The sequence below is a fragment of the Scyliorhinus canicula genome, chromosome 16 (genome assembly GCF_902713615.1).
Source record: "Scyliorhinus canicula chromosome 16, sScyCan1.1, whole genome shotgun sequence".
Classification (NCBI taxonomy): Eukaryota; Metazoa; Chordata; class Chondrichthyes; order Carcharhiniformes; family Scyliorhinidae; genus Scyliorhinus; species Scyliorhinus canicula.
In genome coordinates this window covers 108,789,102-108,841,596 of record NC_052161.1, presented here as the reverse complement: position 1 = coordinate 108,841,596, position 52,495 = coordinate 108,789,102, and the positions used below count along the sequence as shown (strand labels likewise).

The window sequence follows — 52,495 nt, the reverse complement described above, 5'->3', positions numbered from 1 at the left end:
ACGCGAGCCCCCAGTATGCCTACGTGGAGTTCCCCGACGGCCACCAGGATACAGGATCGCTCAGGGACCTGGCTCTCTCGGGTGCCAATCCCATGCCCACACACCTCCCCACCCACGCGCCACCATCCTTTTCCCCGGCGCCCCCAACATCAGCCCCACCAGGTCCATCCCTCGTTTCCCTGCCCACACTAGAGGACATGGAAGATTTCGGCACGCTCCCGGAGTCGTCCAGCCACTGGCCAGCACCAACACCTCCACCACCAATGCCGTCGACGCCGAAACTGCCTGTGCAGACGTCGCCACCACTGCTGCGTCACTCTCAACGAACCGTCAGACCGCCGGTCAGACTCAACCTATGACGGGCACCGGGTTGCAAGATGGACACTTGATTTTTTTCTCTCCCCCTCTGTAAATAAATCACTGCTTGTGTATAATAGTTTCACGTCACCCCCGCCGGACTCATTCTTAACAGGGGGTGAATGTGGTGATCCACCACTGTAAATATATGAGTGTGCCTGTATTAGGGGATGTACAACAGTACCTGCTATTACAGGTTTGCCGGTAAGCCCCTGCCGGCTAGCTCCGCCCACTGGGAGCAGTATAAATATTCATGAGCTCTCCTGAACTACCATTCTACAGCTGCAGTCGAGGGAATAACATCTCACGGTAATAAAGCCTCTCTTGTACCAATTTGTGTCTTTGTGTGCAATTGTTAGCGCATCAAAATGTATGAAGCTCTCAGAGAAATTATACTTTTGGAGGAGTTTAAAAATTCAATTCCTGATATAGTGAGAATTCATGTGGAAGTGCAGAGGGTTAAAACTGCGAGATTAGCATCAGAAATGGCAGATGATTAGGAATTAGTTCATAAATCAAAGCTTGGTTCCCTACATCAGTTTCGGCCTGTGAGGGATAGAAACTGGGGACATGAGAAATACTCAAGTGGTAAAGGTAAAGGTGATCTGATGGGAGATAATAAGGAGAGTGTACCTCAGACTAAAAAAGAAATCCATGAGGGTGGAAAAGAAATGAAAAGTTTCAAATGTTTTCACTGCAATAAACTAGGCCATGTAAAGTCAGTGTTGGTGGTTGAAGAAAAGCACTGAGAAGGCTGATATGGTAAAACAGGATAAGAGAGTGGGGTTTGTTTAAGTGGTAAAGGAAAGCCCAAGTGAAGCGAAGGCGATGCAGACGATTGTACAGCCTGATCAAGAGGTGATTGATAAGAAGGTGCCAGATCTCTTAAAAAAATTTACTTGTGTGGGTAAAGTTTACTCATGTGTATCAGGAGGAGCAGGTAAAGAAGTCACAATTTTAAGAGATACGGAAGCTAGTCAATCTTTAATGGTAAGAGCTGAGGAGTTATGTAGTTTGGGAAGAATGTTGCCAGAAAATATGGTAATATGTGGAATTCAGGGTGAGAGGAGGAGTGTTCCATTATATAAGGTAAGGTTGGAAAGTTCAGCGAAGAGTGGTGAAGTGGTAGTAGGAGTAACAGAGAAACTATCTTGTCCAGGAATACAGTTTATCTTGGGTAATGATATTGCTGGATCGCAGGTGGGAGTGATGCCTACGGTGGTGGTTAAGCCAGTGGAAAATCAGACAACTGAAGTGTTGAAGGACGAATATACTGGGATTTTTCCGGATTGTGTCATAACAAGGTCGCAAAGTCACAGGTTAAGACAAGAGGAGAATCAAAGAGTGACGGTGAAGTTGAAGTGCAATTATCTGAAATGATTTTTGATCAGATGGTTGGTCATTCGGGAATAAGGAAAACTCAAGCTAAAATCCAGAAACATTTTTATTGACCTGGACTAAAAAAGATGTAGTTAAATTTTGTCAATCATGTCACATATGTCAAGTGATAGGGAAACCTCAAGCAGTGATAAAACCAGCGCCCTTAATACCCATTCCAGCATTTGCAGAACCTTTTACAAGGGTCCTAATCAATTATGTAGGACCGCTTCTTGAAACAAAAAGTGGGAAAGAATATCTTTTGACTATAATGGATGTGTCTACTAGGTTTCCAGAGGCCATTCCAGTACGTAATATTACAGCTAAAAAGATTGTGAAGGAGTTACTTAAATTCTTTACTAGATATGGACTACCCACAGAAATACAATCGGATCAAGGATCAAATTTTACCTCCAGGTTATTCAAAGAAGTTATGGATAGCTTAGGAATAAAACAATTTAAATCAACTGTGTATCATCCAGAATCGCAGGGAGCGTTAGAAAGGTGGCATCAGACATTAAAGACAATGTTGAGGGCTTATTGTCAAGATTATCTAGAGGATTGGGATAAAGGAATTCCATTCGTACTGTTTGCAATTAGGGATGCACCTAATGAGTCAATCAAATTTAGTCCTTTTGAATTAATCTTTGTCATGAGGTAAGAGGACCACTTAAATTGATTACATTGTTGGATTACATGTCAAATTTTAGGGAATGATTAAATAGAGCAGGTGAATTGGCTAGACAACATTTAAAAGTTGCACAAAATGTGATGAAACGGGTAGCGGACAAGAAATCCAAAGTTTGTAGTTTTGCCAGTGGAGATAAAGTCTTAGTGTTGTTACTAGTGGTAGGTAAACCTTTAAAAGAAAAGTTTTGTGGACCTTATCAGATTGAAAGGAAATTAAATGAGGTGAATTATGTGTTAAAAATACCAGATAGAAGGAAAACTCACCGAGTGTGTCATGTAAATATGCTTAGAAGGTACTTTGAAAGGGAAGGAGAGAAAAAGGAAGTTTTGATGATTCTAACTCAAAGTGATGAATCAAATCCAGATGACTGTGAATTTGACATACCTCAACTTAAATTGGAAAACGAGGATGTTCTTAAAAATTGGGATAAATTGTTGAGTTACCTTCCAGAGGAAAAACGGACTGCCTGAAAGAGTTATTGATATCACATGGGCAAGTTTGTGGAGATAAATTGGGAAGTACTAAAATGGCTATACATGATGTAGATGTGGGAAATGCTGTTCCAATTAAACAACATCCAGACAGACTTAACCCTTTAAAATTGGCACAGGTTAACAAAGAGATTGAAAGTATGCTTAAAAATGGCATAATTGAAGTGGTTTTCAGCCAATAGAGCTCACTCATAGTAATGATACGTAATCCAGACGGTACCCAACGGTTGTGTGTGGACTATAGAAAGGTTAATGCAGTTACAAGAACGGACTCTTATCCTATCCCATGTTTGGAGGATTGCATTGAGAAAGTGGGACAATCAGCTTTTATTTCCAAACTGGATTTACTTAAAGGTTACTGGCAGGTATCTTTATCCGAAAGGGCGAAGGAGATTTCAGCTTTTGTGACTCCAGATGGTATATAACAATTCAAAGTTATGCCATTTGGCATGAAAAATGCCCCAGCTACATTTCAACGGTTAACTAACAAAGTCGTTTCAGGATTACCCAATTGTGCGGCATACATCAACAATCTGGTAATTTTCAGCCAGACATGGAAAGAACATTTGAAACATCCGATGGAGTTATTTGATCGACTTCAGGAGGCGGGTTTGGTGATAAACCTAGCCAAAAGAGAATTTGGAAAAGCCCAAGTCACTTTCCTTGGCCATACAATAAGGCGGGATCGAATAGTCCCACGGGATGTGAAAACAAAGTTATTGGGGAGTTTCCGATACCCTCTACATACACGATGGGAAATAATGCGATTTCTTGGTATGAGTGGATTTTACTCGAAATTTGTACCACATTTCAGCAGTGTGGTCGCTCCACTGATGGAGTTGTTCAAGAAGCGTAACAAATTCCAGTGGACAGCGGAGTGTCAACAGGCATTTGACGGCCTGAAGGCTGTGTTAACCACTGCTCCTGTGTTAGCCACCCCAAATTGTACGAAACCATTCAAAGTGGCGGTTGATGCGAGTGATCTGGGTGTAGGTGCGGTGCATCTACAAGACAACGGCGAAGGGCTCGAGCGGCCTATTGGTTATTTTTCAAAGAAATTTAATTCTCACCAGAAAAAGTATTCCACGATTGAGAAGGAGACTTTGAATTTGGTGCTGGCTTGGCAACATTTTCATATTTATGTGACCAGCAATCCGTCTGACACCATTATATATACTGATCATAGTCTGTTGACATTTTTGGAGCGATTCCGGAATAACAATGCAAGACTGTTTCGCTGGAGTTGATTGTTACAGCCATTTTATTTCAAAATTGTACATGTAGCAGGCCGAGAAAACGTGATAGCCCATGCTTTGTTACGAATGTGATAAACGAAAGCAATTTCAGTTGGAGGAAGAAGAAAAAAAAAGAAATGGACTATATTATTCTACCTGTTTGCGTATGCTGTTTTTTGAAACAAAAAAGTATATTTACTGTGTGCATTTCTTAAAGGATAGTGAATAGGTGAAAAACGAAAACATCTTGAAGTTGATGATTTTTTTTTTCTTGGGGGGAGGTGTCATGTGATAGTACATTTAAGAAATGGGTGTTTATAAATGGATGTGTACATAAGTATCTGTAGTGAGAGTACTATTAAGAAATTGGTGTTTATTACTGTAGTGATGTCAGAGAGTGGGTGGAGCTGAGCTGTCTGTCAGCTTTCAACTTTCATTTTAGGCTGTTTGCTGCAGGGTGTGTTTTAGTTTCATTTTCAAGCTGGATAGCTGCAGTCACAGGCAGAAGGTGTATTAGAGTCTCTGTCTGTAATCTAAAGACTGTAAATCGATCCTAGTGATTTAAAACTAATAACAGTAGTGACTTTAACCTGATGTGCTTCTGGTAAAAGGTGTTTTATTCTTATGGATGTTAAAAGCAAAGCTTAAAGGATTACTTAGTGTTGTATTCTTTGGGGGTTGTGTTTGAATTAATGGTTGCTAAGATGTTCACTGTTTGTTTTAAAAAGGTTAACTTGAGTTCATAGAATAAACATTGTTTTGCTTTAAAAAATACTTTTCCATTTCTGCTGTACCACACCTGTGGAGTGGGTCGTGTGCTCCCCATACCACAATCTATTAAAAGTTGTGGGTCAGGTGAACGCCATGATACACTTTGGGGTTCTTTAAACTCTGGCCCATAATACCAGAGATTTAGACCTTCAGGAAAATTCATCACAATCCTGCAATTGCTTCGTGTTGAACTGTCTTGAGTGGGAGATCTGAAGTGGGCGCCTTCAAAATCCAGACCGGTTTCAAGAAAGACTTTACTATATGGTAGCACAGTGGTTAGCACTGTTGCTTCACAGCTCCAGGGTCCTGGGTTCGATTCCCGGCTTGGGTCACTGTCTGTGCGGAGTCTGTACCTTCTCCCTGTGTCTGCGTGGGTTTCTTCCAGGTGCTCCGGTTTCCTCCCACAGCCCAAAGATGTGCAAGTTAGGTGGATAAATTTCCCTTAGTGACCCAAACAAAAAGGTTAGGTGGGGTTACTGGGTTACGAGGAAAGAGTGGGCTTAAGTAGCGTGCTCTTTCCACAGGCCAGTGCAGAAGCGATGGGCTGAATGGCCTCCTCCTGCACTGTAAATTCTATGATACCATTTATAATCCACCTGACAGTGGCTTTTCACCTCTACAAAGATCAACTGTCCTCTGATGACTGTTTTAAAAATTGTTTAGATGGAAAACTCTTTAACCCCAGCCACCTCAATGCACAAATGAAAGAAAACTATAGTCACTGTTGTTATGTTGGTAAACATTGCAGCCACTTTAGTCACAGCATGATGCCACAAACAGGAAGTTAGATAAATGATCAGTTCCATTATTTTCACGACATTACAAAATGACTAACACTTCAAAGAAAATGCTTCATTACCTGTGGACATCCTGAGGCTGTGATAGGCCACAAACACTGTAACCCCTGCCCACCAATGGGAAAGGCATCCGGAACAGTTGCTTGCGACCTTTGGGACATGCACAATCGTTCCTGATGCCTTTCCAGTCGGTGGGAGGTAGGAGCTACAGTGATTTAAAAATATTTAAGAAGTGTCGCTTGTGGAGCTGTTACAAGACAACAAGTTTGCACAAGTGCACCGATTTGCAACACAGCCCAGCCAGCTCTGTTGGTAGAAAAATGGGACTCTTAATCCCAGAGATCTGGGGCAGGATTCTCCGACCCCCCTCCGGATCGGAGAATCGCCCGGGGCTGGCGTCAATCCCGCCCCCGCCGTGTCCCGAATTCTCCGCCACCCGAGATTGGGCGGGGGCGGGAATCGCGCCGCGCCGTTCGGTGGGCCCCCCGCGGCGATTCTCCGGCCCGCGATGGGCCGAAGTCCCGCCGCTGACAAGCTTCTCCCGCCGGCGTGGATTGAACCTTAATGGCGGGAGCAGGCGGCGTGGGCGCCGAGGTCCTGGGGGGGCGCAGGGTGGCCTGGCCCACGATCGGGGCCCACCGATCGGCGGGCGGGCCTGTGCTGTGGGGGCACTCTTTTTCTTCCGCCTTTGCCATGGTCTTCACCATGGCGGAAGCGGAAGAGACCCCCTCCCCTGCGCATGCGCCGGGATGACATCAGCAGCCGCTGACGCTCTGGCGCATGCGCGGACTTACACCGGCCAGCGAAGTCCTTTCGGCCCCGGATGGCATGGCGCCAAAGGTCGTTCACGCCAGCCGGCGGAGCGGGTACACTCCGGCGCGGGCCTAGCCCTTCAATGTGAGGGCTTGGCCCCTAAAGTCTCCGCACCTATGGAGCGGCCCGTCGCCGGAGTGGTTCATGCCACTCCAACACGCCGGGACACCCCGCCCCGCCGGGTAGGGGAGAATCCCGCCCATGGTTCTGAGGCCCACATCAGGCAATGAATTTTTAAAATCTAAAATATTTGAAGAAACATAAATTTTTCTTAAATTTGGAACAGGTTTTTTGGCAAAATTATCTGCCTGCCATGTCCAGGAATCTAGTGTTCACTGCTGGGATAAGTATTTTAAAATAGTTTTGCTTTAAGTAGGGCAATTCTTATTTCCAGCAACTCATTGAGTTCCTTATTTGTGCATATGCAGGGAGTGTCACCACTATTATTGTAGCACGAATAAATACAGCCTTTTATTAATGCAAGTCTTTTATTTCTTCATTTCAGTTTTAATAATAATAATCGCTTTTTGTCACAAGTACGCTTCAATGAAGTTATTGTGAAAAGCCCCACATTCCGGCGCCTGTTCAGGGAGGCTGGTACGGGAATTGAACCTGCGCTGCTGCTTTGTTCGTCATTACAAGTCAGCTGTTTAACCCACTGTGCTAAACCAGCCCCTTGCTTGCGGATAGGTGATTGAATAAACCAGGACTGTACTCATTGGAGTTTAGAAGAATGAGAGGTGACCATATTGAGATATAGGATTCTCAGTGGACTTGTCAGGGTAGATGCTGAGAGGATGTTTCCTCTTGTGGGCAAGTCTATTACCTAAGGGCATAATCTCAGACTAAGGGGTCACACATTTAAGATGGCGATGAGGAGGAATATCTTCTCTCAGAGGGTAGTGAATCTGTGCAATTTTTTACTGCAGACGGTTGTAGAGGCTGGGTCGTTAAGTGTGTTCAAGACTGATATAAACAGATTTTAAATCAGTAAAGGGTTCTGAGGACAAGGTGGGAAAGTGGACTTGAGGGTTATCATATCAGATCCGTCATGATCTCATTGAATGGCGGAGCAGGCTTGATGGGCTGAATGGCCTCCTTCTGCTCCTACGTTTAATCGTCTTAGGACTACTCTGCACATAATGCCATGGGACAGATGAGCCTCAGTTCAGCCTGATGCAGCCATCAATTCACTTGAAACATGAGTAGAAGTAAAGTTAAGGGCAGCACGGTAGCATAGTGGTTAGCACAATCGCTTCACAGCTCCAGGGTCCCAGGTTCGATTCCGGCTTGGGTCACTGTCTGTGTGGAGTCTGCACATCTTCCCCGTGTGTGCGTGAGTTTCCTCCGGGTGCTCCGGTTTCCTCCCACAGTCCAAAGATGTGCAAGATGGATTGGACATGATATATTGCCCTTAGTGTCCAAAATTGCCCTTAGTGTTGGGTGGGGTTACTGGGTTATGGGGGTAGGGTGGAGGTGTTAACCTTGGGTAGGGTGCTCTTTCCAGGAGCCGGTGCAGACTCGATGGGCCGAATGGCATCCTTCTGCACTGTAAAATCTATGATCTAAAATCTATGATCTAAACCGTGGCTTTAATCAACTTGCCTGCCTGTGACTGATCCAATACTGAGAACCGCCTACAGGTCGACTGCTCTTTCTACCTCCCTTCAAGGGGAGGAGCCATGGGCGGAGCCCATACATGCCCCAACATGTTCCCCTATGGATAATGCCATACAATGGTCCAAAGGAGAAGCCCACAAGGGCAACAGCATAGCACAGATACAAATACAAGGGCAACAGCACAGGCACAAATACACTGGTGGATTATTGGTATAATACATTCACCACATTCACCCCCTGTAAAAAAAATGAAGTCCAGCGGGTATGATGGGTTCATAAGTTCAGCCGGTCTGGCGCACGGATTGTGCGCTGTGATCGCCGAAGCACTGGCGTTGTTGCTGGCCCAGGTGTCAAACCCGTCCGTGCTGGCATCGGTAGTGAGGGCACCGGTGCAGGTACAGACGTGGACTCCGGGAGGGTCTCTTCTGGCGCTTCATTCCTGTGGATCGGTGAAGGGGGGATGGCGAGCGGGAGGGAGTGCAGGAGCCATGTAGGGCAGGGGGCACAGGTCATGGTAGGTTGGGCAGGATATGGTGGAGGGGCGGTGGTGGTGGTAGTGGAACCGGTGTGCGCCAGGTCCCGGAGGGAGACCGTATCCTGTCGGCCATCGGGGTGTTCGGTATAAGCGTACTGGGGGTTGGAGTGTAGGACCTGGACCCTCTCTACCAGAGGATCGGACTTATGGCTCCTGACGTGCTTTCTGAGTAGGACTGGCCCCGGTGTCTTCAGCCAGGCCAGAAGCGAGGCCCCTGAGGAGGATCTCCTAGGGAATACAAATAGGCGGTCATGAGGGGTCTCGTTTGTGGCCGTGCAAAGTAGGGACCTAATAGAGTGGAGCGCATCGGGGAGGACCTCCTGCCAGTGGGAAACTGCGAGATTCCTGGACCGCAGGGTCAGTAGGACGGTCTTCCAGACCGTCACGTTCTCCCTCTCCACCTGCCCGTTTCCCCGGGGGTTATAACTGATAGTTCTGCTCGAGGCAATGCCCTTACTGAGCAGGTACTGACGCAGTTTGTCGCTCATGAACAACGAGCCCCGGTCACTGTGGACATAATTGGGGAAACCAAACAGAGTGAAGACACTATGTAGGGCTTTAATGACAGTGGATGTGGTCATGTCGGGGCAGGGGATTGCAAAGGGGAAGCGGGAGAACCCATCAATAATATTGAGGAAATATGTATTGCGGTTATTGGAGGGGAGGGGCCCTTTGAAATCGATACTGAGGTGCTCAAAGGGCCGGGATGCCTTTACCAGGTGGGCCTTATCTGGTCGATAGAAGTGCGGTTTACGCTCCGCACAGATCTGGCAGTCCCTGGTCATGGCTCTGACCTCCTCGGTGGAGTAGGGCAGGTTGCGGGCCTTGATATAGTGGATAAGCCGGGTGACCCGTGGGTGGTAGAGGTCATCGTGTATAGCCCGTAGTCGGTCATCTTGCGTGCTGATGCATGTGCAGCGGGACAGGGCATCTGGGGGCTCGTTGAGCTTCCCAGGATGATATACTATATCGTAATTATAGGTGGAGAGTTCGATCCTCCACCTCAAGATCTTATCGTTCTTGATTTTGCCGCGCTGCGTATTGTCGAACATGAAGGCTACCGATCGTTGGTTGGTGACGAGGGTAAATCTCCTACCAGCGAGGTAGTGCCTCCAGTGCCGTACGGCTTCCAGAATGGCTTGGACCAGTCGCTGGACCCCGGACTTGATAAAAGTCCTGTCCTGTAGGCTATACCGCCTGCTTCTGGTGGCGACTGGTTTGCAGTCAGCGGTGAGGTTTGCAAAGAGTGGGGGAGGGTCGACTTTTAGGGTCGCAAGGCTGCATATGGTGAGTGAGGGTAGGGCCTCCCCCGAACTTCAGGGTTAGGCTCCTGAGGTTGCATTGGAAATCTAGTCCCAATAGGAGAGGAGCGCAGAGGTCTGGGAGCACATATAATTTAAAATTGGCGTACTCGGCGCCCTGTATTGCTAGGGTTGCGGTAGTGCACCCTCGGATTTGCACCGAGTGCGACCCAGAGGCGAGGGAGATGGTTTGGTGCGCCGGGAAAATTGTGAGCGAGCAGCGTCTTACCATGTCTGGTTGAATGAAGCTCCCGGAGTCGAAAAGGCAAGGCGTCTCGTGCCCGTTTACCCAGATGGTCATCATAGAGCTCCGGAGGTGCTTGGGTCGCGACTGGTCCAGGGTGACCGCACTGAGTTGGAGTTAGCCGGCATGGTCGGAGGTGCTGGGGCGGCTCCGTGATGGCTACCCTTGTTGATCATACGCGTCGAGCGGCATAGCAGATGGCGGCCAAGATGGCGGCCCCCGTTGGTCAAGCGTGGCGGGCGGTGAGGAAGATGGCGTCCAAGATGGTGGCCCCATTGATTACATGTGGCCGGCCGTGTGGGGGAGGATGGCCAAGATGGCGCCCCCGTGAGTCGCACATGCTGTGAGGGCTGGAAGATGGCACGAGGCTGATGACGCGTCTGCGGGGGGTGGAGTCGGCAGACACGCTGCCACACTGCGGGGTCTGCGGGCCTGTGAGTCTGAGGATCGGGCCTGTGAGTTAGAGTTCTTAGACCTGGCCAGGCAAACTTTGGCGAAATGTCCTTTTCTCCCACAGCTGCTGCAGTTCGCGTTACGGGCCGGGCAGTGCTGCCGGGGGTGTTGGGACTGGCCACAGAAATAGCAGGGTAGCCCCCCATGATGGGCGGGCGGCCGCGCGACACAGGCCTGGGGTAGTCTTTGGTCAGGGGTCCACGAGGGGGTCACGTGGGCAGCCGGGAACGCGTTACGGCTCTGGAACGCTACTTCCAGAGAGGAGGCTAACTTTACCGTCTGATCCAGGTCCAGGGCCCCCTTTTCGAGTAGGCGCTGTCTCATATAGTTGGACCGAACTCCCGCCATGTAGACGTCTCAGACGGCGAGTTCCATATGTTGAGTGGCCGTAACGGCCTGGTAGTTGCAGCTGCGTGCGAGGACTTTGAGGTCGTGTAGGTAGTCTTATAGCGATTTCACAGGACGCTGTCAGCGAGTGGTGAGGATGTGTCGCGCATAGACCTCATTCACGGGCCATACATAGAGGCGTTCGAGCATCGCGAGGGCGTCTGTGTAGGAGGAGGCCTCGTCGAGTTGAACAGAGATTCGATAGCTCACCCATGCGTGGAGAAGGCTCAGCTTCTGTTCGTCGGTGACGGAAGGCATCTAAAAGGCTGCGAGATAGGCCTTGATGCAGCGGAGCCAGTGCGAAAACATTTCTTTCACCTCTGCGGCCTGCGGATCAAGTTCCAGTTGGTCAGGTTTGAGGGCCGATTCCATAGTTGCGTTTAAGTTGATTAAATTGATGCGACCATCAATTCACTCAAGACATGAGTAGAAGTAAACCGTGGCTTTAATCAACTTAGAACAGTGCCTGCCTGCAACTGATCAAATACTGAGAACCGCCTACGGTCGTCTGCTCTTTATATCTCCCTTCAAGGGGAGGAGCCATGGGCGGAGCCCATACATGCCCCAACATGTTCCCCTATGGATAATGCCATACAATGGTCCATAGGAGGAGCCCACAAGGGCAACAGCATAGCACAGATACAAATACAAGGGCAACAGCACAGACACAAATATAATGGTGGATTATTGGCGTAATACATTCACTACACTACCCCCTGTTTAAAAGGTGGCACCTCCGACTGGGCAGCACTCTCACAACACTGCAGTGGACTGTCAGCCTAGGTTTTGTGATCAAATCCTGGAGTGAGTCTTACACCCACATTGCCTTCTGACTCCAAGGTGCAATCTCCATTTCAAAGTGGAGCTGATGACACCTCGAAGGACCCTTTACGATGCAAATCATTTGTATATAGATCGCAAGAGCAAAGCGAGAGTGAATCGAATCCCAGGTGTGTTTGCCGGCAGTAAAGGTGGGATTGGGGAAAAGGATGGGTGTGGGGGGGCGGAGGTGCTAAAATGATCGACACCAGAATAAGGAAAATCATGAACCAATCAAACTGGATTTGGTTATCATGATGAACGTGATTGATGCAGATGTAAAGAGGTATTTTCCAGAGATTAAATAACCACAGTGATCAAGCCTTTTGTTCTACTCATTCAGTTTATTCAGTTCTAAATGCATGGTTGTTGAAATGCTGTTGTCCCACCTTTCAATTACTAGCCATTATCTGGAAATAAAAAGACACAGGAAGGGTATTAATAACAATGATGAAAGAAAGAGACAAGCTTGGGCTAACATATTCTGTCTTTATCGCTATTTAAGTTCAATTATAAAGCAACTGAGGCTGAGAATTGTCATGTAACCAGTGATGGGAACCTTTCTCCTAATCCCTCCTAGCATTGGTGGTGAAAGCTTTCAGCCACTGCTCAGCATCTCTCCGCAGCGGCAAAGCCCGGATTGGGAATGTGACAGAGTGGATGATGCAACCCCCTGTTCTGTCATTCGGTAACACTGTGCATTGTGCTCCTCTACATAATGAAATTATCCACTGATGAGGACCAAACATAAAGCACGGCCATTTGGAATGGAGCCAACTGAAACGCTAAGCATGACTCTGTGTTTTCCAGAGTAAATGAGAGAAAAGCACAGAAAACGAGAGAGAAATCCACAACTGAAAACTTTACACCTTAGCGACTAGAATCATCGAATCCATACAGTGCCGGGGGAGGCCATACGGCCCATCGAGTCTGCACTGATCCTCTGAAAGAGCACCCTACCTGCACCCACTCGGCCGCCCTATCCCTGTAACACCAACCAACCTGCACATCTTTGGCCACTAAGGGGAAATTTAGCGTGGCCAATCCACCTAACCTGCACATCTTGGAACTGTGAGAGGAAACCGGAGCACCCGGAGGAAGCTCATGCAGAAATGGGGAGAAAGTGCACACTCCACACGCCGTCACCCAAGGCTGGAATTGGACCCATGCCCCTGGCGCTGTGAGGCAGCAGTGCTAACCACTGTGTTGCCCTTCGGTTGCTTACACGGCTAATTCTACATTCCAACATTCTTAGACCAAGCTGGACGTGTTGGTGCCTCTTTCTGAATCTTCCTATCTTTCTCAGGTTGAGTTTTTAATCTCTCATATTCTTGATCACTTGTCTCGGTGAGCTGCCCTCAAAGGTTTCCTTCACTAACATTGATAAATAGATATATTTATGATGTTATACCAAAGATAGTGAATATAATAATTGCTCTGTGTTTTATCCACTTCATTTTGATTAATCAATGAAATGAATTTGTTTAATAGAGGTGAACAGTTGAATAAATAAGTGATATATATAAGTATTCCATATAGGGCGGTACGGTGGTGCAGTGGTTAGCGCTGCTTCCTCACGGCACCAAGGGCCCGGGTTCAATCCGGACCCCGGGTCACTGTCCATGTGGAGTTTGCACATTCTCCCTGTGTCTGGGTGGGTCTCACCCCAACAAACCTAAAGACTGCAGTTGGTGGATTGGCCACGCTAAATTGCCCCTTAATTGAAAAAAAAAGAATTGGGTAGTTTAAATTTGAAAAATAAATATATATACCCTGGGCCGGTTTCTCGATCCCGTCGTCGGGATTCTCTATTTCTGGGGACAATGGGGTTTCCCATTGCGGGGCAGTCCCACCCCGTTGGGAAACCCCCAGGCTGCCGACAAAATGGAGAATCCCGACAATTCTCAGCACGGTGGCACAGTGGTTAGCACTGATGCCTTACAGCGAAAGGGACCTGGTTCAATTCCGGCCTTAGATAACTGTCTATGTGGGGTTCACATATCCTCTCTGTGTCTGCGTGGGTTTCCTCCGGGTGCTCCTGTTTACTCCCACAGTCCAAAGATGTGCAGGTTAGGTGGATTGGTCATGCTAAAATTGTCCCTTAGTGTCCAAAGATGTGTAGGTTAGGTTGTAGGGATAGGGCGGAGGAGTGGGTCTGGGTAGCGCGTTCTTTCGGAGGGTTGATGCAGACTCGATGGGCTGAATGGCCTCCTTCTGCACTGTACGGATTTTATGATTCTGTAAAAGTCAAGAATTTGAGATTAATTTTTTAGGCCAAGTGTCACCTTTTACATGGCTAATGTTTTCAACGAGATTGTTGCTAGAATTGGCTGCTGAAAGTTCTAATCATTCCTGAGCCTGCCTTTCTTTACATGAACGAACTGGAGTAATTAATAATCATAGCATGATTTTCATTCTGATCACTTTAATAATTTGAATAACTGAAAACAAAACTTAAATGTAGAAATGTTTTAAGTATTTATTTGGCTCACTTATTTTTATTAGTATTTATGCATTTATATTGAAATTGAATCATTAACATCTCCAGGAGTAAACTTTAGTTCTGCAATTCCTGGTCCTTGATCCCTGAAAATCTAAAGTTGTTTTTTACATGAGGCACATGAAAAATTCTGCTTTATAGGCCAAATGTCTTTTACGAGACTTTTACGAGAGATCAATGTGTACACAAATATATACTGTACATTTTTACAGTAAACCCAGCTGTTTAAAAGGAAAACAATAACAGAATCTCAGTATTAAACAGATCTTTTTCTTCGCTTTTCTTGTTCAAGGGTGACACGGTGGCACAGTGTGTAGCACTGCTGCCTCACACGCAAGGGATCCGGGCCTTGGGTGGCTGTGTGAAGTTTGTATGTCCCCCCCCCCCCCAATGACTGTGTGGGTCTCCTTCGGGTGCTCCAGTTTTCTCCCACAGTCAAAAGATATTCAGGTTAGGTGGATTGACCCGGCTAAATTGCCCCTTAGTGTCCAATGGTTAGGTGGGGTTATAGGGTTATGGGGTAGGGTGGGCTGGTCTTTCAGATGGTCCGTGCAGACTTGATGGGTTGAATGGCCTCCTTCTGCACAGTAGGGATTCTATAATTTTTGGCCAACTTGTATTTCACTGTGGGAGCCATGCTTCCCTGAACCATAGCTCTTAAATGTTCCAAACTAAAGGTTTTAATCACCCAGTTCTTTAAATATCGTTAAACATAGTTATCTGGACTCTGACTAGCTGTCGAGCCCACTTGGAAATAACTGGCTAACCAACCCATAACTAAAAAAAGCCACACAGGGTGCATTTGTTCAAAAGTATCTCGATTCCTCCCCCAAGCTTTGCAGACAACCATTTGACCACACAACATTTCAACTGAATGAAGATTGGGGCACAATCCTAACTGCAGCGAGGTTGTGTTTAAACTCCCTTTGAATAGTGACTGAATTAAAGGAGCCTCCACGAATCCCAACAAGCCAGAATTGCACCATTTTTGTCACAGTTTAATATTCTGCTCACCGAATCTATCCAGGAATTGAAGGCAGATACTCGGGTGAAGACTGTGGGTTTCTTCAGAGTGTTGCAACCCCAACCTGACCCAAAGCTGACTACGCCATAAGCATACCACAATCCATCAGCGCCTTGGCAGTTCAAAGGACCACCAGAGTCCCCCTGAATTAAAAGAAGAATAAAGCAGGTTAACCAGCAGCAACATCATCTCTGAATATCATTATTAAACCCTTTCTAAAATGTAATAAGAACATAAGGTAACCTCAGCCCCTGGTTCCTTGCGGTTATTAGAACATAAGAACATAAGAACTAGGAGCAGGAGTAGGCCATCTGGCCCCTCGAGCCTGCTCCGCCATTCAATGAGATCATGGCTGATCTTTTGTGGACTCAGCTCCACTTTCCGGCCCGAACACCTTAACCCTTAATCCCTTTTTTCTTTAAAAAACTATCTATCTTTACCTTAAAAACATTTACTGAAGGAGCCTCAACTGCTTCACTGGGCAAGGAATTCCATAGATTCACAACCCTTTGGGTGAAGAAGTTCCTCCTAAACTACTTCCCCTTATTTTGAGGCTATGCCCCTTAGTTCTGCTTTCGCCCGCCAGTGGAAACAACCTGCTCGCATCTATCCTATCTATTCCCTTCATAATTTTAAATGTTTCTATAAGATCCCCCCTCATCCTTCTAAATTCCAACGAGTACAGTCCCAGTCTACTCAACCTCTTCTCGTAATCCAACCCCTTCAGATCTGGGATTAACCTCGTGAATCTCCTCTGCACAGCCTCCAGTGCCAGTATGTCCTTTCTCAAGTAAGGAGACCAAAGCTGAACACAATACTCCAGGTGTGGCCTCACTAACACCGTATACAATTGCAGCATAACTTCCCTCGTCTTAAACTCCATCCCTCTAGCAATGAAGGACAAAATTCAATTTCCCTTCTTAATCACCTGTTGCACCTGTAAACCAACTTTCTGTGACTCATGCACTAGCACACCCAGGTCTCTCTGCACAGCAGCATGCTTTAATATTTTATTGTTTAAATAATAATCCCGCTTGCTGTTATTCCTACCAAAATGGATAACCTCACATTTGTCAACATTGTATTCCATCTGCCAGACCCTAGCCCATTCACTTAACCTATCCAAATCCCTCTGCAGACTTCAGTATCCTCTGCACTTTTCGCTTTACCACTCACCTTAGTGTCATCTGCAAACTTGGACACATTGCCCTTGGTCCCCAACTCTAAATCATCTATAATAATAACTCTAAATCATCTTTAATAAGATCATACAAGTGCAATACAGGTCTACCCTTTCAACTCTTAGCCCATATTTGTAATTTTTAAAATAAATGTATTTATTTATTTAGCGTGGCCAATCCCCCTACCCTGCACATTTTTGGGTTGTAGGGGTGAGAAGCACGTAGACACAGGGAGAATGGGCAAACTCCACATGGACAGTGACATGAGGCCCGGACCAAACCTGGATCCTCAGCGCCGTGAGGCAGCAGTGCTAACCACTGCGCCATCGTGCCGCCCAACCATATTTGTAATTTCAAAGATAGAGAATACTCTCTGTATCATTAATCCAGATCCTGTGGGTGTGATTCAATGGGAAAATAAATCGATGCCCGGTTTTGGGTGCGTTTAGCGTGATATTTCTCAGAGGCTGCAGTGCTGAGAAACGGCTCGCTATTCAACTTCACTTTGCTATTTGTTTTGGCCATGGGGATGTGACATTATACAAATGTACAGCATGTGAAGAGTTAATGTTATGCTAAACCTAGCCACGAGAGGGAGCTAAGGGACATAAATGGCACTGGCTCTTAAACTAAGGGGAGGAGTTTAGGCTGGAGCTGAAGAAGATAAGATTCATAGTCTATTGCGGAGTTAGTTAAGATATAACAGTTATATTTAGTAGATAGAGATAGTGTTAGTGAGTGTAGTTTAATTCTTGCATGTATGCTTGCTATTCAGAATAAGTGTCAAACTCAAATTTAGTAGTGTTAGTAAAATTAGTTTCGTTCTTCAAAAGAGCTTTGTGTATCTTTGTGATCACTACACCTTCTATCCTGGAAACCCCTCACTAAGATGACCACAGGGGACTGTCTCTCTGCTGAGGGTGCACTTGAGTCATTTCCTGCTGGTGAGCCCAGCAGGAAAGGCTCCTCGTGAACCGGGGCACTATTATGTCTGGTTGCACCAATCTTTTTCCCACACCCCCTTTCACCCCCCCTCCATTTTCGACACCCCCTCTCCCGCCAACCTCGGGATGCCTCCGGAAACACCCTTCACGTCCCTTCCACCTGGTAAGGCCCCCTGGGCCTAATCCCTGGCAGTACAAATCTAGTACCTGGGCACCCTAGCACTGCCAGGGTGGCATTTCCAAGATGCCCAGGTGCTAGAAGGACTGTCAGGGAGCCATCCTGCCTTGTCCTTGACTACTCGGGGGGTGTCTAATGGGCTGGGAGACCCCCCTCCCCATTATGACGGGTCAACGTTTGTGTGGACAAGTGCTAAATAGTGCCCTGGTGCGATCTCCCAGGTGCGGCCGTTCGGTCCAGGACACCAGGGGAATTCCACAATGAGGGCGCCCAGTAAGGGCAAGATCAAGATTACAATATCTCATGAGATTCAACAACCTTATCCCGTCACAAGGTGGGGCACAGCAAGGTCACAAAATCACGCCCTGTGTCTGTTCGCACTTGCACACAGTATGGGTGGGATTCTCTGGGCGCGTTCGCCCGGCAAGGGAGAATCCCGCCCGAGGTCAATGGACTTTTCCATTGTCGGCGTCTCGCCCGTGGCGTTCTTGCGGCGGGCGGGGTGGGAGAATTCAGCCCTATATATATATATCTATCCATACAAGATAGATAGATAGATGGATAAACAGATGGACGAGGGACAGGCGGGTGGTTGAACGAATGTCAGTCCGCCCTTCAGCTCCTGGACCTGGGCTCAGATCCAGTCGCGATGTTTGCAGGAATAGAGTGGCAGACTGTGACCCGAGTCCTAGCTCCAAAACAGTGGAGGTCCAGACAGAAGAAAAATTATGCGGGACAGGAACTTAGAGGCAAAAAGAGAAATGAGTTGAGAGGAGCAATAGCCATGGTAGTAATCAGAAAATAGAGAAAAGTAGAAAAGGTTTGCATGAAAAAGAAAGAGATTTGCTGCTGGCACTGAGAGAGGGATTACTTATCAAAGAACACAAAACAAAACAGTTTTTGAGGAGCCCCAGTACGAAACTGGAAGATTAAGCTATACTTTCTGCAGAGGTGTTTGTAGTGGGATTGGAAGCCAAGACCTTCTGATTCAGAGGCAAAAGTGCTGCCCACTGATCCACATCTTAAAAAGTGATAGGCTTCTCAGAACTATTAGCCTTTCTTCACTCAAACTACAATTCCACACAACGCATTTTGAACTGAATTATGTAGAAATACTTACATTACATCCAGACTTCTCATACCCTCCAGCGCATACCATGGTTGTCGTCACGTAACTACCCCACCAGTCAGATTGCTGGCAGGTCTGATGGTCAACGACTGGCAGAAGCGCCTGTTGCAGCTTTGTGGCGAGTGGCCCTCCAGCTGCGGAATTCCAGATAGAAATATTCATTTGTTAGGAAAAATGAAATCTGCAACAAATAATGACGTGCACAACACAGCGGTCAGAGGAACATAATACTTAAAGCTGGGTATGGGGAAAAGATAGAGATCCATGCATAGACTCACATGCTCCTGATGGCTCCGCATCCTTGCATTAATTACATTTCAGTATCTCACATTAATAAGATTGTATTTGCTGTCTAGTATGAAAGTAGCAATAACAACGCATCAGTGATTATAGTTTAGGCTTTAGTAAGAATCTGGTGTTAGCATGAAGGTTACAAAGAACATTATTCTTGTGACATTATACAAATGTACATCATGTGAAGAGTTAAGCCTAGCTAGAGGGAGCTAAGGGACAGTACTATAAATTGCACTGGCTCTTGGGCTTGGGTGAGGAGATTAGATTGGAGCTGAAGAAGACAAGATTCATAGTGTATTGCAGAGCTAGTTAGGATATAATAGTTATAGTTAGTAGATAGAGACAGTGTTAATGAGTGTAGTTTAATACTTACATGTTTGCTTGCTATTCAGAATAAGTGTCAAACTCAAATTTAGTAGTGAAAATAAAATTAGTTCTTCAAAAGAGCTTTGTGTGTCTTTGTGATCACTAAGCCTTCCATCCTGGAAACCCCTCATTATGATCACCACACTTCTGACATGATCAAGAACATAAGATCATAAGTGACATAAGCAGAAGTAGGCTATTCAGTCTTTCCAACTGGCTTCAATAAAACCATGGCTAATTGCTGCCTCAATTCCAACTTTCTGCACTATCCCAATACCCCCTAATTTCCCGAATGTCCAAAAATCTATCAATTTCTGTTTTGAATATGTTCAGTGACTGAGCACTCCCAGTTCCCTGGGGTAAAGAATGCCAAAGATTCACAGCCCTCTGAATGATGAGAACTCTCTTTCCCTCAGATCATAATGGCCAACACCTTATACTGTGTTTGTGCCACTTAGTTCTATCCTATGGAGGCAAGGGAAATATTCCCCTATCAGCTACCCTGCCAAAACCTTTAGAATTTTAAATGTGAGATCACCTCTTTTTCTGCCAACAGCCTCCTCTGCTTGAAGGAAACCAACCCTCTGTTGTTAGAGTTGTTAAAGACATGGGGGTTTTCATCAGGCACCTCTTAATTGACTTTATAGCCTGCTCTTCAATTCTTTCTTCAGCTCTTTCTCCAGCAGAGGGCAGCAGAGCAGATCCAGCAGAGGGCAGCAGAGCAGATCCAGCAGAGGGCAGCAGAGCAGAGCTACTGATCAGCTGTTCTGGGGAAATTTGCATACGTGCAGTGCGGTCAGCCTAAGTTGAAGGTGAATCTGCGAAGAAGACCCGAGGAGTTTGAGTGAAGGCAATCATCCAGCAGAGGGCAGCAGAGCAGAGCTACTGATCAGCTGTTCTGGGGAAATTTGCATACGTGCAGTGCGGTCAGCCTAAGTTGAAGGTGAATCTGCGAAGAAGACCCGAGGAGTTTGAGTGAAGCCTAAGTTGAAGGTGGTTTGTGGAGAGGCTGTTGGCAAGTGACAGTTAAACCTGAAACACTTTGTGAGTGTTTCCCACCCTACCTCCTCCTCTAACCAACCCCCCCACCCCACAGTGGTTGGGAAGCGGGAGCAGGGGCCTGTCGTGAAGGTGAGTGAGTGCCTTTAAATTTGCTTACCTTTCAGCGGGAGCAGGGTTTGAAGTAATATCAGGTAAGCTCTTCCTTTCTTTTTCTTTTTCTTGTTTTTTTTTAAATCTAGAGGTGATGTCAGGGAAGGCAGTACAATGCTCCTCCTGCAGAATGTTTGAGGTGAGGGACGCCGTCAGCGTCCCTGCTGATTTCATCTGTGGGAAGTGCACCCAACTCCAGCTCCTCAAAAACCGTGTTAGGGACCTGGAGCTTGAGCTGGATGAACTTCGGATCATTCGGGAGGCAGAGGGGGTCATAGATAGAAGCTTCAGGGAAGTAGTTACACCAAAGACTGGAGATAGATGGGTAACTGTAAGAGGGACTGGGAAGAAGCAGTCAGTGCAGGGACCCCCTGCGGTCGTTCCCCTGAGTAACAAGTATACCGTTTTGGATACTTGTGGGGGGACGACTTACCAGGGGTAAGCCATGGGGTACGGGCCTCTGGCACGGAGTCTGTCCCTGTTGCTCAGAAAGGAAGGGGGGAAAGGAGTAGAACATTAGTAATTGGGGACTCAATAGTCAGGGGCACAGATAGGAGATTTTGTGGGAGCGAGAGAGACTCACGTTTGGTATGTTGCCTCCCAGGTGCAAGGGTACGTGATGTCTCGGATCGTGTTTTCCGGGTCCTTGAGGGGGAGCAGCCCCAAGTCGTAGTCCACATTGGCACTAACGACATAGGTAGGAAAGGGGACAAGGATGTCAGGCAGGCCTTTAGGGAGCTAGGATGGAAGCTCAGAGCGAGAACAAACAGAGTTGTTATCTCTGGGTTGTTGCCCGTGCCACGTGATAGTGAGATGAGGAATAGGGAGAGAGAGCAATTAAACACGTGGCTACAGGGATGGTGCAGGCGGGAGGGATTCAGATTTCTGGATAACTGGGGCTCTTTCTGGGGAAGGTGGGACCTCTATAGACAGGATGGTCTACATCTGAACCTGAGGGGCACCAATATCCTGGGGGGGAGATTTGTTAGTGCTCTTTGGGGGGGTTTAAACTAATTCAGCAGGGGCATGGGAACCTGGATTGTAGTTTTGGGGTACAGGAGATTGAGAGTATAGAGGTCAGGAGCACAGATTTGACTTCGCAGGAGGGTGCCAGTGTTCAGGTAGGTGGTTTGAAGTGTGTCTACTTCAATGCCAGGAGTATACGAAATAAGGTAGGGGAACTGGCAGCATGGGTTGGTACCTGGGACTTCGATGTTGTGGCCATTTCAGAGACATGGATAGAGCAGGGACAGGAATGGTTGTTGCAGGTTCCGGGGTTTAGGTGTTTTAGTAAGCTCAGAGAAGGGGGCAAAAGAGGGGGAGGTGTGGCGCTGCTAGTCAAGGACAGTATTACGGTGGTGGAAAGGATGCTAGATGGGGACTCTTCTTCTGAGGTAGTATGGGCTGAGGTTAGAAACAGGAAAGGAGAGGTCACCCTGTTGGGAGTTTTCTATAGGCCACCTAATAGTTCTAGGGATGTAGAGGAAAGGATGGCGAAGATGATTCTGGAAAAGAGCGAAAGTAACAGGGTAGTTGTTATGGGAGACTTTAACTTTCCAAATATTGACTGGAAAAGATATAGTTCGAGTACATTAGATGGGTCATTCTTTGTACAATGTGTGCAGGAGGGTTTCCTGACACAATATGTTGACAGGCCAACAAGAGGCGAGGCCACATTGGATTTGGTTTTGGGTAATGAACCAGGCCAGGTGTTAGATCTGGAGGTAGGTGAGCACTTTGGAAACAGTGACCACAATTCGGTGACCTTTACATTAGTGATGGAAAGGGATAAGTATACCCCGCAGGGCAAGAGTTATAGCTGGGGGAAGGGCAATTATGATGCCATTAGACATGACTTAGGATGTGTTGGTTGGAGAAGTAGGCTGCAAGGGTTGGGCACACTGGATATGTGGAGCTTGTTCAAGGAACAGCTATTGCATGTTCTTGATAAGTACGTACCAGTCAGGCAGGGAGGAAGGGGTCGAGCGAGGGAACCGTGGTTTACCAAAGAAGTGGAATCTCTTGTTAAGAGGAAGAAGGAGGCCTATGTGAAGATGAGGCGTGAAGTTTCAGTTGGGGCGCTTGATAGTTACAAGGAAGCGAGGAAGGATCTAAAGAGAGAGCTGAGACGAGCAAGGAGGGGACATGAGAAGTCTTTGGCAGGTAGGATCAAGGAAAACCCAAAAGCTTTCTATAGGTATGTCAGGAATAAAAGAATGACTAGGGTAAGAGTAGGGCCAGTCAAGGACAGTGGTGGGAAGTTGTGTGTGGAGGCTGAGGAGATAAGCGAGATACTAAATGAATACTTTTCGTCATATTCACTCAAGAAAAAGATAATATTGTGGAGGAGAATGCTGAGACCCAGGCTATTAGAATAGATGGCATTGAGGTGCGTAGGGAAGAAGTGTTGGCAATTCTGGACAAGGTGAAAATAGATAAGTCCCCGGGGCCAGATGGGATTTATCCTAGGATTCTCTGGGAAGCCAGGGAAGAGATTGCGGAGCCTTTGGCTTTGATTTTTAGGTCATCATTGGCTACAGGAATAGTGCCAGAGGACTGGAGGATAGCAAATGTGGTCCCTTTGTTCAAGAAGGGGAGTAGAGATAACCCCGGTAACTATAGGCCGGTGAGCCTAACGTCTGTGGTGGGTAAAGTCTTGGAGAGGATTATAAAAGATACAATTTATAATCATCTAGATAGGAATAATATGATTAGGGACAGTCAGCATGGTTTTGTGAAGGGTAGGTCATGCCTCACAAACCTTATCGAGTTCTTTGAGAAGGTGACTGAACAGGTAGACGAGGGTAGAGCAGTTGATGTGGTGTATATGGATTTCAGTAAAGCGTTTGATAAGGTTCCCCACGGTCGTCTATTGCAGAAAATACGGAGTCTGGGGATTGAGGGTGATTTAGAGATGTGGATCAGAAATTGGCTAGTTGAAAGAAGACAGAGAGTGGTAGTTGATGGGAAATGTTCAGAATGGAGTTCAGTTACGAGTGGCGTACCACAAGGATCTGTTCTGGGGCCGTTGCTGTTTGTCATTTTTATAAATGACCTAGAGGAGGGCGCAGAAGGTTGGGTGAGTAAATTTGCAGACGACACTAAAGTCGGTGGAGTTGTAGACAGTGCGGAAGGATGTTGCAGGTTACAGAGGGACATAGATAAGCTGCAGAGCTGGGCTGAGAGGTGGCAAATGGAGTTTAATGTGGAGAAGTGTGAGGTGATTCACTTTGGAAAGAATAACAGAAATGCGGAATATTTGGCTAATGGTAAAATTCTTGGTAGTGTGGATGAGCAGAGGGATCTCGGTGTCCATGTACATAGATCCCTGAAAGTTGCCACCCAGGTTGATAGGGTTGTGAAGAAGGCCTATGGTGTGTTGGCCTTTATTGGTAGAGGGATTGAGTTCCGGAGCCATGAGGTCATGTTGCAGTTGTACAAAACTCTAGTACGGCCGCATTTGGAGTATTGCGTACAGTTCTGGTCGCCTCATTATAGGAAGGACGTGGAAGCTTTGGAACGGGTGCAGAGGAGATTTACCAGGATGTTGCCTGGTATGGAGGGAAAATCTTATGAGGAAAGGCTGATGGACTTGAGGTTGTTTTCGTTAGAGAGAAGAAGGTTAAGAGGTGACTTAATAGAGGCATACAAAATGATCAGAGGGTTAGATAGGGTGGACAGCGAGAGCCTTCTCCCGCGGATGGAGGTGGCTAGCACGAGGGGACATAGCCTTAAATTGAGGGGTAATAGATATAGGACAGAGGTCAGAGGTGGGTTTTTTACGCAAAGAGTGGTGAGGCCGTGGAATGCCCTACCTGCAACAGTAGTGAACTCGCCAACATTGAGGGCATTTAAAAATTTATTGGATAAGCATATGGATGATAAGGGCATAGTGTAGGTTAGATGGCCTTTAGATTTTTTCCATGTCGGTGCAACATCGAGGGCCGAAGGGCCTGTACTGCGCTGTATCGTTCTATGTTCTCTAAAGATGCTGGCTCTGGAATACGGTTTCAGAGTATTGGGGCAACATACTGTAACTGAGCCAACTGACCACGTGGACTGCGATCATATAGGGGCCTCACGGTAGCATGGTGGTTAGCATCAATGCTTCACAGCTCCAGGGTCCCAAGTTCGATTCCCGGCTGGGTCACTGTCTGTGTGGAGTCTGCACGTCCTCCCTGTGTGTGCGTGGGTTTCCTCCGGGTGCTCCGGTTTCCTCCCACAGTCCAAAGATGTGCGGGTTAGGTGGATTGGCCATGCTAAATTGCCCATAGTGTAAGGTTAATGGGGGGATTGTTGGGTTACAGGTATACGGGTTACGTGGGTTTAGGTAGGGTGATCATTGCTCGGCACAACATCGAGGGCCGAAGGGCCTGTTCTGTGCTGTACTGTTCTATATCAAGAAGAAAGAAAAATATAACTTCTATTTGTAGAACTTCTTCTAATTATAAAATAAAACTTCTATTTATGTACGCACACCACACGGACTGCAGTGTTTCAAGTAGGCAGCTCACCTCCGCCTTCACAAGGGCAGCTAGGGATGGGTAATAAATGCTGGCCTAGCCAGCGACGCCTACATCCTGTCAATGAATTTAAAAAAGGCACTTGATCAGCCCTCAGCACCTTCCCAAGCTCTTCACACCCTGTGGGTCACTGTTGAACTTTTCACGTTTGTGAAATGCGAAACCGTGAGGCCAGAATAGCGGAACTCAATCCTGACCTTAAGCTTTCATCCGCATACATATGTTTTCTGACATGCGTCACTGAGCAATGGGAACCATAGACGATTTTAATCCTTCTTGAACCCAAATGCACTGAAGCCAGTGCATCTTTACGCTACCCAAAATTAACGCAGCACAGACCGAGTTTCAAACCGATGCCTGTCATAATATCCACTCATGTATATAATGAGATGCAGACAGGCAGTGATTGACACAGAGGGTGACCAATGAACACACAACACAGAACAACCAATCACCAGACAGGACACCACCACTATAAAGCCCACAGGACATTAAGACTCTCCCTTTCTCATGACCCAGCTACTGAGACAGTCAGAGTGCACAAGCTAGTGAGCACTATCACCATGCGGTAGAGTAAGTCTGGTCAATCCAGTAAGAGGTCATCAGTTAGATTAGTAGAGTGTCAACCCACAACTGAACATGTGCAGCAGTCCACTAATTAAATAAAACAGTGTTGGATCATCTCCTGTGTCAGATGTCTGTTTCTAGTTTCACTGCATCCAGTTGCAGTCAACGTTGAACCAACCTGCCTAACATCATGGTACCAGAGTGCTATTAATCCTAATGAACCTACCTTTAGTGAATCTGCAACGACCAGCAAGCAGCCAACCAGCGGCATGGAAAACATCCAGCCTCCTCCACAGCTCCACATCTCCGGCAACCTCGCCGCCAATTAGAAAATCTTCAAGCAAAAGTTCCTCCTGTATATCGAGGCCTCTGACCTCAAGGCAGCATCGGATGCCAGGAATATCACACTATTCCTGTCGACTGCGGGGGATCACGCCATCCATATCTACAACTCGTATACGTTTGCCGATGGCGAAGACAAGACGAAGTTCAAGACAGTTCTGCTAAAATTCGACAGCCACTGCGACATTGAGGTGAATGAGAGCTTAGAATGGTACATCTTCCAACAGAGGCTTCAGGGCAAGGATTAACCTTTTCAGTCCTTCCTGACCCATCTCCGCATCCTGGCGCAGTCATGTAATTATGACTCGACGGCTGATTCCATGATCCGGGATCAGATCGTTTTCGGGGTCCACTCCGACTCCCAGCGGCAGCAGCTCCTCAAAATCAAACAGTTGACCCTCTCCGTCGCTATCGGGACGTGCGTAGTCCATGAGTATGCCAAGAATTGTTACTCCCACATCAGGGCGGCAGAAACTGCAAAACTGGCCTCCCACGAGGCAGAACGGGTGCAGGTCATTGCAAAAATGCAAGGCCTGAGCATAGAGGAGAGAGGCCGTTTCGCACGCTTTATCCCGGGTCCCTAGGCATGCGCGCCACGACCGGGTGGACGATGAGGCCAAAAACCCTAATGCTCAGGTGCGTACATCGGCTGACCACACTGCGCATGCGCAATGCCGCACGGAAAGCGCTGATGTCAGCGTCAAGACTTGTCCAAATTGTGGCTCCGCCCACTTAAAGCGGTACTGTCCAGCCAAAGGATGGCGATGTCTACAGTCATAGAATTTTTATTTTATTTTTTTTAAACAGTGCAGAAGGAGGCCATTCGGCCCATCGAGTCTGCACCGGCTCTTGGAAAGAGCACCCTACCAAAGGTCAACATCTCCACCCTATCCCAATAACCCAGTAACCCCACCCAACACTAAGGGCAATTTTGGACACTAAGGGCAATTTATCATGGCCAATCCACCTAACCTGCACATCTTTGGACTGTGGGAGGAAACCGGAGCACCCGGAGGAAACCCACGCACACACGGGGAGGATGTGCAAACTCCGCACAGATAGTGACCCAAGCCGGGAATCGAACCTGGGACCCTGGAGCTGTGAAGCCATTGTGCTATCCACAATGCAACAAGGTACAACAAGGTATGCAGGATGCTGATCCAGACAGCCCAACAGACCCCGATGCTGACTGCCTCAAGTCTCCATATCGGGTGGGCATCATAACCACACGCGAGCTGGTCTCCACTGCACCTGCAAACCGCCTTTTGATCCTTAGTGTGGATCCCGACGACGAGTGGTATGCTGTCCTCACAGTCAACCAGGCTCGAATCCGATTTAAACTGGACACCGGCGCGTCTGCGAACATCATATCACAGTCAGATCTCGACAGCATCCGTGCCCAACCAAGCATTCTTCCACCAGCCTGCCAACTCCTTGACTACAATGGCAATGCCATAGCTGCCAGTGGATTGTGTCGGCTAGGGGTATCTCACAAGGCAATCAAGGCAACATTACGATTCAAAATCGTCCGGCCTGACAGGGTGTCCCTGCTCGGTGCTCGCACCTGCAAGCTCCTGAATCTGGTCCAGCGAGTCTACACCATGTCCTCGACATCAGCGACTGCCTCGCCCGATGTGAATCTCCAGGCCGAGATAGACGACATTCTCACGCAATACCACAAAGTGTTTGATGGGATGGGCACGCTCCCAAATCGCTACAAGATATTGCTCAAACAGAATGCCACCCCAGTGATCCATGCACCACGTCGGGTGCCAGCTCCTCTCAAGGATCGTCTGAAAAAGCAGCTACAAGACCTCCACGACCAGGGCATCACCTCAAAGGTCATGGAACCAACAGGCTGGGTCAGCTCCATGGCCTGAGTAAAAAAACCCTCTGGTGAACTCTGCATTTGCATTGATCCCAAAGACCTGAACCACAACATCATGCGAGAGCACTACCCAATCCCGAAGCGTGAAGAGTTAACCAGTGAGATGGCTCATGACAAATTCTTCACCAAGCTGGACGCCTCCCATGGCTTCTGGAAAATACAGCTGGACACGTCTGGTCGGAAGCTGTGCACGTTTAACACTCCATCCGGCCGCTATTGCTACAACTGCATGCTCTTCGGTATCATATCAGCTTCCGAAGTATTTCATTGCATCATGGAGCAAATGATGGAGGGCATCGAGGGGGTGCGAGTCTATGTGGATGACATGATCGTCTGGTCCACAATGCCCGAGGATCACATTGCTCACCTCAAACAGGTTTTCCAGCGGATTCATAAAAGTGGCCTCCAGCTCAACAGGCCAAATGCTCATTTGGTCAATCCGCTATCAAGTTTCAGGGTGACCACATTTCACAGCAGGGTGTGCAACCTGACGCTGACAAGGTGCTGGCGATCAACGCCATGAAGACCCCGGAGGACAAGAAGATGGCCCTCCACTTCCTCGGGATGGTAAATTTTCTCGGGAAATTCATTCCCAATATGGCGGCACACACCACGGCCTTCTGGCATCTCGTAAAGAAGTCAACAATGTTCCAGTGGCTGCCTGCCCATGAACATGAGTGGCTTGAGATGAAGGCGAAGCTCACACTGCCCCAGTACTGGCATTCTTTGACCCAACCAAGGACACCAAGATATCTACTGATGCAAGCCACGACGGCATTGGGGCGGTGCTCCTCCAGCGAGACGACTCCTCGTCCTAGGCTCCAGTGGAATATGCCTCCAGGGCCATGACGCCAACCGAGCAACACTATGCCCAGATCGAAAAGGAGTGCTTGGGTCTCCTGACAGGAATAGTCAAGTTTCATGACTACGTATATGGCCTGCCAAAGTTCACGGTGGAAACAGACCGCAGGCCTTTGGTTCACATAATCCAAAAGGATTTAAATGACATGCTACCTCGGCTACAGCGAATTCTTCTTCGTCTCCGCTAATATGACTTCAAACTCGTCTACACACTGGGTAAGGAGCTGATCATCGTGGATGCCCTATCCCGATCCATCACCGCACCGTGTGAACAGGGAGACTTCATCTGCCACATAGAGGCACAGATGCAGTTGTGTGCCAGCAACCTCCCAGCCACTGATGAACGAGTGGTCCAAATACACGAATCAATTGCCAAAGATCATCTACTGCAGCGCGTGATGCAACCCCTCGCCCATGGCTGGCAAAAGGGGCAATGTCCCCAGTTCTTTAATGTTAAGGACGAGTTAACGGTTGTTGAGGGAATCCTTCTTAAACTAGATAGGATCGTCATTCCTCAAAGCATGCAAGCTATGGTGCTCGGACAGATCCATGAGGGTCACCTTGGGGGCGAAAAATGTTGACGCAGAGCTTGGGAGGCGGTTTATTGGCCGGGCATCAACCAGGACATCGCTGGCACGGTCCTCAACTGTCCAACCTGCCAGAAGTTTCAACTGGCTCAGCCCAAAGAAACACTGCAACAGCACGAGATTGTGACCTCTCCGTGGTCTAAAGTGGGGATAGAGCTCTTTCAAGCCAATGGGCATGACTACGTGCTCTTGGTCGACTACTTCTCCAGTTACCCAGAAGTGGTGAAACTGTCGGATCCCACGTCCAAGTCAGTCATCAAAGCCTGCAAAGAGACGTTTGCCAGGCATGGGATACCACTTACGGTAATGAGTGACAACGGTCCATGTTTCCACAGCCAAGAGTGGTCCGATTTTGCACGATCCTACAATTTTCAGTCACATCACCTCCAGTCCCCATTACCCACAATCAAACGGGAAGGCTGAGAAAGGGGTCCATATTGTCAAGCGGTTGTTGTGCAAGGCTGCAGACTCAGATTTCAACTTGGCGCTATTGGCATAAAGGGCAACCCCTCTGTCGACTGGTTTGTCTCCGGTGCAGCGCAACCTGAGGACGACTGTTCCAGCCATCCATATTCCAGACCTTGACCACCTCACGGTGCTGCAAAAAGTGCAGAGATCCAGGGACTAGCAGAAGATCACGTATGATGCTCATGCCACGAATCTGCCTGCGCTGGCCCCAGCAGATGTTGTTCGCGTCCAGTTGCCTGAGGGAGGTTGGTCAGCCCCAGCTGTTGTTGTCAGGAAGGCCGCCCTGAGGTCTTTCATTGTTCAAATGGCTGATGGCTCCGGCGCAACAGGAGGGCGCTGCGAAGAGTTCCCCGCCCACCACCTGACCGCATTTCTCCGCCGGTTATCATGCTTCCTCCAGACGTCTCATGCCGCGAGGCCACTGATCTGCCAGCGATCCCACCTGTCCATGAGACCACCGCAATGGCAGCAATCCCGCCTGTCCACAAGACCACCGCAATGCCAGAATCCCGCCTGTCCAAGTGCCGCCGTCTCCTGCTCCATCTGTGCGACGATCGATAGGAATTCGCCGCCCGCCTCAAAGACTGAATCTATAGACTTAGCTCTTGTAATATTTTGTTCAGTTTGCTCTGTATCTGCACGATAGACACCTTCCCATGTACATATGTTTCTTAACTCACCACTTGTACATAGTCAGGCATGTATATACCTCCACGTTCCAAAATTTATTTCAAAAAAGGGGAGATGTCATAATATCCACTCATGTATATAATGAGATGCAGACAGGCAGTGATTGACACAGAGGGTGACCAATGAACACACAACACAGAACAACCAATCACCAGACAGGCCACCACCACTATAAAGCCCACAGGGCATTAAGACTCTCCCTTTCTCAGGACCCAGCTACCGAGACAGTCAGAGTGCACAAGCTAGTGAGCACTATCACCATGCGGTAGAGTAAGTCTGATCAATCCAGTAAGAGGTCATCAGTTAGATTAGTAGAGTGTCAACCCACAGCTGAACATGTACAGCAGTCCACTAGTTAGATAAAACAGTGTTGGATCATCTCCTGTGTCAGACGTCTCTTTCTAGTTTCACTGCATCCAGTTGCAGTCAACGTCGAACCAACCTGCCTGACCCATCAGGGCCATCTTGATCTATGTAGTTCAATGGGAAGTGGCTTAACCACTAAATCATTGTGTGTTTCATGAATATTGCAGTCAGCTAAGAAGTTCCTCATTTGAAGGTAAATGAGTATGCTTTCTATAAAGCCTAGACTCCTGCACCTTCAAAATATCACCACGTGTGCACAGAAAGATCCCGCCATTATCAATGACATCATTAGATTTGATGTACCACATATTTCAAAAAGAAAGTTTCTAGAATGCCATTGCTGGAGACATATCTACTAATCTTGATGCTGGACTCTCAACTAATGTGTCAAAGGAACATTAGCCTTGACTGTCATTCACATTTCTCATCACTGATTGCATTTTTTATTTATGTGGTATTCTCATCCTCCAAGGGTTGCTATGATATCATTGTGGGACAGGGCAAGGGAGGCAGGCAGCAAGAAGTGCCTCAGCCAGTGCAGGAACTGAGCCTTTACTTTTGGTATTATCCTGCATCACACCCTGGCCAACTAGCCGACTGAACTAACCAACCCTTGTAGTTGCTTTGGAGTTCTCAGACTAATCCATAAGGGAGTATGAGCTGGAAAGCGGGTCGTTTAACCCCAATGGGAGAAAAACTTACTGGAAGGGATCTGCTCTGTAGAAAGGTTCTGCCTGACGGTCTCTTACCCTGAACCAGTGAATTTCAGGGCATTGGGTGAATCAGTGAGAAGACATTAATAGATAAAGGCAACCACCAAAAAATTACTCAGTGGAACCAAGTAATTCTCAGGTAAATGTGGCATCGTCATCAATTTGATTTGATGTTTACTTTCTTCCGGTTTGGATTGCACCACAACGATTGGAAAAGAAATGGAAGCTACTTACTATACAACGTGCCCCATCCAGTCACGTAGCAGGGGTAATCATTTGCAAAGATGTCACCAGATGGAGGAATGCAGGCAGGCTTGACTTTGTCATTCAAGGTTGCAGGTTTGGAAAGTTTGATTAAAGCAATGTCGTTCCTAAAATGAGAATGTTTCAGGGAGTTGTTAGGCCATCAGACTTGTTCCATATGGGCTGCCCTCAATTTAAAGAACAGTTGAATGCAGCTAATACAGCATTTGTTACTTCTTAAAATATATATATGATTGGGTGGTGGGCAAGGGAAGCGTTTATCGTTCATCCCAAATCTTCCTTAAAAAGGTGGTGATGAGTATCTCGTTGAGCCACTGCAGTCCAAGTGGTGTAAGTAGTGCTTCTGTCTGTAGAGTTTGCTAGTCCATTTCAAAGACCAATGGTGTGGATCTGAACTCATGCATAGATCAGGCCAAATAAGGATCAAAGAATCCCCTTTTGAAGGGTGTTAGTGAGCGACTGAGCTTCATGATCGTTATTAATAAGACTAGTATTTAATTCTAGATTTCTTGATTAAATACCTGCGTGATGGGATTTGAACTCATGTCTCTGGCACATCACTCCAGTTTGCTAACCTGGTAACATTACCATCATGCTACCATCCCCATCGCTTACATGCTCTTCAGCAGGGACCTGCAAATCAGCAGGCTGGTGATTTACAGACCTGGAGAAGATACCAAACAAGTGGAAGAGGCTGAGGTCCTCCTGGAATCCAAGAAAGTGACAACAATATATCACCGTCCCTTCCCTGTCGCTCGGTCAAAAACCTGGGATTCCCTTCCTAACAGCTCTTCCTAACATCAGATGGACTCCAAGCGGTTCAAGAAGGTGACTCACACCACCTTCTCAAGAACAGTTAGGGATCAGCAATCAATACTGGCTGAGCCAGCAATGCTCACATTCCAGAAAATAATAATAAAAACATTGAGTAAGGCAGGCTGCAGCTGAGGGGGTTGTGGGTGTAGTGGGGGATCAGCTGGGAAGCTTAAGCAGGAAAATGACTTAAGTGTTGCTGAAAATTGAGATGTGCTGTCAAATCTTTTCATCTTGCACTCATCAAGACTGATTTGCAAATCTGACCTGGTGAGTGTAAGATGAAAAGTTTTGACAGGATGCCTCTTTTTTCAGCAATACTCAAACTCTGCACTACCAAACGACTATAATATAAAAGACTTGAATCAACTTTTGAAATAACTCAGGACTCGTTATCTATTCTTCTGCAAGTCCTGAGAACATTTCACTTTGTTAAAGGTGCTAAAGAAATGCAAGTTGTTGTTGTTTTCTGGACTTGCTGTGGCCATTGAAGCGGAATATTGTAATCATGGCTAAAAACAGAGGTGAAAATGCTCTCCTGGTTAGGATTTATTTTCCCCTCTAAATTGGTTTATTGTCTCTTCTGTGAAAAGTAACCAGTTTAGAAAGCTTGGACGTTAGCCTACAGTCAAACGGTCATCATAAACACACATACACACACAAAAAAGACAGATATGCAGAAAAATGGATCACAGTCACACAGAGTATTTAATCATCGCTGTCCATTCCTAATCCCCTTAATCTTCAATCTCATCCTAGTCAGCTATTTTTATTCTTTGAAAGAATTAATCAAAACTGCCATTGCTGGGAGTCTGTGACACATATGAGAAATATCTCCAGCTTAACGTAGAAAGGGAAAGCTTTAAGTCAAAACATGTTATTATAACCTTGTAAAAATGATGCTGGTGGGGATGGGGAATGGGGGAGCGCTGGGAGAATCAGGCAAGGGTATCATATTTGATTCCTGCAATCGGGAAAACTATTCTCAATTAAGTTGGGGGTGGGAAGGGTCGGGTGCAGGAATCCTGCGGGATATCAATTAGGATCATTAATGAGCTACTGGAGAGTAATTATCCCAGAGCTCAGTGATTTAATGGGACTTGTGCCTCCTGAAGGCTGCCCAGCAAACTCTGTCAAATTTGCCAGAGACCTTGTAAGAGCACTGAGTATCCAATCAATGGGCCTGGTATCGGAAAGTGGGTGGGGAGGGGGCTGGGGTGTTACTGAAAGCGAGCCCCTGCCCTTGCCTCCAAACCCCTTGCTCACCTTCTCTGACTAACATGACCCCCATCCCCCCTGCCACTCACCTCTTCGGGCTAGGCCTTGACACAATTGTGTTTACCTTTAACCATCCAAAAGGATGCTTCACCTCCCCCAAAGGTGTCTCGGACCAGAACCAAAAGGATACCGTCGCTATCGAACACATTCCCCAAGTTCAGACCAGCTCTTACCTGGTCTAATCTGCACACCCCGGGTTTCACACTCCAGGCTTACCACTTCAGCGGAGGCAGCTGGCTATGTGAATGGTCAACTGCCTCTGCGAACTGCACACACGTGAATCCCGACCCTACCCCACTCCCACCATCATGAAAACAGAACATGTCGGTATTCAGGGCAGGATTTAAGAATTTCTGGCCGTATCTGGGATTTCCACCATGACGGAGCGTCTCTCTGTTGTGGCGAAAATCTGGGTCCTAGTGGGAAATTGACAACCTTAACCTGTAACCTCCCATTCAAAGCTCCCCCTAGTGGGAGAAAGATGATTTTCCTCAAACTTTACTCCCTGATGAGTGAGTCACCTTTGATCACCTGACCTAATATCTCCTTATGTGGTTTGTGCCATGCTTTGTTTCATAAGGGTCCTGTGAAGTGCCTGGTGATAGTTCATTACATTAACGGTGCTGTATAAAAGATAGGTTGTTTTTGATTCACGGATTCACCCCATCACTTAAAACTACAAGTCAGTTCGATACGAGCGTAGACAGACTGAAAAATCGAGCAGGCCATCTTACCCACATGCCAGGCAACTAGGATTCCACTGGGGGTGAACGAAGATCTTGGCAGCAGCTATAGTCTCTTCCCCACCTTCAGGCGCAGCCCTGTCATACTCCCCAAGCACCACACGGTAGGACCTTCCTGACCTTTGAGGAGAAGATGCAATATTGGAACAGTGGAGAGAAACTCGGTGCAATAATATAGGAATTCATTTTCATCTTTAGATCTCTTTGATGTACAGAACCAGAAGTATGGTGCTGGTCACGGCCAAATTCCCAATACGCCAGGAGAGTGAAAGATAAAAATACCCTTGTAGGCTTAGAATGTAATGTTGATGATCACAGTTGCCAAGTACAGAGCATTTATATGATAATTTGCTGTCTGTACTTTTAAAGGAAGCATTCTTCTGGGTGAATGTCTCCTGTAAAATAGTGGAGAGAAGACTGTTGCACAAATGCAGATAGCCTTCGTTGGTCTACATTGGGAATAGTACTCGGAAAGACAAGACACTCACTGGATGCAATGCCCCGCTGTTACAACCCAGTCTCTGCCAATCAGGCTTCCTCCGCAGGTGTGGGCATAATACGATCCTTGACCCACTTCTAAGGAGATCTAGCAATAAATCATAACAGTAAATAATAAATATCAACAGATCTACCATTGTCAAATAGCCAGATTTGTCCAAGATCACACCCTTAAACAACGGCGCGAGTTCTGTTTGGTACCTGCCACCTCCTGTTTTCTCCCCACATCCTAATATAGTACATACAAAGGTTAAAGGTCAAGTGAAGTTAGGTGGATTGGCCATGATAAATTGCCCTTAGTGACCAAAAAAGGTGAGGAGGGGTTATTGGGTTATGGGGATAGGGTGAAAGTGAGGGCTTAAGTGGGTCGGTGCAAACTCGATGGGCCGAATGACCTCCTTCTGCACTGTATTTTCTATGTTCTATGAACCCTGTTAAGATTCAAACCCTGGGCTTCCTGAGCCAGGGTCCGGTGCTCTTTTTTCAAATATAAATTTAGAGTACGCAATTCATTTTTTTCCAATTAAGGGGTGACTTAGCGTGGCCAATTTACCGACCCTGCACATCTTTTGGGTTGTTGTGGTGAGACGCACACAAACAAGGGGAGGCAGGGTTTGATGCTCAACTGACTGAATTTCTCAAAAGTGTTTTGCAACCTAGAGAGAATTTTTCTTTGGTTTCCCCCTATCGCCACCTCCGCTCTCCTGATGAGGCTGTTTTTTTCTGGGGTCCATGGGCTTAGTAGCACAGTGGTTAGCATTGTTGCTTCACAGTGCCAGTGTCCCAGGTTCGATTCCCGGCTTGGGTCACTGTCTGCGCGGAGTTTGCACGTTCTCCCCGAGTTTGCGTGAGTTTCCTCCCGGTGCTCCGGTTTCCTCCCACAAGTCCCGAAAGGCGTGCTGTTAGGTAATTTGGACATTCTGAATTCTCCCTCCGTGTACCCGAACAGGCGCCGGAGTGTGGCGACTAGGGGCTTTTCACAGTAATTTCATTGCAGTGACAATAAAGATTATTTTAAAGATTATGATATATTAAACCACTCTTTGACACTTCATCCAAGGATTCATCTGTGGTGAGCTTACATAGTGATCCTTGGAGGCTGCTTTGACTGTGGAAAGGCATCATCAACAACTCCAACTCACATTAATATAGTGCCTGTCTATTTTGCCAAGGCTTCACAGGGGTATTATCGAACATATCTTGACAACCAGCCACATAAGGAGAACAGGAACAATGAACCTAGATCAGGAGAGGCGGCCAAAACAAGTCCATGAATGAAGTCAGGACAAAGCTGCCAACCCAGGAGCCATCTTGAATTTCAACATCAAGCCAAAGCTTATTGACCGTAGGATGTTTTCTGGACCTCCTATGATTGTGAATTATCTTTTATAAATGCTTTGAAGTCTTTTTGTCCTTTAAACCTTTGCTCACCTAAAACACATTTGTCAGGAGTGGTTGATAGATAGCTATCAACAGTGGCAACTCCAGCTGACTCTTACTCCTTTCCCTACTTTGGTGCATTCTGGTTAATTGTGGCACTTTTGCTGATGGCCAGCTGAGATCAATCTACCCATCAGAGGCGTTGGATTGAACTCAATACCTTGTGGAACAATACCACACTGTGCAGCATATTTACCAACGAGGAATGAAAAAACTAAGAGCATTCCTTTTCTGTCTGCGATGGAGTTCCATCTGTAACTCACCTGCCACGGCCAGCTGTAGGGCTTAGCGTCGACTCCATTTACTACCCTTGTACTAAAAGGTGGGAAGCTGGGATTTCCACAGGCATTCACTGAAAAGACAAATGTTCCGTTTCACATCAATATCAGTAACTTGGGGCATTTTATCTTGCAGGTTGGTAATTATACCTTAAGATCGATTAGCAGTTTAGAGAAGGTCAAATTGGAGCATTACTTCAAAAGTAGAGCAGAGCTGCAGGATAAGAGGTGGAGGTTCAGTTTGGTTGAAAGGGAAATTTAGGAGTGATGATGGATATGATCTCTTTACACAAAGTGTATTCAGTACTGGGAATAGACCATTACGGAGGGTGGTGTGTAATAACCAGCACGGGACATATGGTGTGGGGATGATTGTTTTCCTCATGCTCGTTGAGGAGTCCTCAACATTGACTCTGGACCCCACGAAGTCTCAAGGCTTCAGGTTAAACATGGGCAAGGTAACCTCCTGCTGATTACCAGGTACCGGCCACCATCAGCCGATGAATCAGTACTTCTTCATGTTGAACATCACTTAGAGGAAGCACTGGGGGCGGCAAGGGTGCAGAATATGCCTCTGGGTGGGGGACTCCAATGTCCATTATGAAGAGTGGCTCGATAGTACCACCATAGACCGAGCTGGCCAGGTCCTAAAGGGCATTGCTGCTAGACTGGGACTGCAGCAGATGGTGAGGGAACCAACAAGAGGGAAAAACATACTTGACCTCATCCTCACCAACCTGCCTGTTACAGATGCAACTGTCCATGGCCGTATTGGTAGAAGTGACAACCGCACAGTCCTTGTGGAGACAAAGTCCCATCCTCACATTGAGGGTACCCTCCATCGTGTTGTGTGGCACTACCACCGAGCTAAATAGGATAGGCTTCCAACAGATCTAGCAACTCAAGACTGGGCATCCATGAGGCGCTGTGGGCCATCAGCAGCAGCAGAATTATACTCAACCACAATCTGCAACCTTATGTCCTGGCATATCCCCCACTTTACCATTACCACCCATCCAGGGGATCAACCCTGGTTCAATGAAGAGTGCAGGAGAGCATGCCATGAGCAACATCAGACATACCGAAAAATGAGGTGTCAACCTGGTGCAGTTCAACACAGGACTACTTGCGCGCCAGACAACATAAGCAGCAATTAATAGATAGAGCTAAGTGATTCCACAACGACCGCATCAGATATAAGCTCTGCAGTCCTGCCACATCCAGCCGTGAATGGTGGTGGACAATTAAACAGCTCACTGGGGGAGGTGGCTCCACACATATCCCCATCCTCAATGATGGAGGAGCCCAGCACATCTGTGCATGAGACAAGGCTGAGGCATTCGCAACAATCTTCAGCCAGAAGTGCCGAGTGGGTAATTCATCTCGGTCTCCTCCGGATGTCCCCACAATCACAGATATCAGTCTTCAGCCAATACAATTCTATCCACGTGATATCAAGAAAAGGCTGAAGGTGCTGGATACTGCAAAGGCTATCGGCCCTGACAATATTCCGGCAATAGAACTGAAGACTTGTGCTCCAGACCTTGCTGCACCCCGAGCCAAATTGTTCCAGTACAGCTACAACACTGGCACCTACCCAGCAATGTGGAAAATTGCCCAGGTGTGTACTCTACACAAGAAACAGGACAAATCCAACCCAGCCAATTACGACCCTATCCGTCTACTCTCCATCATCAGCAAAGTGATGGAAGGAGTCATCAACAGTGCTATCAAGTGGCACATACTCAGCAATAACCTACTCACGGACGCTCAGATTGGGTTCCGCCCGGGTCAGTCAGCTCCTGACCTTAATCCAGCCTTGGTTCAAACATGGACAAAAGAACTGAATGCCAGAGGTGAGGTGAGAGTGGCTGCCCTTGATGTCAATGCAGCATTTGACCGAGTATGGCATCAAAGAACCCTAGCTAGATTGGAGTCAATGGGAATCAGGGGAAAACTCTCTGTTGGTTGGAGTCATACCTGGCACAGAGGAAGATGGTTGTGGTTGAAGGCCAATCATCTCAGCTCCAGGACAGCATTACAGGAGTTCCTCAGGGTAGTTTCCTAGACTCACAATCTTCAGCTGCTTCATAAATGACCTCCCTTCCATCATAAGATCAGAAGTGGGGATGTTTGCGGATGGCTGCACAATGTTCAGTACCATTCACGACTCCTCAGATAATGAAGCAGTCCATGTTGCATAGTACGGTAGGACAGTGGTTAGCATGGTTGCTTCACAGCTCCACGGTCCCATGTTCGATTCCCGGCTCGGGTCACTGTCTGTGCGGAGTCTGCATGTTCTCCCCGTGTCTGCATGGGTTTCATCCGGATGCTCCGGTTTCCTCCCACAGTCTAAAGATGTGCAGGTTAGGTGGATTGGCCATGATAAAATTGCCCTTTGTGTCCAAAAAGGTTAGGTAGGGTTACTGGGTTACAGGGATAGGGTGGATGTGTGGGCATAAGTGGGTGTTCTTTGCAAGGGCCGGTGCAGACCCGATGGGCCGAATGGCCTCCTTCTGCACCGTAAATTCCATGTCCAAATGCAGCAAGAGCTGGACAATATCCAGGCTTGGGATGACAAGTGGCAAGTTACATTTACACCACACAAGTGCTAGGCAATGACCATCTCCTACAAGAGAGGATCCAACCATCCCCCCTTGATATTCAATGGCATTACTATCGCTGAATCCCCCACAATCAACATCCTGGGGGTTACCATTGACCAGAAACTGAAATGGTCTAGCCACATTAATACTGTGGTTACCAGGGCAGGTCAAAGGCTAGGAATCCTACGGCGAGTAACTCACCCCCCCCCCCCCCCCCCCCCCAAGCATGTCCACCATCTACAAGGCACAAGTCAGGAGTGTAATGGAATACTCTCCAATTGCCTGGATGAGTGCATCTCCAACAAAACTCAAGAAGCTTGACAACATCCAGGACAAAGCAGCCCGCTTGATTACCCCTCCTCCCACAAACAGTCAAAACCCTCAACCACCAAAGAACAGTGGCAGCTGTGTATACCATGTACAAGATGCACTGCAGTAACTCACCAAGGTTCCTTAGATAGCACCTTCCAAACTCACGACCACTACCATTTAGAAGGACAAGAGCAGCAGATACCTGGGAACCCCAACACCTGGAGGTTCCCCTCCAAGTCACTTACCACCCCGATTTGGAAATATATCACCGTTCCTTCACTGTCGCTGGGGCATAATCCTGGAACTCCCTCCCTAACAGCACAGTGGGTGAACCTACACTTCAGGGACTACAGTGGTTCAAGAAGGCAACTCACCACCACCTTCTGAAGGGAAACTAGGGATGGGCAATAAATGCTGGCCTAGCTAGCGGCACCCACTTCCCATTAAATGAATTTTTAAAAAAATATTTCAACCTTTTTCATTCCTGCCCACCCAAGTCCTCCCACATCAAATGCACAACAATTGGATGCAGAATGAAACTTCCTCTGTTCTGCTGGAAAGTTGACTTAAAGCTTGAGGTATAGCAAAGAAGCACAACCTGAAAAGAGCACCCACTGCCAGTGTGAATTTTCCCAATCCCGCAATCATAATCCCAGCTAGGAACAAGATTTGCTATTCGTCAGCAAGGAACACCTGACAAGGGTTGAGACTGAGGAGAATTTCTGCAATTGTCTTCAAATTACTTAGTTAGAATATCCATGTTCGATTGGGCCCAATTACATGGGTGGCATGGTGGCACGGTGGATAGCACTGCTGCCTCACAGCGCCAGGGTCCCAGGTTCGATTCCGACCTCAGGTGACTGTCCGTGTGGAGTTTGTTCTTTCTCTCCGTGTCTGCATGAGTTTCCTCCGGGTGCTCCGGTTTCTTCCCACAGTCTAAAGATGAGCAGGTTAGGTGGACTGGCCATGATAAATTGCCCCAAACTATCCCAAGGTTAGGTGAGGTTATAGGGATGAGTTGGGGGTTTGGGCCTAGAGAGGGTGCCCTGTTGGAGACAGGGTGCTCTTTTGGAGGGTTAAAGGGTCGAATAGCGCCTTCTGCACTGTAGTGATTCTATGATTCTATATTAAAGAACGGTCAACTTACCACTGGCCGCAAGCAGAAGAATGAGCAGGGCTTTCATTATGGCATTGATGAAATAAATGATCAGCGTGCATTTTATATCACCTCACGCAACAGTAGGTCAATCATTACCTTTCCTGAATATTAACATGTACTTTTAAAATATTGAAACACACTTTATCATACTGGATGCTGATACTCTCTCTGCAGACATGTGTCAAGGTTACACTATTCTTGTTTACTGTATGTAAACAACATGTTCGCTATCTGATGGATGGGTTACTTTGAGTCTCTAACTGAGCAACCAAGAACTGAGCTGGATGTTGGCAGCAAAAAAAAAAAACTTTGTTCAAAATGGCCCAACGATTATCTTAAAAATCAGCTTTTTAGTTTGAAAAAAGTGAAGACAGCTGTGACTTTTTCTTTGCATATTTTGGTGTCACTCTTTTATTGTGAACATTGCTTCGGACCGCCATAGGAGGGTGGGGGTGGGGGTGGGGGTGGGGGGGGGGGGGGGGGGGTTGCATCCGGGGGGGCAGGGGGCAACCGCTCATGACACCACCATGCCAACCCCTGGATCGTTTACCCGTTCCTGGGGCAACCCTTATCCCCACCCGTCTGCCCCACCGACCGCCCATAACCCCCACCGACTGCCAAGGCCTCTGGCCATGCGGTTGAAGGCTGTTGCTGTTCAGGAATTGGCAATCGTGGTTAAGTGAGCACTTCACACAACCCAAGTGGATTCCTGTGTGTGGACGGGCCATGCATCATGTGGTAGTCTAACCCTAACCCTAAAATCCCAATCACGCCTTGATGCCTGGACACCGTGCCTGAACACTGTGGAAGGCAACACCACACACGCAGCAGCCAACATCCGATCACCTAAAGAATGGGACACAGTTCCACGGACATGTCCACAGACGGAGGGTGGGTGCGTGTCATGTGGAAAGGGAGATGCTTGGAGAGATGGGCCAAGGGATAGGAGGTCAACCCAAATTGCGGAAGAAAGTTACAGAATGTTGTGCACAAAGGTGTTTAATGTGTTTTACAATCCCCCAGTCTCCTGATGGTGCAGCCCCCCTCCAACCCCCACCCATTACCCACTCCCTACCTACCCCCTCTCCCCCGGTGCCCTCAGTGATCCTCAATGTGTTTGGCCCTCCTAGCTCTACCGCTATGTCCAGTTGCCCCCCCCAGGATGCACATCTGATGTGGAGGCATCCTGCTGGCTACCTCGTCCCATGGCCTTCAATGGCCTTGGCGGGCATCCTCAAGGGGCTCTGAGGCCGGAGGGCCCCAGCTTGCTTGCCGGCAACACATGCATAGTCATGCCGCCCTGTCATGTGTGCTGATTTCAAGACGCGGCCTCATCAGAGAGGTGGAACTCTGGCGAGCTGGTGACCACTATCGCCATTCCATGGGATGGATCCAGGTTGGCACCCAGTACCCCCTCCTCCCGGTGGATGCCCATAGAACCCTGGGGTTCACCATGGGTTGGAGGGGCAGATGGTTCGAGTCCCGGCTGCTCTTGCACCATCTGGCTCTGCCAGCCCTGACAGTTCCCCAATGTCTGCACTATCGTGTTGACACCCTCAGTGATGCTCTTCAGTAACTGGGACATGCTCTGCAGCGCCTCGGCAATGCCCACCTGCAATTGGGACATGTTCCTCGCCTCGGTCATGCCCATGTCCCACAAAACCTCATCAAAGTCGGACATTCTGCCGAGCCCCTCAGCCATGGCCATCACCAACTGCGCGACGCCTTGGACACCTTCACTCAGTGTGCCGACGTGATGCATCACGCTTTCCACTGTGGTCGCCAACCTAGCAGTGTTGGTCTTGCATTGCTGTCGACATCTCCTGCGCCCGTAGCCTCTGGGACTACTAAGAGGCAATGGATCTGCTGGAGTGACGCTGACATCTCCGTCTGAATGTGCCCTATTGTCTCAATCAGCTCCGGGTACCTCTGTACCACATGCTCAGCATCAGACCGGGATCCAGCTGGGTCCTGGGACCCAGCAGCCCTCCAATTGCTGTTACGCCTGAGGGTTCCTGCCTCCACCTGATGTGCATTATCAGCAGTGTGGTGCTCACCAGATGGTGCCCCTGAAGCTCGTCCACTGACATGTCGCACCGAGATGTTGTACCTGCGCTGGCGGAGAAGGGGGATGACAGTTATGCCGCGACTATAATGGTTGCATCCTCAGAGCTCTCCTCTGAGGTGTTCTCCTGGGAGTCAGGGGAGGGTGCTGCCCGGAATGGGCCGACACCGTTGGCTGGAGGGCCTGCGGGAGAATGGACATGTGGTCAGTGGGAGGGATGGGTCAGTCGGTAAGGCAATAACAACTCATATTTGTCAGGTCCACCTGGTGGAGTCCGGTGGCTCCCTCTGACCTTCTCCTTTTGAAGGTTGTATCATGCTCAACTGGAAGAAAGTGACTCTTATCTAAAGTATACAAGGGAATCAAATAAACATTCAGAAATGTCCCAATGTTCTCACAGCGAAAGAAAAATGTGGGATGGAAAGTAATAGGAAACATCTGTGTTCACGTAATTCATCCAAAAGAAGCAATAGCAGTTGCCAGCTACTTCCATTTATCTGAATTAAATACATCGGAGTGACCACTGACAGAGAGGTGTATTGGCAATCATAGATGTGCCAATAAATCTGTTTGATTCACACGAGCTTTCAGGGAAGATCATGGCCATTCAGTGGATTGAAGGATTCCATGACTGGGCCAGACATGCTTGGGCTGTGGAGTGGATGAACTTGATGGGCCAAATGGCTTTTCTCAAACCCCACCGTATGCTAATCTTGCAATCCACATGCTTGAAATTTCAAACCAGAAGGAAAATCATCGGGGACGGTTTAAACATCTCAGAGTCCATGCGTGTCTTTATAGGCACAGCTGGAGGGACTAATCTTGGCAAAAATGTCTGGAAGGGCGCTCCAACGCACTGATGTAATTTGTGTTTTTCGGCCTCATGTGTGCTAATCCATCTGGAGAAGTTGGTTCATGATCTGAATATATAAATCCCTGATTAGCATTGATATTTCCATCGAACCATTGAAAGGTTACGGTGCAGAAAGAGACTATTCAGCCTATCATGTCTGTGCTGGCCAAAGAAAGAAAAAAGAAACTGGTCGCTCATTTTAATCCCACTTTCCAGCACCTAGTCCATAGCCATGCAGGTTACAGCACTCCACATACCTTCTAAATGAGTTGAGCATTTCAGCCTCAATCATCAACTCGGGCAGTGGATTCCAGACGTCCAGCACCTTCTGGGTGAAAACATTTTTCCTCATATTTCCCCCAATCCTTCTACCAATCACCTTAAATCTGTGGCCGCAGTAACTGACCCCTCAGCTCATGGAAACAAGTCTTTCCTGGTCTACCTTATCTCGGCCCCTCATAATTTTGCACGCCTGACCTCTTACCCATCTTTGTTCGAAGGCAAACAACCCTATGCCTATCCACTCTCTCCTCTTAGCTGCAATTTCCAAGCCCTGCAATATTCTTGTAAATCTCCTCTGCACTCTCTCCAGCGCAATGATGTCCTTCCTGTAAATGAGTGCCCAGAACTGTGCACAAAATCCCATCTGTGGCCTAACCAGCATTTTATGCAGTTTCCATCATTACATTCCTGCTTTTCTATTTAAGACCTCACCCTACAAAGGACAGCATTCCAGGTGCTTTCTTGACCACCTTGTCCCCCTGTCCTGCCATCTCGAAGGACCTGTGGACATGCACTACAATGTATCTCACTTCCTCAACCTCTCTCAATATCTTCCCATTTACTGAGTATTCCCTTGCTTTGTATGCCCTCCCCAAATGCATTACCTCACATGTTTCCAGATTGAATTCCATTTGCCACTTCTGTGCGCACTCAACCAAAACCTTGACATCATTCTGGAGTTGCCTGCTATCCTCTTCACTTTCAACCATGTGGCCAATTTTTGTGTCATCTGCAAATTTCCCAATAATGCCTCCCACATTTAAGTCTAAACCATTAATATATACAACAAACAGCAAGGGCCCCAAGACTGAGCTGTGTGGAACACCACTGGAAACCATTTTCTATTTGCAAAATATTTACTGACCGTTACCCTTTGTTTCCTATCACTGAGCCACTTTTGGATCCAACCTGTCACCTTCCTCCGTATCCCACGAGGTCCCGCTTTTCTGACCAGGCTACCATGTGGAACTTTGTCAAATGCATTACTGAAATCCATGCAGACAACATCCACTGCAGTACCCTCATCAATCCTCCTTGTTATGTCCTCAAAAACATTTATTTAATAAGACACGATATTCCCCTAGAAAAACCATTCTGACTCCCCATGCCTTTCTAAGTGACATATTATCCTGCCTCTCAGAATTATTTCCAATAATTTGCCCAAAGTCAGACTGACTGGCCTCTAGTTTTCTAGTCCATTCCTTGCTCTGCTCTCTTTTTAAATAATGGTGCAACATTCCAACTGGCATCTAAACTTGCTGGTACTTGTATATGTTTTCCAGGACTCCTGAAGCTTGCCATCAAAACCAAGCCAAGGTAAGAATGTCAATTCACGCGGCTCATTCAAAGCCAGGCAGACAAGAGCAATAACTATTCAGTCCTTGTAGCTATTTTCTTACCTCATACTGGGAGTACTTGTGAGGAGAGAATTATTCCTGCATTTTAGAAGGTATTAACACGCAAGATCACGAGGAGTGGCCCTATGGCTGCCATGGATTGAAATCTAGGAGCTGTTGTATCTGTCCAATTGAGATACTTCAACCAACTCCTTAATCAAAGTTTACCCAGTAAAGAACAAAGTACGGACACTGATATAATGCAACACACTTTATTAAATATAGTTAACCCATAAATTACCCACTATATATACAAGAAACAGCCAAGATTTGACTATACTACCCGTAAAGGTGGTTTGGTATGCCGTAGATCCGATGCCTGGGTCCCTCTAGCTCCTCTTTGTGAAGGTGATTTTTGCTAGCTGTTTCTTCCTTGCTTGCTTCCTTCCTTCCTTCTGGTCTGGTCAAGGTCACCTCACACACCATGTCTTTGCTTTGGGACTTCCCTTCCTAGATGTCCAGAATGCCTATTTTTATCCCCCTGTCACCACCCACCTCCTTTTCCAGCTTCCCTTGGCCTTCGGCCAATGGAGTCTCCGGAGGCAGGGTCTCAGCCCCCAATGGTCTGGTTGATCACCTGTTGACAGGGCACCTGAGTCCGCCCTGGGAGGAGCGATGATTGCTTGATGGGTTATCAGGAACTGTGGACAACAGGCCAATGCATCTCAAGTAGGAGCGGAAATTACTTGATGGGTTATCGGGGGCTGCTCCAGACATGGGCTGGCAGTCTGTCTGTGTTCTGTCTATTGGATATTCGGATTCTGCAGGCTTCTTGCTGGAGCGGTCCGTGGTTTTAATTTAAAGTACCCAATTCTTTAAATTAGGATATCCAATTTAATCGACCTTAAAACTAGGGCCTGATTATATCACCACAGAACAAACAAGAGCAAAGTGATAATCAGCAGTAAAAACAGTCAGTGATGGAAAGCCATGCAGCCAGTCAGCCGAGAGGAGTGCAATAGTGGAGATGAAGACAACAGAAGGGTCAAGGTTGCAGAGACACTATGTTACAGGCAGAGTTGCAGCTTCATGGAGCTTTTGGAAGAGCAGTGCACCCAGAGATTGAGATCAGGTGGTGACAGATACCATGTCCCTTCATGAGGAAACCTGCTCCCTGATGGGTGAAAATGCTTTTGCTGCTGATTCTTTTGGGCCTCTGCCAGCGATGTATCTGGGATCTCGTAGTCAGCTGCACGGGAATGCATTAGGCAGGTCACTAATGGCAATTATGTGAATCCTCCCTTTGCTGACCCTAGTCGGAATGAATGACGCATATGTGTATTGGCATTCCTGGCTGACTTCCCACAGGGGGCAGAGCATCATCAACTGCATCCATACGGGAATCCATGCATTGGTATTGGTAAACTGTGTGGAGTTCCAATCACATTAGACATAGACATAGAACAGTACAGCACAGAACAGGCCCTTCGGCCCTCGATGTTGTGCCGAGCAATGATCACCCTACTCAAACCCACGTAGCCACCCTATACCCGTAACCCAACAACCCCCCCCTTAACCTTACTTCCTAGGACACTACGGGCAATTTAGCATGGCCAATCCACCTAACCCGCACATCTTTGGACTGTGGGAGGAAACCGGAGCACCCGGAGGAAACCCACGCACACACGGGGAGGACGTGCAGACTCCGCACAGACAGTGACCCAGCCGGGAACCGAACCTGGGACCCTGGAGCTGTGAAGCATTTATGCTAACCACCATGCTACATTGCTGCCTGAAATGCCAGAGATACCCTGATAGCTGTAAGGTTCAGTTAGTTACCACCATTGGACCAACGTAACAATCACATCCCACTGACACAAAGCAAATTATAACCATCCAACCAACCATTGCACAACCCCACCCCCATTGGTCCCAGTCGATTCATGACCTGGTGAGTTGCCACCCAACAATAAAGAATGGACAGGAAGGGAATGTGGTGTAACATCGTTAACAATGGAAACTTTAAAAAAAAATATTTTTATTCCCCTTCTTTTTCACAATTTTTCTCCCGAATTTACACCCACACATTCTGAGACTGCCATGATGAAATACAATGGGTGGAAGTTTTCATTCCAGGAAAATTCTCATGGGGGGGGGGGGGGGGGGGGTAGGAACCAGGAGCGTTTTCCGCCATGGGGGCCAATGGGAATTTGCACCATATCAGGCAATGCTGGCCTCTTTAATCATGCAGTGGTGGGGGGGGGGGGGGTTTGCATGGCAGAGCGGCCTGGATGGCACCTCCCCCCCCCCCCCCCCCCCCCCCCCCCTCCCCCTGTCATATCCGGGCATCGTATTCAAAAGACCCCTGGCCATCAACTTGCCCACTATTCAAGAAGGAGACAGCCCACCGATCAGAGGGAGCTCCAGCCCCCACATTCAGTGACGTCCCCCTGGGAGTCTTGCTGAATGACGTGGAGGCCAGGAGGAGCACCCTCCAGGATGGAAGGAGGAGACCGAGCTGACAGACGAACCCGGCAAGGGAGGAAGTCTGCAATGCTGCAATGCTGAAACAAATGAATGACCTCATCCACTCCACCAGAGTAAGTGAACCCTCAACTGCACACACTCACCTCACTGAATGGTGGAGGCCCTCCGTGGCAAGATGATAAGGTGATAGCCCTATAGTCCCACTGCAATCCATCTGGTCTGTCGGTGGAGAGGCCCCTGTGTGTGCCTGACCCCCTCCACACACAGAGCTCATATGCTGATTGGGAGGGGTGGGAGGGATCAAAAGGTGGTGAGGCGTTGGGGGCACCAGCAGCACATGCCTCTGACAGCCTTATCCATCTCTGTGTATGGGCTCACTCCTCTGGAGGATGCTGCCCCAGAACCTTGTGGACAACCTGCAGTGCATCAATCACATGGCACATAATCCAGTGGGTAATTTGTAAGACTGGACACATGAGGAAGATACATTAAATCCAACTGCTCGCAATCCCAGGAAAGGTTAAGACACAACAGGAGAGAGAAGAGGGGAGGGGGGGGCTAATCTGAATTCAAGAAACTCACATAATTCGCGGAGCGGGCAGTCCAGCCGATAGGGTAGGAACTAGATCACGGCTGTGCAGAGGGAGTGGTCGGTGGGTGGTCTCCATCCAGTAAGGATCCATCCATGTCACATTGAAACCTAAGGGTCACGTGTTCCTCCATGCTGGAGGCAGATCCTCGCCCCCTCCTCTCTCACTGATAAGTTCCAGCAGGAAGTTCCAGCAGGAAGAGGACAAAGGAAGAAGAGGAGATCCTATCCAGCAGTGCCTCCAGCCCATAGAGGACTGAGGGCAGTGGGGTGGAGGAAGAAAGTGTACCTGCAGAGGTGTGTCAGCAGCCACCTGTATCATCTGCCAATGCAGTGTGATGCGACCATCAATTCACGCGAGACGGAGAGTTGAAGTGAACAGTGGCTTTAATCTACTAGAACAGTGCCTGCCTGCGACTGCTCTGCTACTGAGAGCCGCCTACAGGGCAGCTGCTCTTTATACCTCCCCTCAAGGAGAGGAGCCAGGGGCGGAGCTCACAAAGGCACTAACATGATACATATCGTACAATGGTCCATAGGTGGAGCCCACAGCGTGATACTGTGTAATACATGGTGAATGGTTAGTACAATACGTTCACCACACAGTGGCACACACCTTGGTGGGTACCAGTTGTATTTGAGGCAGGGGCTCAAATTCTGGTGGTCACCGCACGGACAAGTGCCCGCAGCAGGAGGAGGCAGGGTCAGCCAAGCTCACTGGCACTTGGAGGACTGCTGGGGAAGTGGCATCTGCGACGTCCAGATCCGATGACAAACCTCTGGGATCATCCATTCACAAGATGGTGGAGAATCAGCAAGAGGCAAGGGAATATCAGGCAGAAGTGCCGGAGGCCGTCAACAGAGTGGCACGTGGGATGGAGGAGTCTGTTTGTCTGCTCTCTGATTAAATGTTCCTGACACGTGCATGCATGATGGCCACCATGGGGAGTGTGATGGATGCAGATTCTATGGGAGATGCATGCAGACATCAACTCCATCTCTGTAGCCATGGGTGAACTTCTGCAGTGGCTATGCGAGAGGGGAACGGGGCACCTCAAACCTCCTCCAGGTGCCCCTTCCCCTCAAGGTGGCAGGCAGGGGCCCTTGGGCACTCAGAGGGAGGAGCGGCTGGCTGTTGGATACCCGTGGGACCACCAGTCAGGACTTTCTGATGGTGTCCGGCCCTTCGGAATTCCCCTTGCCTGTGATCCTTCAGAATTGTCCTGTGTGACCGGAGAGGAAGCAACTGCCCCACAGCAGGGTAGCCAAAATAAACCAGAGCCCTTCAGGCCTTGAGTCTTCAGAGGACGGCCGCCCATGTCATCCTAGACAACAGGGCAAACTGATCAGCTGGCTGCCTTCACCCCTGCTGCAGGTGTCAGGCAGGGCACCTTAAAGAACTAGTAGGGAATGAAAAATTAAGAAGTTTTGATTTCACATGTGGTTGCATGGGTGCAATGTGCTTGTTAATCTTACACCACTTTTGTAAATATAGCACCCCTGCACTTTAATGAGGTCTGATGTGGTTAATTTTGGAAGGTCTGATGCATTTTGGAAGGTCTAATATAGGTAGGGAATATACAATGAATGGTAAAACCCTCAAGAGTATTGAACGTCAGAGAGATCTGGGTGTACAGGTCCACAGGTCACTGAAAGGAGCAACACAGGTGGAGAAGGTAGTCAAGAAGGAATACGGTATGCTTGCCTTCATTGGCCGGGGCATTGTGTATAGGAATTGGCAAGTCATGTTGCAGCTGTACAGAACCTTAGTTAGGCTACACTTGGAGTATAGTGTTCAATTCTGGTTGCCACACTACCAGAAGGATGTGGAGGCTTTAGAGAGGGTGCAGAAGAGATTTACCAGGATGTTGCCTGGTATGGAGGGCATTAGCTATGAGGAGCTTGGTTTGTTCCCACTGGAATGACGGAGGTTGAGGGGCGACCTGATTGAGGTCTACACAATTATAAGGGGCATAGACAGAGTGGATAGTCAGAGGTTTTTTCCCAGGGTAGAGGGGTCAATTACTAGCGGGCATAGGTTTAAGGTGCAAGGGGCACGGTTTAGAGGAGATGTACGAGGCAAGTTTTTTTATACAGAGGGTAGTGGGTGCCTGGATCTGGCTGCCGGAAGAGGTGGTGGAAGCAGGGACGATTGTGACATTTAAGGGGCATCTTGACAAATACATGAATAGGATGGGAATAGAGGGATACGGACCCAGGAAGTGTAGAAGATTTTAGTTTAGAAGGGCAGCATGGTAGGCACGGGCTTGGAGGGCCTGTTCCTGTGCTGTACTTTTCTTTGTTCTTTGTTGTTCTATTTGTGATCGTCCTTACGGCTGTGTACACCTAACTTCCCCATTTCACATGGACTCCCTCCAACACATCTTCTTCCGAGGGATACCCCTGGATGGGTCTAGGTCTTTGGCAATCATGCATGCACAGGGAGGCAAAGGTATTAGTCAGAGCCCTTATGAGCCATGGGCAAGAGATCTCCCGCACACACTGAGCCTTTGCCCTTCACACACTCCAGTCCCAATGCCCTGGCATAGTAACTGCTACATGCTGCGGTACCCCTCAGTTGAGCTGACCTGCGTCACCACCCCAGATGAGCCAACCCATGCAACAGGTGGAGATCACCCCCACAAGGCTCTGCATGGTTTCTTGCAGTCATGGTTGTCGTTATCTTCAAATAGCTTTTCCCCTCTCCCCCCCCTCCACATAACCCACACCCTCCCTCTACAATCATTAACACCCCCTCCCCACAGATATCACCTTTGACCTCCCCCTCCCCTCCACAGATGCCCTTCAACCCGCTCTCTTCACCCATTTAAAATGACTCCAAGTCATTTCACATTGGTGGGAATCCAATTTTCCAGCTCCCACCACATTGTTCCGCCCTCTATTAAACCCATCACTGGGGGTGGGGGCTGGTACATTCCGTCCAAAGCTTTTATACCGTTCCTCCAGAGTGCAATCCTCATCACATCAGCATAGATAGAGCCAGGCTACTCAAAGCTGGGCTTTGACATCTGGGATTCACTTGGTCAATGGACTCTGTGCGGTGAAGCCCCTGGGAGGGGGGCCCACCGAATTGGCCTTAAGAAACATGGCGTTACAATGCCCTGCGATATGTGGGAAGCCTCCATTCTCGCTGCAATCATGGGCAGTGTGCTCTACTGTGTCCATCTGGGCAGAGCTTGGAGAGGGCTGTACCCCACCTTCCCCCACTATCCACGGCTGTTGCTGCCACTAGTGTAAACTGGGAGGTACCAGGTGAAATCCATCCGACTGCCTCTCTGGAGCCACCAAAGTGGGAGTAACTGCACTGGTGTGTGGTAAGCATGAGGCCTGTGCTGATACACTCCTAGAAAGAACCAGCTCCTCTGATGATTCACTGCCCGGGAACTCCACCAACAGCTGCTGTCCATGTGAAGGTCCTCATGCAGAGAAAGTGCATATGAATGAAGGCTGGCAGGGTAGGAAGTTTGCAACTTAGCGTCATGCCATTGAGATCAAGTCATAGAATCATAGAATTTACTGTGCAGAAGGAGGCCATTCGGTCCATCGAGTCTGCACCGGCCCCTGGAAGAGCATCCTACCTCAGCCCACACCTCCACCCCAACCTCACCCAACCTTTTTGTACACTAAGGGCAATTTAGCATGGCTAATCCACCTAACCTGCACATCTTTGGACAGTGGGAGGAATCCAAAGCACCGGGAGCAAACCCACGCATACACGGGGAGAGCGTGCAGACTCCGCACAGACAGTGACCCAACTGGGAATCGAACCTGGGACCCTGGAGCTGTGAAGCAACTGTGCCAACCAC

General features: G+C 47.9%; 1 protein-coding gene across 1 annotated transcript; it reads right to left on the bottom strand.

Moving 5' to 3' along the window:
• Positions 1-12,215: 12,215 nt before the first annotated feature.
• LOC119950723 (proproteinase E-like) lies at positions 12,216-41,132 on the bottom strand. The gene is made up of 8 exons (XM_038773397.1): positions 41,044-41,132; positions 36,964-37,052; positions 35,251-35,348; positions 34,754-34,882; positions 31,899-32,035; positions 18,839-18,981; positions 15,406-15,558; positions 12,216-12,301 (listed from the first exon to the last, which is right to left on the bottom strand). Exons 1-8 carry the CDS (start codon positions 41,078-41,080, stop codon positions 12,284-12,286), a joined length of 804 nt encoding a protein of 267 aa, XP_038629325.1. The 5' UTR covers positions 41,081-41,132; the 3' UTR covers positions 12,216-12,283.
• Positions 41,133-52,495: the final 11,363 nt, after the last annotated feature.

What these genes read in the sequence shown, in the direction of transcription:
- LOC119950723 (XM_038773397.1), bottom strand. Translation starts at nt 41,080, where the DNA reads ATGAAAGCCCTGCTCATTCTTCTGCTTGCGGCCAGTG. An exon ending in TGGATGGGGCACGTTGTATA is followed by an intron (nt 18,982 to 31,898) that starts GTAAGTAGCTTC and finishes GGAATTCCGCAG; the next exon opens with CTGGAGGGCCACTCGCCACA. An exon ending in ATGAGAAGTCTGGATGTAAT is followed by an intron (nt 15,559 to 18,838) that starts GTAAGTATTTCT and finishes CTTTTAATTCAG; the next exon opens with GGGGACTCTGGTGGTCCTTT.